The sequence below is a fragment of the Bidens hawaiensis genome, unplaced genomic scaffold, assembly GCF_021521415.1.
Source record: "Bidens hawaiensis isolate Kalapana, Puna unplaced genomic scaffold, B.hawaiensis_p1.1 tig00031688_1, whole genome shotgun sequence".
NCBI classification, from domain to species: Eukaryota; Viridiplantae; Streptophyta; class Magnoliopsida; order Asterales; family Asteraceae; genus Bidens; species Bidens hawaiensis.
In genome coordinates this window covers 219-72,307 of record NW_027505217.1, presented here as the reverse complement: position 1 = coordinate 72,307, position 72,089 = coordinate 219, and the positions used below count along the sequence as shown (strand labels likewise).

General features: G+C 36.1%; 1 protein-coding gene, 1 non-coding gene and 3 pseudogenes across 3 annotated transcripts; 2 read left to right on the top strand and 3 right to left on the bottom strand.

Moving 5' to 3' along the window:
• Positions 1-18,272: 18,272 nt before the first annotated feature.
• TRNAL-UAG (transfer RNA leucine (anticodon UAG)) lies at positions 18,273-18,352 on the top strand. Its single transcript has one exon. It is a non-coding gene; the product is annotated as a tRNA-Leu (tRNA).
• A 6,506-nt stretch (positions 18,353-24,858) lies between these two features.
• Positions 24,859-28,429, top strand: LOC143611571 (rab GTPase-activating protein 22-like; annotated as a pseudogene). The gene is made up of 5 exons (XR_013149793.1): positions 24,859-24,934; positions 26,167-26,299; positions 26,385-26,434; positions 26,930-26,983; positions 27,065-28,429. The product of XR_013149793.1 is annotated as a rab GTPase-activating protein 22-like (transcript).
• Positions 28,430-28,692: 263 nt separating this feature from the next.
• LOC143611563 (cytochrome b5 pseudogene) lies at positions 28,693-30,013 on the bottom strand (annotated as a pseudogene).
• Positions 30,014-32,139: 2,126 nt separating this feature from the next.
• On the bottom strand, positions 32,140-34,934 carry LOC143611577 (uncharacterized; annotated as a pseudogene).
• A 4,702-nt stretch (positions 34,935-39,636) lies between these two features.
• LOC143611562 (uncharacterized) lies at positions 39,637-40,746 on the bottom strand. Its single transcript, XM_077085760.1, has one exon. It carries the CDS (start codon positions 40,744-40,746, stop codon positions 39,637-39,639), a length of 1,110 nt encoding a protein of 369 aa, XP_076941875.1.
• Positions 40,747-72,089: the final 31,343 nt, after the last annotated feature.

Here is a 72,089-nt window from a genome sequence, read left to right as displayed (position 1 = left end):
AACCACATAGACTCAAATTGTTCATTTCTAAAACCACAGGGACTCAAAATGTTCGTTTCTGAAACCATAAGGACTCAAATTGTTCATTTCTGAAACCACGAGACTCAACCAGTTCAAAAAAATTTTCGGGGACTCATTGTGCCTCCGCCCTAATAAGGCATCAATACGGATTCAACTCTGTTAATTGTAAAGTCAAGTTATGTTCCATACGTCATCTCAGAAAAAGTATGCGTAATAAGGCATCAATATGGATTCATCATTAAATGGATATGTTCATCGAACAAAATGAGAGTTTGGTTCACGAAAATCGTAAAAATTTGAAGGAATTGAAATTTTGAAATTTATACGTTTTGAATTTGACACTTTTGGTTTCCTTACGCCTAAAGCTGTGGAGTTACTTAACCGAGTTCAATGAGTCATGCATAGTAATGTTACGTCACAGCCCAACTTATGGCCTAGGAGTGTGACCAATAGTTATACATGTTTTGTAAGAGCATGTTTGGGATTGAGTTTGAAAAATGCTTATTGGCTTGTTTGTGATTTCAAAAGCCAATAAATTAAAATGTGTTTGGTAATCATAAAAATCTTTCTTATTTTAGCCTTTTGAAAGCATTAAAAATCAGTTTTCCAAAAGCCCCAAATCCTGGCTTTTCAAAATGACTTTTTGAAAAAGCCAATAAGCATTTTTCAAACTCAATCCCAAACATGCTCTAAATATATCAGAGTTTAAGGTTGTAAAGTGAAAGTATTTAATTAAAATATTAATATATTTCAAAAGTCTGGAATTGTCAAACCCCGGTCCAAGGCCTAGAGGTGTGACCAACAGTTGGTACCTGTTTTGTAAATATATTAGAGTAGCAGGTTCATTTTAGCGGAAGTCTTTAAATATTAAAATATTAATTTACATTATCAAAATTACTCGGGAATAAAACACCCGAGTTTCAGTTTTACAAAACAGTGGTATTAATAACACTTTATAATATTCAAAAACGAGCCATCTCGAGCGATCTTCTATGACTCAAATCCTTGTATACCATCCATCGTCATCTAATTACCTGCAAGGGTGGGAAAAACATGTCAGCTATATGCTGGTGAAACGTTGACTCGATAAAACATTTATAACAGTCGTTAAATACAAACATAGTTTTTTGTTTCACAAACTCAGCAGGAATGCCTGTCCATTCCCTGGATTTGTACCACTGCCCTACACACACAATTCAAAGGTTCCCCGAGTACATAGCCCCTGTTCGGAGACAACATTCCCCTAGGCTATGTAACCTTTATGGAGAACTGGTTATGACTGGCTTGGTTTTGTATGCCAATTATCAGTTATGTTTGGATCCAGACACATGTGTATTCGGTCTAAGTTGCTTTTAATTATCTATTTTGTATTATAACGATTTAGAGATTATATCTCATGCAAACATTTATCAGACTCTTTGTAATAAACAACCAGTCTATTACAAGAGTAAAATCAGTTCAGACATTAAAAGGTTAACGTGTTCACCTTATATTATCAGTCGGAATATCAATATCCTTAGCTTCAGTATGCTATTAACCTATATATCATAATAGGTTTGCATAAGTACCTAGTTGGTTTTATTCAGCAGACTTTAAGTCTGTTTCAGTTTCAGCAGACTCGAGGTCTGATCAGCAGACTTGAAGTCTAATTCAGTTTCAGCAGACTCGAGGTCTGATCAGCAGACTCTTAGGTCTGACCTAACCTTAGTATAGTTATAGTCGTTTTATGAAAATACTTTGGATTTACATATGACGTTTGGAATAGCACGCTTTGGCCTAATAAAGGATATCACGTTGGCAAACTTCTCCAGGTAAGCAAACGGGTCCCGCGGTTGATTGGGATGTATACGAATTGCTTTCCTTAGGCAAAAAGAGTCTAGTAATGATACCCTTCCAGTTACTACGTGCCCGTCAAAATAATAATTTTGGTAACATTACTTCACGTGGAAGCAATCGTTTTTGCTTTATAAAACATTACTTGGAAAATATTAACAGTTTAACGACTATACTCTTAACTAAGTTATATCTATGTATTTAAAATAACTAGTAAAGTACCTTAACCTTAATCCTACCTTAATCGGCTAGGCGGAACTTAAGAACTTAAGAAATCAGCAGCAATTCAGCTTGTTCTTCGTTTACGAGATCAGCAGCTCGTTAAACAGCATAACGACACCTCGTTTCTTTGCGAAAACAGCCCTCGGCACCTCGGAACGTCCTTGGCACAATTCCCTAGGTTATGTGTGTGAAATGAAGGTGAAAATGTGATAGAATGGGATGAACCCGTAGCTGCCCCTTTTATACTTGAGTTTCCAGGCCGTCGCGTAGCGCGATGACCCTTTCCCAAAGACTGTCGCGTAGCGCGACGCCGCAATTTACCAGAGACTGCCACGTGTTGACACGTGGTTGGCCACGTGTCCCGGGTTACTTAACCTGGTCATCACGTAGCGCGATGGACCAGTTAGGTTGGCCGTCGCGTAGCGCGATGCCCCCTTTTTCTTGAAATGCTAAATGCTCTGTCGCGTAGCGCGACGAGGTTTAACAGGAGACCATCGCGTAGCGCGATGGGTCTCAAAACTCAAATTTTCAATCTTAGTCCCTCAATTTTCAAGTTTGGCATTTTTAGTCCCTTAACTTCTAAAATTTGTATTATTAGCCCAAAATTAAATGGGGTATTTTCACGGTGTTACAGGAATTAAACACCCGATGAGTAATACAAAGTGTTTGACTTATAAAATCCTAACTTATGTTATTTTTAATAATAAAAATTTCTCTGAGACAACAGATCATCTAATGACTAAACATCGTTTTCCATCATCTATTCTTGACTACCTGTAAAACAGTTTATAAAATATGTCAGCAACACATGCTGGTGAACACGTTGGCACTAAAACATTTTTATACTTAATTATTTCCTACGGGTATCTTAAATTCTGAATTCTGAATAAATATTATAAACTCAAGCTCAACTAGAAACCACTCAGCAAACATCGCCATGTTCGAGTACTTAGAAATTACCAATATACACAGGATCATTTTTCACTCAAATATTACTTAGATCCGGCCCAACGTGGCGAAGAAATGACCATGCGTGGTGCGGTGTGCCCACCGACTACCCACATATGTAAGAATTCAGACAATCGTATACGAAGCCAGAGAGCTAGCGATTACCTTTGTTTATAAAGTTTTAGGGATACATAATCCTATGTAAACTATTGATGACTCGATTAAGGAATTATTAAAGTTTGAGCATATTCACCTTTGTTGTGATCAGTGTGTCACACTAATTTATGCTTAAACGTTACCTCGGATCTATAGTACGAGAATAACCTTTTGTAAATAACTAGATCAATAATCTAACTTCAGACCTTTAGTCTATTTTGCATTACCTTTGCCTTGATGTATCATTTATTTATATAAAACATTTGGACCTTTAGTCCCCTTTTTGTTTATCATTCATATATGAAGAAACGTATATACCATGTTTCTTTATGTTTCTTTTCAAGAAGAAATATTATAAAGACTTTATGTTTATAAAGAATATAATTTTTAACTATACCCTTGGCTTAGAAAACTATATTTAACTTATATCTAATCAATGCATGGGCTATACCCTACCTTATGTGAATACTTTATATGAAATACTTAGGCTTTAAGCGGGAAACCCTCCTTGTATTTGGAGGGAATAAATCGTCAGAACTTCCACCACTTGCACATACTTCGAGAAAACGAACACGTCAGAACGTCGAGATCGTGGCATGGAAACCGAGGTTAACTATGTGATAGTGAGGGAGTAATTTTGTATGAATGGAGCATCACCTCGTGGCCTATTTTTACAGGCAAAATTTTTTGTTCCGTCGCGAGCTTAAACTAAGTCGTCGCTTAGCACGACGGGCCTTTTAGCCTCCTCGTATTATTTTATTCTGCCGCCTATCACGATAGATGCTAGGGGTGGCCGTCGCGTAGCGCGACGCTGCCCACTATGCCCAGTTCTTCAAAATATAGTCCTGCCACGTGTTGACACGTGGTTGGACACATGCCACTCCGCCATGGTGACTACATCGCGTAGCGCGATGAGAGGATGGGTGGGTTCGTCGCGTAGCGCGACACCGCCCTTCCTTGGGTTTTGAATTACTCTCGTCGTGTATCGCGACGGGTTTGTTCTTGATTCGTCGCGTAGCGCGACGAGTTCAAAACTTCATAATTTTCTTTTTCATTATTTTATCTTTTGAAATTGACATGTTTTGTCTGAAAGTTTAGGAATGCTACATGTTATGACATCAAAATCAGTCAATGTAGATTTTAAAAGATTGAGTTTTGCAATTCAAATAGAGGGTAACAACACAGCTTGTTATGCTTGCATTCTGTTTTGTATAACCACTACTTTTCAAATAGAAACGTATATAAAAAAAATCTCATAACATGATGTGTTAGCTTAGATTGAGAATGAACTGAAATTTGAATGTAATTCCAATCTTATATTGAAATTCAAGAACCTTTTCACTTTAAAGAGAAAGTTAAAAAAAAATGTTGGAACGTTCAATCTGGTTCGAGTCGAAAGTGGTAGAGTTGGAACCGGTTCAAGTCGAAACGGTTTAGGGTTGGAACAATTTTGGGCCGAACAGGTTTCGGGGCGGGATGGGGTTTGTGTCGGGAAGGGTTACAGGTTGGGACGAGTTTCAGGTGGGAACAGTTCGGGTCAAAAGGGGTTTCGGATTGGACCCGAACTCGAACCATTTCTAACCCAAAGCTAGCCCCGACTCGAAAAAAAAGTAACCCTTTTTGAATCAACTAGTTCCGACCCTAACCAAAGTAACCCTTTTTTGAATCAACAAGTTCTAGCCATAAATCGAACCCGCCCGACTCAGCTTGTTTGCTAGTCCTAAGGGGAGGGGGGGGGGGGGGTAGAAGGAGGAGAATTCTAATTCTATAAACAAATTTACCAACCAAACATATTATGGGTTTTTACCAAGAATCCATTCCATTTCCAATTCAAATTCCTTTTAAAGAATTATACGAATTGAACGCACCGTAAGAGCCATCTGTGTAATTTAGATTCGGTGATTTTAGAGATTAATCATCTATAAAATTTATTTTATTTTTATAAAAACTCATGTTTGTTCATCTTTATTTCTATTCGGTTAAAACTTTTACATCTCATTCTATCATATATAAACTTTCATAGATATATAAGAAATTAATATGGAAAATGAATTACGTCATAAAGAAACACTTGAAGGGCTACTAGAAATCTTTGACATGACACATGCAATTGGTTAGTGATCACGTCAAAGAGGGACACTGGGTGTGGTTGCGCGATTAGTGTATGACGATGAACATGATGATTCGTCGAGTTTAGCACAACCTCGCCCTGTAGGGCAACCCATCATAGTTATGATTTCTAAGGAGAAGCTACATCTCTAATAGCTTATGATATCCACTCAGGTCCAAGATACCTCGATTTATTAGATATTCTACACTAAACTATCATCTCTGATATTTTGCAAATGTCTCAAATCCATGCAAAATCTCCCCAATACTGTGCCAAAAAGAAACTAGTAAACATCAACAAGAAGAAGGTATTCTTGTACATCTTCTTCTCCTCAATCCTCCTACTCATACTCATCATATTCTGGCTCATTCTCCATCCCACCAAGCCACAATTCTCCCTTAAGCAGGCTGACTTACCAACTTTTCGTATCCGGAACACACCTCCTCAACTCCTATGCTCACACTTGTCTCCACAAATCCCAACCAACGAGTCAGGATATATCTACTATGATGAGATTCAAAAGTACTAATCTTTAAATATCACATAAGTAATAGTTTTATTGAAATAATATATATGAAACCCGGTTTAACACAAAATTATATGAGATACAATATTGCTTGTGTTTTAGATAACAAGACATGAACAATGAATAATAAATCTTGACATAACCCAAAATTGTATAATTACAACGTTGATTTTGTCTGATAGAATCACGACAAGAACAAATTTTTTTAACAGGAAAAAAAGTTAGTATAACATGATCCAATTCCCAGAGCAATTCATGTGATATGAAATCCGGTTTGATAGCGGGTCATAGAGGTGTGCTTTTTAACCATACCTCAATACCGAACCCGAATTAGAGAATACCCAAAAAACCCGAACCTTAAATGGGTCAGTGTTCGGGTCATCTTTTCTCAAGAAACAACCCAAACAACCTGATTTCTTTATAGATGTGCTTTGATTTGGAATCTTTGATACTTCAAATGTTATGTTTTATAGTTAGTTTTGGATTTTTTTAACATTATCAGATCATATTATTTATGATGTTTGATTTTATTTTATATTTATTTAGTAGCATGATATTTTGTAAATAAAAAATATTGTTTTCATTTTGCATTTGAACCCGAAAACCAAACAACCCGAACCGAACTAACCCAAGCCTGAATTACCCGAACACGACCAACCAAAAGTTATATAGGTCGGTTATCGGGTTACTTTTTCTTGACAAAAAAAACCCAACGGGTCTAGTTTAAAAAACATTAGGTGCAAGACTATAAGTGAACGTGATTTATTATTTAATAATTATATGGTGCGAGGCTCATAATTGGATTAACATTAAAAATTAAATATTTATACAACGGGATTATATTGAGCCATGCAACTTTTGTAGTTGATTACTATCACAGCTATCGTCGATCTTTCAAGAAAACTTTTTATTTATAAGGCTTGTTTTGATAGTTCTTGCTAGGGAAGTATGAAATCTCGGAGTTATGCTACTTTAATTTGTATATTTAAATTAATATGTTATCCAAACTAAATGGAAAGCGAGTTGAGTTTGAAATTGAACTAAGGATTTTGTAATCATGGAAAATTGATGAAAAAGAGAAATTTAAAATAAAAGTGTGTGGTGTAGTTACTAGTGACGGTTGAATCAAAGGATATTTGAAGGTACCACAATCACAACCACAATTGATGGGATGCCAGCTTTTCTTTTCTTTTTCCGGGTGAATTTGATGTTATGCCAACTTGCTTTGCTTTTTCCCACCATTTCGATTAATATTATTAATTAATAACACGCTTTTCCTTTGCCTTTGCCTTTGCCTTTTATCATCATATATAGATATATACTTGTTCAGCGATATAATGAGATTGATTCTACACATAACATCATTATTACTCTATTTTAATTTAATTTTATTTAACTAATAGCTTTTTATGTGATGCATATCAAAGACAAATACCATTGCCAATTTTTATTTGAAAATAAATGGAATAAAGGCTACATCTTCCATTGACTAATGACTTACACCTAGCTCCTCTCTTTCAATTTCTAATACAATTTAGTACCTTTCAATTTACACATACTTTAATGTAAATACAAATTTATTAATAATAACAAAATGTATAGTTTTGTGACAACTATATACGATGACATAACAAGAATTGAAACTTGGATTGTGGCTTTCATGTTATCTTGCTTAATATAATATATAGATTTGATTATTATCATTATTCTTATTAAAACACGGATGCATATCTTAGTCCGTACGTGAAAACAAAACAAAACAAAATTAAATTAATTATAGATACTTGAATTTTCAAAATGTCAAGGCTTTGGTTCCTATTCCTTATCATGTTATGACGTATTATTCCCATATCCACCTATATTTTTGGACCCTCACATTTACCCTTCACCTTAAGCAAAAGCAATTGAATCCACCCAACAATATTTTCAATTCTTGTGTTCTCATTAATATCAATACATATCCTTCCTCATTTTAATTACATATGCATGTATATTATTTAATTAAAACATCAAACATACAATTTACACTCCTTTCTTTTCTTTAAAACACCAAAACACAAATCATATATAACAATTAATTAGTAAAGTCAAATATATAATATAGCTTGATAGATCATAAGATCAAGCCTTGAAGCACCACATATGGTGGTGATGATGATGGTGATGATGGTGGTGATGATGGTGATGGTGATGATGATGATGATTCGAGAAGAAATCGTCTTTCTTGATCAAGCCTTCAACGTTGGAAAACTGTTGAACGTTACAAGGGATGTTGATGGGACCGCGGTGATGAAAACCGTATTCTTCCTCAGCTTCCTTCAATAACTCCATGAAAAGTGGATGGTATAGGTAAACCACAGGAATAATGAACCTTTTTTGCTCTTGGCCTTCATGGCCAACCATAACAGCCATGCATCCTTTGGGTATGTTCTTCATGTTGTTGTCCATCAAAAACACAAGACAATTAAACTTAAGGGAATATTGAAACTATTATTATTAATATTATAAGAGAATAGAGAAAGGCCAAGGATCAGAAGAGGAGATGGCTAGTAAAAAAGTGGTTAAACAAGAGTTTGTTAAAGATGTTGGAATGTTGCTCATGGCACTTGCTGCATATATATATGTATGTGTGTGTATATATTTATATATGAAATGAAGTTAAGATTTGATTTTTGTTGAGATTGAAGGAGGGGTGGGTGAGGGTATATATACAACTTGGAAGGCGAGGGGGTAAAAGGGGCAATAGAGTAATGTAGAAGGGTGTGGAAGGTAGGTGTTGGCTTGTCTTTAATCATACGCAAAGAGACACCCATTTGATTTTTTTTATTAATATTATTTTTTCTAAGTCAAGTTATGATTTCGGTTGCCAGTTGGAAATTCGTAATCAAAATTTGGTTTTACAAAGTATCCATTCGTAACTGTTTTTTTTTATTTTTTTTATCTATCTATTCTAATAAAAAATATCTATTCTAATAAAAAAATACCTATTCTTGTCACTTGTCAATCTCTTAGCCCATCTCATCTTTTTTTAACCATTTTCAATATACGGTTCTTATCTTTTAAGTTATTTCGATTTCAATGAATGAATTCAATAGTGAAATAAGAAAATTAGGAAATATAAAAATTGATTTATTCATTAACATTAATAGTGAAATAAGAAAATTAGGAAATATAAAAATTGAAGTTGTAAGCTTGTTAGAATAAAATTTTAAAGTCACAGGTAATTGAAAACTAAAAAAAAAAAATAAAGGTACATCATTGTCGAAGAATTTGGATCTACAAATTGTTTTAAACTGGGATTCGAGCAATAGTGCATAATTTTTTATATAAGATTAATTTCAAATTTGGATTTAAAGTTTTCTCATATGCATCAGGAAAATGTGTATTTTCTTAATTTTCTTCAAATATTTTGTATAAAATATGGCAAACATGGATAATACCTATTATATATATCTTGAACATTATCATTATAATCCATATGTATAATTGTTACTCTATGAACTATTTTTTATTTCTTTATATGACTTTTTTGTATAGTATAAATGGGTTAAGCAATAAGAAAATCAATATTTAATTTTCAATATTTTCTACCATAACTCACACTAAATTGCTTCAAAAAATATATATATTTTATGGATTGATATATACTTTTTTTATACATTCAAATCATATTCAATTTAATATGTCTTATAAGACAAATTACTTAATTAAAAGCATTCAAAATGTTAAACAAAGAAAAACTGTTTCAATCCCGTTCCGCTATTTTCGCTTTCCAAAAATCATTTAGGATATTGAGACCTAAAATATAATTTTTCATAAATTATTTACATAATTTCAATATTGTGTTAACTTATTAATTTTATTTTGTAATCAAATTCAACGAACTAGGGTTATGTTAGTTTACATGTTGGTTATACATTATTAAAGTGTTTATTATGGTTTATATTCAAAATAATAAAGCTATACACAAAACTTTAAAAAAAGTTACATTTATAACATTTATTATTAAAATATGTTATAAAAATTCATTAAGATTCATATCTTAATTATAATGTAACTTAATATAATATTTATTATTTTTATTTTATTTTTAATTTTTATTATTTGTAACTTAATCATGCTCCTCATTACATTTCAAGGATATTTCATTTTCACATTATCTTTTTTTATATAAAAAATAGTTAATCCGGTTAAAAGTCATTTACCATGCTCCTATAAAATCTGAAATCTTTGCTTCTTTTTTTCTATAAGTTGTTAATATATATATAAGATTAGGTTCATTTCAGAAATATTTTTAGTGTGAGAAGTAATTACAACGAATCATAATTTTTCTTTTATTTATGATTTATTTTAATAGAAGGGGCATCTTTTTTTTCATATATGGCAAGTAACTTATGTGTATGATAAATTACATATTTTTTGTTTTTAATTTAAATACTTTTATAATATAACTAGTTTCATTTACCATAAAATAATCGATCTTCATAATTCTATTTTATCAACAAATATAACTAAGTTACAAACTATTTTGTTCTTTAAAATTGTTTGTTTTTTTTGTATTTTTAATTTATGATTAATTCGTTCCTTTTAATTTTTCGAACTTAACCAAGTTTAGGAAAATTTTCAACTTTATACTGAATTCGTAAAATCACATACACAATACATAAATGATCAAACACACAATAAAATTTACACATATAATTCGAAATGCCACCTCTACAGTGAATATATATGAACCTACACACGATAAAATTACACATATACAATTAGAAATACGACATACACGGTACATACATGAACTTACATAACTAAATACGATAAAATTTACATATACGCAATTCGAATTACCATGTACATGGTACATATATGGACCTACACACGATAAAATCTACACATACACAATTCGAAATACCACATACACAGTACATATATGAACCTACATAAGATATAATTTATACATACACAATTCAAAATACCACCTACACAGTACATATATTAACCTACACACTACAAAATAATTTTTTTTTATTTTTTACATTAAACTACATATAATAAATAACATATCATGCTAATAACCTACACTTGTAAATTTTTCAAATATACATTCGTGATATCACATACACAGTACATGTATGAACTTATACAATATTATTTGTATAAAATAGTTTGTAAAATAATTTCATGAATCACATTATTTATTATTTGAAACAAATGAAAAAAAAAAAAAACAAGTTGAAGTTATATCGTGATTTATTTCAATATTTGTCTATTTGAAACAAAAGAAAAAAAAATGTAGTCAAACCTTGGTATTAAATTCGGATAGGAATATTATGTTAATATTAATCATTAAATGAATTATTAACAAATGTTTAGGGAATTTATTGATTATAAACATTTGTTATGGTAGAATAAAATCAAAGTACCCATTTTCTAATAAAAACCTCATAAATAAATCCATATTTATTACAAGAATGCCATTATGATTATGAACCATAGATCAAAATATCAATGACCTAGATTTATTTCTCGTACTTCTCGCTATAATATCACTTATCGCAAGATCCATCCCTTATATATATATGTGTGTGTGTGTGTGTGTGTGTGTGTCGAATAATTAAATATTCCAACAACTTCCCATAATATTAACTAATAACACGGTATTAGTATTCAATATTTAAACATTCTTAATACAATACTTTCAGCTATTATAAATAAGAATTACTACATTCACTTTATGCAACTTTAAATCTTATAATATCCTGTTAACTCAGATTAATCACTGTTATTTGAACATGGCTTTAAGGTTAGTATGTCTTTGTCGTTTCTTGACTATAACATTCATACGAAATGAAATAAATTATTCTGTTGTAACATCCTAAAATTTATAATGTTGAATAAAGAAAGTTACGTTTAGTGATTTCGCGTTATTAATTAATTAATATCGAGTAAAGAACGGATCATGGATTTAGATTAATTGAGATGGGTTAAATGAGAATGGGCCTTAGGTCCATGGGCTTTAAGGGATATAAATATCCCCTAAACCAACCTAAAACCCTAAACCCTCATTTCATTTCCATCATAATCTCTACACACTCCAAACACACACACACACCATATTTCGGCCGAGAGAGAGAGAGAGACGTCCAAGACCAAAATCGAGCTAACCATTATTAGATCTTCTATATACGAGATAACCAAGCAAACCGCGACCACACCGAACGTATAAAAGGTATGTTCTTGACCTTTAAAGTTTACGTTTTATTGAACGTTTAGCCTTTTGAATGTCCTTAAGCTTAAAGATCAAAGCTTTATAGTATATACGGGATATATATACGACCGGAAATGGTTAGGGAACGTTAGTGGGTGATGTCGAACCATAACAAGGGTATTAAAATCGCCAAAATGCTTGATAAAAACCAAACCCGTAGCTGAACTGGGCAACTTCGCCTGCGAACTGGGCAACTTCGCCTGCAAACTGATAACTTCGCCTGCAAAAGCTTAACTTCGCCTTCAAAGCTTAACTTCGCCTACGGCCAAGTTCGCCTAACGGGTAACTTCGCCTAAGGCCAAGTTCGCCTAATTGATAACTTCGCCTACGGCCAAGTTCGCCTAACTGGTAACTTCGCCTAAGGCCAAGTTCGCCTAACTGGTAACTTCGCCTAAGGCCAAGTTCGCCTAACTGGTAACTTCGCCTAAGGCCAAGTTCGCCTAACTGGTAACTTCGCCTAAGGCCAAGTTCGCCTAACTGGTAACTTCGCCTAAGGCCAAGTTCGCCTAACTGGTAACTTCGCCTACGGCCAAGTTCGCCTAACTGGTAACTTCGCCTAAAGCTAAGTTCGCTTAAGGTTTAACTTCGCCTAAAGTTAAGTTCGCTTAGAAAATAAATTAAAAACCTAATGAAAAATGTGTTAAGACAGTTAATGGAAATAAAATTTTTCCAAGCTGACCTGGCAGCTCGACCCCAGCCAGGGGCTCTACCCCTTGGACCCTGCTAGGGGCTGCCGCCCCTAGACCCCGCTGCCAGGGGCGCTGCCCCCGGACCCCCGTTCGTTGTGGGTCATATAAAGATAGAAATACAATATGAGTAGTGATAGTTAATTGATACGTATACTTGTTATACAGTCAGCCGTGCACAACTGAAGTAAGGGATTACGATTAACGGTGAACGTAACCGTGTTCATGTGAGTTTCTAGCCCCATTTATGTGTTATGTTTTCGGGGCTGTGTGCATACTCGATATGTTTGTTAATACGCTTATCCTAAGAGATAAGTGTATGCCTTATGTGAATAATGTGATATGTATGAATGATGGCTTGACGGTACGTGAACGATCTTCGGATATTGCACGTACTGTCAGGTTGTAACGCTAAGTATAAGGTAAGAATGATATGTATGCTTATGTGTATGAATGTGATAAAGTTAATAAAAGAAGGAAAGGATGGTTGTATGGTTACGAAGAGGGTACCGGGCCCTAATAATACTCGAGGTATGATGTATGGTTGTATGGTAACGAAGAGGGAATCGAACCCTACTAATATTCGAGAACTAGGGAACCGAACCCTACTAATATTCGAGGAAAGAGGGTACCGAGCCCTAATAATACTCGAGGAAAGAGGGTGCCGAGCCCTAATAATACTCGAGGAAGGAGGGTACCGAGCCCTAATAATACTCGAGGAAGGAGGGTACCGAGCTCTAATAATACTCGAGGAATGTAGGGCGTAATGCTCTTTATAACGTAAGATATGAAAGTAAGTTAATACAAAAGAAAGTATGAATTAAAGAAAATAAGTTTATGTGTATTGTATAATGTATGATTAACTAGAACTCACTCAGCGTAGCTGACTTTTAGTATGCACGCAGGTGAGTAGGATGAGGCAGCTCGCTTGAGGAGACACGTGGCACTGAATAAGAGGCTGGCATTCGAAGACTCAAGACGTTTAAGTCTAATGTTTGTTTATTTTGAAAGACAAAATGATGTTTTAAGACAAGATGTGTCTTGTTATGAAATGTTTTATGAAAGCTTTTATATTCCGCGAATGTTTTAATTAACTCTGATATTTAGAACTGCGTTTATGAGTAAATCCAACACGAAAGTAGGGCTACCGGTAACGGGGCCTTACATCTGTTATATTTAATTTTTGGATTTAGAGCATTCTCATCCTACCCCCTATCTCCAAACCAAAAATTACACTAAAATTCACTTTATTTTCTCTCTCCATTTCAATTAAATAATACTTTTTATACCTTTTATCATTACATTTTCTCTTTCATTAACTCACAACCACTTTCAAAATATATTAAAAAATTATATGGGATGAACAGTAACTTTTCAAATATACAGAAAAATCACTATTTTTCTAAAATATAAAAACTTTCCACTCACAACACCCTGAATCGCTCTCTAAATTATAAAAACACCCCTCACATAATATAAGTGGTTGGATGAGAATGCTCTTATATGTGTTGCTTGATTAGGCAATTGCTAATTGTAAAATATAAAATCAATTATAAATTTATCACACACAAAATATTGATGACCACAAATTTATCATTATCAATCGATTTCAAATTCTAAAGAGTGATTATATTATCAAAGTTTAGGTAATCTGGTTTTTCGGATAATCATGTTTTTTGGATAAACATGAGCAAATGATCTCGAATTACATCATATTAATTGATTAAAATGTATGATATTTTATGTGTATGAATATTTTTTTTGTTAGTTTCATAAATACATTATCATTTATCTAAGGTTGGTATGTACGTACTTGAAGAACCTTACTTCTCACACGAAAGAGTTATAACCAGAACTTATATGTTATCTTATCAAGAGTTATAAGCAGACAAGGACTAAAGATTTTCATTTTTGATAAACAATGTATGCCGATCAATACAATAACAAATGTAGTGTATCAATACAAGCAGACAGTAATTTTATTATAACATATTTGAGTAATCTTAGCCATGTAATTTCTGTAATTTTAATATGAATTGTAATTGTATTAACAATATATGATCATTTTGTTTTTGTTGACTGTATTTCACCTAATGATTAAAGTTTAAAATTTCATCAATTACCCGTATAATACACGGACCTCAAACTAGTAATATATATATTGAATGGGTACGCGGTCCCAAGGAAAAAACATAAAAACATGACACTTGAATTGCTAAAATAATATAAAAGTAGAAATGCCAAATTTAGTAAACAAGACAAGAATGTGATAATGCAGTTACGAATTTGCTATTACAGTTTCCTATAATGGGTTATCTTGGAACATATTATAATGGTTATATCTTGGAACATATAATTACGTTAAAATACAATTTCTTTTTTCCTTTTTTTTCCTCTTAGTTTATTTATAATATTTGTGTGAGGCCGGAAAAAACCAACATAAAAGTTCATGACCTCTATTGCATTGCTAATGCTCTTAAGCCATGGCGTATACAGCCCGGAGCATCAGTCCAAATTACCTACCTCACACGGGTCATCCTCCCTCCCTCCCTCCCAATCAGTTTTTTTTCCATTACTTTTGTTTTTAAATAATATAAATAAATAAAATTATGGAGAACAAAGTATAACAAGGGTTGAGTGGTTGGTTGAATGATAGAGGAAAAGTTGAGGTGACGCTAACGTGACAAATGGTGAAAAATGATGTATAACAAATAGCTTTACTTAGTAATCATATTAGTCTTACCTTTTAAGAATAATATAATAATTGACCGGTTAATGAAAACTAAAATCTTAAGAGGTAGCAAGCATCCATCTCTATGTTATCAAAACTCACATCATGAATCATTGCTAGACAAGCATTTGAAGTATGTAACAAAAATATTGTTATTGCTAACAAGAAAGTACAATACACGGCAGACAAAAGTCACAAACACACTAACAAATGCAAATCATACTCAACCCCACAAACATAAGCTGCTATGGGCAATAGTGTGGTTTTTTCTCCAAGACCCTACCACTTGTACTACCTAACTTTACTCAATTAAGAATTTAAGATGACAACCCAAAAGGGTGGGTTTTTTACCCCTAAAACGAGTAAACGACGGCATGGCTATTTTAGCCATTCTTTCAGTGTTGAATCTGTGTCCTTTTTAAGCAGGAGTTCATACGGAAGGTCGTACGTGGTCCAGCTTGCCTTACTAATTGGATTAAATGTACAAAGAGAGAAGTGGTGATGTGCGCCGATGATTCTTATATAACTGGTGACTAGACACATTTTTTGTTGTTTTAAATTTGTTTATTTGTTATGGGTGGTCGTAACTAACAAATTGATTGAATTCGTCTCATATATGCTTGAAGTCTACCCAAGAGAGTTTTTAGGCTTCGTAGTAAAGACTCCGGTGTATAAAGAAGACTTCACCATTTAAAAAGTAACCATAGAAGCAATGGAATCCACTGTTTCTTTTTTATTACTTTGATTTTTTAAACCTAGTATGGCACAATTTTGTATTTCGAGCTGAAATGCCTATAAAAAATAAAAAATAAAGTTGTGGTTTGGAAGGTTATAGTAGCCAAAACCTTTGTGGTTGTGATGGCGACTAATTAATCCTCTCATGCCTACTAATTAATGTACCTGATATAAATATCCTTGTTTCCCTGACTCTCGAAAAAGACATTATATGGACTGAATTAATATGATTGGTCATCCGAAGATTAGGCTTCATTTCGTGTCACAAATATTCACTTGTGGCATACCATATCTTGATTGATTAATGTAATTATTCTACCATGTGTGCATTCTTATAATGATGGTGTTTTTTTCCAAAATAAAACTTTATTGTTTAGTGGCTTAAACTAGCCATCTTTTATAAGGTATTGCTAAAAGTTATCAATAGCTTGTCAGAAACTCAATGTCTTTACTTGATCCAGGATATGTGATGCATATAATATTCCATACTAATCAATAATTAGACTAAGAATTCATTTGATGGCAGTTCCATATATCACTTTACCGTGAAAGACCTAAGCAGGTCGTTCTACCATCAGTTGCTCCATATTGCATTACGCTGATAAATATGATTATTGGTTTGGATTCTACGCCCAAAAGTGATGATTCATTTGTCCCCTTGTCAAGGGGGGACCACGTGGCATACAATCGAAAGATAGCCTTCCCTTTCTCTTTTTACAGCCTCATGGACAGATGAGAGAAGGTAAGTTACTCGCGAAGTAAACAAGCAAAAAAGAGCTTCTCAGTCCATATTCTATTTCTCTCTCAAGGTTTGTAAGCACTTTACTCGCATTCCTGGTAGCACTGCAAAAAGCTCCAGTCTTAATGCCCCTACTGCTATTGTGCAACATGCCATTGGGTTCGTACCCGTTCAATTTGAGAATGATTCTGTCCAGCATCGACGTTGTTTTGACATACTATAGTTTTGGTGAGAAGTCACAATATTATGGATATTCCCTTCTCGAGTGTCAGTATCTTTTTATCTTTTGAGATTGGATGGCTTATTTAGATTTAGATAGAAATTAAGCAACTTATAGGATATGATATCAACAACATATTCCTTATTAGCTTTTAAATACTCAAGATATTCCATCATATTAGTATATATGTAACTGTTGATGATTGAAAGAGGATCTTTTGACTCGACAAGCTTACTTTCTTTGTATTTCTTGCTTAAACCAACCTAAGAGAAAAAGACCCAACTTATATGGATTTGCTTGGACGGAGTTGTTATCGGTTGAGGATTGGTCGAGAGGAGTGCCATCATGTAGCTTGGTACAAATAAGTAATGAAAGTGGGGTGGTCAGGGTACGACGAAGCACGACTGGTACGTAAGCAACACCACCACAACGTATCACTGGATAAAGGTAGTGGTCACATTCTTCAACACACTATGTTAAGACAGTACGTCTTTATAATTCTTGAAATGTTCACTATGTCAAGATTACAAACTCTTACAACAATAACACTATATTATGGTAGTGTTAAATTCCCAACCCTTTACAATATGCCCACACTACATCAATATAGTGTTTTCCTTCTCAAATCATCAATAAACGATGACCGCTTTAAAACAAATCACTAGTCCCATACCAGTGATATTCCTTCAACAATACAAGAATAGAAGGATAATTGTCTTGAAGACGCTCCTCCTCCTTGATATTGACGTCACGAGTTTTCCAACAGAGAAAGTATTGGTAAAAAATTGAGAATGGGGCCTAGATGAAGGAGGAGGATTAATGAAGATTGTTGTTGGGGTTCAAAGAAGGCAGTTGTTTTGTAGTACTCGGTACACATGCTCACGCCATCTATTATGTATACACTTGATCCTTGAACATGGTAATGATCTGTTTTAGTTATTAAAATGAAACAAAAAGAAACTTCTATGTTATTGACATTAGTGGTTAGACATCTAATGAAACCGGAATCCTAACTTGCGAGTTTAAAATAAAGATTTAAAAATACTAAGGTGATGTAAGTTCTCTAATGATACATAAGACAGTTTGGCCGAGTGGTCTAAGGCGCCAGATTTAGGCTCTGGTCCGAAAGGGCGTGGGTTCAAATCCCACAGCTGTCATTCTTTTGCAAAAAAACCAAGTTTATTGGCAGAAATTTCCATTCATAAACTTTAAATATCCTGGGTGGTAAATGAAGGTTTATAGAAGTGAAATTATTTTATTATTATTTTTTTTTTAACTTTGCATATCCAGGTGGTAAATTTTCTTTTAGAAGGTCAATTAGAGATTTCTCCTTAAACGAAGGATTATAAAAGTGAAATTTTTTTAAACTATTTTATTATTATTATTTTTTTAACACAAATGGAATAGCAAAGTAGTATCAAGGGAGCCTGAAAATCCAAAAAGCAATTTTGCTTCTTACAAATGGTGGCAACTTAATAGTGTAAATGCAAAAACCTTTTATTGTTTCAACGCACATGACAATCTACACTAAACTTTATAATTTGCTTCTTACAAATGGTGGCAACTTAGTAAGTGTAAATGCAAAAACCTGTTATTGTTTCAACGCACATGACAATCTACACTAAACTTTATAATTCAAAATTGTGCCTGAACATCTTGACCAAGCTAAGTAAAACAACCAAATGGCATGTGGCCAAGCGGTATCAGCGTATGTGTTAAAAATGCCCCAATGCGAGGTTAAATTTCCTGACAAACGAGTGTTTCGATTTATGAGTAGATTAGAGGGTATGTGTTAGAAAAAAAGCCAAGTAAATCAGGAAAATCTTGGTAATGTGCATGCCATGAACCACTGTGTGAAACATTTGGTTCATAATCAGCCTATCAGAGCCAGAGGCAATGAAGCCGGTGCAGGTGGTGGGTATGGGCCCATGGTCAGGTCTAAGCCCAAGAAACTAATGCATTTCACTTAGAAATATTGTGATCACCCAGACATTTTTTCTTCTATTTTTATCTCCTTGAAATCACATATATATGTTTTAATTAATGTGTTTCAAAATGCCCATGAATAAGCTGATTAATATATTAGATAGATATTACTAATAATTTGTCCTTTTTTTAATGATTAGTGGGTTTGTGTATTTTTGTTTGACTTGGTTTTCTTAACAATCCCTTCATCTTGAAACAGACTTGTAAATATCTATTTGGTTGATGTTGAATTAGAAGACTTTTGGTTTTTGTTAGGGATAAGAACATTTCATAATTCTTTTTTTACTTTGAAAAATGGAAGGCTGTGTGACATAATTCTTTTACTTGAAACCAAACCATGAACTTTGGTGGGATGATTGGGAGTTTTACCTTAAGTTCACCAAAGGTGTTCTTTTGTTTGATATTGCGGTTCGAATCCCACTCATGTGCCATATTCCTAGTTTAAGTCTGTGTTAAGCACCACTAGGTAGACTACGACATCAAACCCTCCCGAGAGCTTTCCAAGAGTTTATTTGTTCAAAAATAAACAATAAAAGCTCTCAAACCATTGGAATCCTCAACTAATGTTATGCAATATCTACTTTAACAAAAGTGGATTGTGGCATGATTGTGTCTGGTTTATAATGATTTATTTTAAAGTAGCAATCCATTTGTATTACAAAGGAGGTCTTCCTTGCCCGTATTATACGGCAAATTCAGAGACTATTTTATAAGGGTCAAGTTATTCTATAAATGGAGACGAAAATGAGAATGATGAGAAAGATTTATAGTCACACAAAAAATCATTAAAAAATTAAAAATAAATAAATAAAAAATCATAACTCAAAATTTAATATCCCACTGTCTACCTCGTTCTTAAGAAATAAATAAAAAAAAATGTTGAGGGAAAAAGATCATTATGTCTTTTTGTTTATCATTGTGTTTTGTGTTCATTTTTGTCATTGATTGTGTCTTTTTTTTACATTGTGTCTTTTTTTTTAATATTGTGTTATATTACTCAAAATTCTGTTATATTTTGCGACCTATTATGTTTTTTTTAGTTATAATTGTGTCTTTTGTTTATTTTCATCATTGTGTTTTTACCTCTGCATTGTGTCTTTTCGACGGTTTATTTTTTGAACGGGAATGACGAAGGAAACATTTTGTTTTTTTTTCTGTTTTTTATTTATATTTTGAGTTATATTTTTTTAATTAATTTTATTGAATTTGTTTAGGGGTTTTTTGTGTGACCACAAATCTTTCTCACACTTTTTATTTTTGTCTCCCTTTGTATTTTAACCTTTCCCTATTTTATAAATTCCATCTTTATGAAATATAAGCCTTATTTATTCTCTCTCTAAAAACAAACAAACAAACTATCTTTTTAGATATTTTCATGTTTATATTAAAAGATAAAAATAAATGATAGTCTATCACACTTGAGTCTTTCTCCTATATACATATAAAATACTCACTCACTATGCAACAAGTTCTTGATTCTAATAAATATCGTTATAACTTATATGACTATATCCCTATAAATTCTTCATTTTTCTGTAAAATTATTTTGTCTATCGGCTTAATGTGTGAGTTTTAGCAAAAGAATATTTTGATTTTATTAAACTAGCAAATACTTATCGTTACTACTAGAAACGTAAAAATAATTTCCACATAAAAAATCATGTGTGAATCATGAAGACACCGGAATTTAGTAGACGATTTAAAACAATCATTTTTTTCCCTTAATTTATGGATTAATATTGTTCTCTGGTCCTTTCACTTAATTTGTCAATTAAATTTTAAGATCTTTAAAATTAACCATTAGAATTGTGAAAGAGTAAAGAATTTAAAAATTACCTGGCATGACTAGAGTAAATTTTGATACAATAATAACATGATTTTGTATAAAGGTGATATGTTTATGGTACACATTCTAGTTTAAATTATTGAAATTCTACCTGGTTTAATTTATTATGTTGTCGGTTTATTCAAATCTAAAATATTTCAATTGAGCCGCACAATTTCCGTGTCACTAAAATAACCGTACGTTTAAAACATGATATATACTAGGATATAGCCCGTGTGATACATGGGTGATTAAAAAGTAAATAAAAAATTAAATTTTATAATATATATAATAACATACCTATAGATTTATAAGATATAAATAATTTTTTTCTAAAATACATACATTAGTAAGAATATTTTGTATTTGTATTTTAAAAGAAATCAAAATGGAAGTTTGTGAATCTATAATAATAAGAAAAAAAGAAAGTTAACATCAATTCATTCTAGTTGAGTTGGTAAGGCACGAATATTTTAAAATTAAGGTGGTGAGTTCAATTTGTAGATGTAGATGTAGATGTTCATAAAATTTATAGTTTTACCAACCAAGAAGGTACGTGTCTCATTATCAAATATCAGATAAACAAGTTGCAATAGACCGGCAGCCACCCTCACTTTGCTCTCTTCTTTGATAAACAACTGAAACAGATCTTAGTTTGCTACTTCAAACATAAAAATATATTGGTTTAATAAGTTGAATAAAAAATTATGGTGGTTTGCACGATTTTTTGTGGTTTTTTTTGATGATGACACGCTCGTTTAGGCTCATGAGCCATCTCGAGTTTGATACGTGAAGCTGGGGCTCATTTAAGCTTGGCCCCATTTAGGCTCGGCTCATTTGCACCCAACATGAGTAGGTGTTTGGGGGAGCTTCCAAAATCTGCTTATTTGTTTAAGCAAAAGCAATTTTGAAAAGCTTCATTTTGAAGCATTTCAAGCTTTAAAATAAGCTTTACCAAACAGTTTTTACTTTTCAAAAATCAAATAAACAGTTTTTAAAAACTCAAACAAAACATTCCCTGAGTGTTAAGTGCAGTTGTCCCCCCCCCCTAATACGGCCTTTCTTTAAACAGAAATATTTAGGGCGCGTAAGTTTCACAGAATTCATGGGAATTCAAAGTAATTGGAATTAAAATCCCATGACATGGCGTGCTCGTCTCGTTGGAATTGAAATCTTAATTTCATTATGGTGTGTCCGATTGTCAAGGAATTAGAGTTGGAAATCAATTCCTTCACATTCCTTTAAATAAAGAGATTTCAAATCCTTCCAAAATGTGTAAGCTTTCAAGTGAATTCGTTGAAATCTTTTCTCAAGATTTTTTTTTAACGAGGACAGCGAATAAAACATTTTAGTTTTTTACTTTTTTGTTTTTGATTTATATTTTGAGTTATGAACTTTTTATTATTATTTTGAATATTTTTTGAGAGATTTTTTATCTTAACAGAAAACCCCTAAAAAATACAAAAAATAAAAAATTAAAACAAATCATAACGCAAAATATAAATAAAAAAAAATATGTTTCCGCCGTTATCCTCGTAAAAAAAATTCTCAATTCCAATTCATTTGTCAAACGAGCACATCAAAAATGGAATTGGATTTCAATTCCTATTGCAATATTCAGATAACAAATTCAATTACTTCCAATTCCAAATCCTACGCAAATTCCAATTCCAATACCATTTTATTCTGTGAAACGAACGCGCCCTAATTGGTTTAGTGTTTTCTATTTAAAGACTAATTAAGGTAAATTGAAATCAATTAAACAATAACGCTTTTATTTGGTTTGTTTTTCATTTTGGGACTGTTAATGTTTCATGTTTAGCTCTTTAGCCCTACCCTATAATCCTCTTTAAACAGAAATATGATCTTTTGGTTTAGCGTTTTCTACTTATAGACTAATAATTAAGGTAAATTGAAATCAAATAAATAGTAACGTTTTTACTTATTTTGGTTTTCAACTTAGGAATCATTTAATGTTTGTTATCATAGTTAAAGAATCATTACTAATGACTTGACTTTCTATTTGATTTGTAAATGAACTTTATATTATGCTGTTCTAAAAACAATGAACTTTATATACTAACAAAAGAAAAAGGATGTTGTGGTTGAAAGATAAAGTGATGAGAATAAGAATACTAAAGTAAAAGCATATGCAACCGCATGCAAAACGTAATCGATACTTATATCAATAGTAACACTTGCAAATTATTATTAAACCAAACACATGAGTCTTTAACCTATAATATTTTCTTTAAAATGTTAAATCGAATCTCCTAGCTTATGGGTCGTTGATGATACATAGGTTAAATGTTAACTTTTAGAACATAAGATGGTTGTTTTGGGTTGGTAAAAACAACTCAAAGAAACTAAGATGTGCAACCAAATGCTATGAGCAAATCAAAAGATAACAGAAATACATAAAAAATATCTTGAAAATATATCTTTTTCATGTAAATGCGAATATGAGATCAATGATGAATCTGAAAGTTTCTTTGCATGGGTGTCGCTAGTTCTATTGGTCGGATATCCATCAACTTGATAGACACCAATTCGTTTGGTATCAAGACCTTGACCCTAAATACCTTAGAATATTCAACATATCTAATAAAAATACATGAAATAATGATTTAAATGCATAGTGTACTTTTTCTCATTTATTTTCTTCCTTGATTTATCCCGGTGGAAATTGCCTTGAAATCAAGAGAATCAAAACGTTGAGTAATTTGCAACAAACTCACCCTTTTTAGTACACATTATATGGCTTTCAAGTTCTTACATGCACAAACCTTCATCTGATATTTGTAAGTTTCACACCGTTGCTTATAGTTGTGTAGGCTAAATCATTCAATCCGGTGACTTTTAACTTAAAAGTTATTGACCTTTAGACGACCGACAAATGGCTAGTAGATCATTCACCAAGAGTCTTTCTATTGACAAACACACAATCGGTGGTGGATGCATTTTACACTAACCTTTTCCTGTACGTTGACTACAAGTTAGCGTAGTAAGTTACCTTGTGTTGACTTACAATACAAAACTAAGATCATGTGTAGTGGTTTTGCCCCCAAAACGTCCCCACCTTCCTCTTCATTAGCCTGGAAGAAAGTCAACCCCCACCAAGCGTTTCCTACAAAACGGTCAAGCCCAAATTCGTCCCTTAAAACGCGCTAGGGGGCGATGTACCCGAGCGTTTTGGGGCTCTTCCCCCTCCAAATCCCCCAAAACAGCCAACTACGTTTTGTCTAACTGACTAATTGTATGTTTCGTGTAAATGACCTAAAATTTTCCTTAGAAAAACATGCTAGATTAATCATGCTACGATAATCTTTTACATACACTTAGAGTTCTCTAAACTTAGACTTTGACTGACATATGACTACTATTTGCAAGTTTCCTTTTACAATCTTCAGCATCAAATATATACAAACGTTTGACAAACACGAGGTGTGTACGTTTTCTTTGTTATATTCAAGAAATCATCATATCATCTAGCAATTGCATCATATTAGGATTGGACGACCTTGTTTGTAATGGTAAATGAAACAATCCATTCATGTCATCAAGAGAAACTATCGTTACGTGGAAAAACAAAACCGTGAACAACTAGTTACGAAACTTAGTAAGATAAAACCGACATTATTGATCACTGAGAGTGTAATAATAAATGTTATAGTGACTTGGATATATTGAGTTTATAAAACATGGCATTAAATGTGACATGAATATGGTTTTAAGAGTGATTAGCAACTAGAATTGAATTAGAATAAGGTTAATTAAAGGTAGATGAGTTTGATTAGGTTAATACAATACAATGTTCGCATGCCTAGTGCCACTACCAGAACCACAATGCCGGAGTAAATCTCACCATCACCACTGTCGTCATCGGCCTTGTTATCGCTGCTGCTATCATCATGTACTCCACCTCTAGGTAATGCCCACTTCACTCAACTCAAATTCAAACCCAGTATACAAGTATTGTTTTGTTTTGTTCCGTAATTAGTGGGATTGATGAAAGCCCTTAGACGCAGTCAAACTCTTTGAGATCCGTCTTATTCGTAGTAGTTGCATCTTCTTCTTCCGATCGGTGAGTGAGTAATCCGACTCAGTTGATCTCGAATATTCATTCTATTATCTTGGGTCTTTTGTCCGATAAATCCGGGATTGTTTTTCATTTTCATTTAGTAACTTTGTAATTTCCAATTCGGTTTCAAACATCGTTAGATGTTTAATTGGTTGTGTCCGATCCATGACCCGAAACTAATTCATGTGTAAGAAGATAAAATAATGTTTTTTTTGGGCTTAATTTCACTTGTTTTCAAGACAAACATGAATGGTTTAAAGTAATTGAGATTCAAATAAGAATCTTTAGCAGAAAAACTGTAACTGATAGCAAGGCCGACAGAAGTAAGTTTAGAGCCCAAAATCATAATGTTGTTAATAGAGTTTGGTAGTGGCAGTTAAGTTTCAGGGTTACTTTTCAAACCCGCTATGTTTTAAGTTAATGGTAGCACATGATAGTAGAATGGAAGCCTTAAACAATTAGTTGTTGAGTGGATTGGGTATTAATGAACATCTATACTTGAAGCTTGATGTCATCCATGAGCGTACCAATCCAAGATTTACCTTTTTTAGAATAAACGTGCGGATTGAAACTTTATTACTAGGCTCAAGTATTTCGTCTGTGTTCTGCTCAGGTACTAGTTAGTAGAGTGCCAATTAGTTGTGGAAACCATTCCTGAGTCCTGACTAGAGAAGTATATTTTTTGTCGTCAATGTCTGAAATCATGAGTGAAAGTGGAGGCATTTGATTGTGTCAATAATTTTGCTTGATATTCTAGAACATCAATATTTCATGAACTTGTATTCTATATGTAGTAGACAACAAAAGGCTACAGGAAAAATGTATCATGTACCGTCGTAAACATCGAATAGAAAGCAAACGTGATATGGAAATTACACTTCCATCATTAGCCATTTAATCAAGCTAGCTCATTTATGTAATGAACCCAGAGGCCCATATTATATTTTGCTTGATATTATTTTTGGAAGACGAAACCATTGATTAGTGAGTTGTGAGATGTGTTGATTGTTATTAATTGCTAACTGTATGTTTAAGTGGCATTATTATATTGAGCTAACAATGGGTGTTATTGATTGAAGGGGACGTCTAAAATCACCATGGTCACGTAGGAAAAGAAAACACGCGCTCACTCCTCAGCAGTGGAAAAGTTTCTTTACACCAGACGGAAAGCTTCGAGATGGTGTTAAATTTCTTAAAAAAGTTCGCAGTGGGGTGCGTCTTCCACTTTCATCTAGTAGTTTAGATTTTGAACTTATCCTTTTCCAAGTAATGTATTTATTTATATATTTATTTGCAGGGAGTTGATGCAAGTATCAGGTCAGAGGTTTGGCCTTTCTTACTTGGAGTGTAAGTAATTTTGATATCTAAGTATTAATGTATCTTTTAAATTACACCAAAATGACCTAGTGTTTGCTCACCTCTCCGAGGACATGGTTGAGGATAGGAATTCGTGGAGAAGTAGAATTAAAGTTAAGGATTTTTAGAGAGAATTGAATACCTTAGGGCTTAGACTTAACTTATTTAGGTCACATACCATAATGGTATTTCCCTTACATATTTTATTATTATTATTATTAGCTTTTATATTGCGGTTAAACTGTGACCTTATTATTAATATTATTATAATTAGTAGTAGTTTTTTATATAACTGTTAAACTTTGATTTCCTTTTTTTTGCTTCATACACATGTTCTTAGAGCCGAGGGTCTCTCTGGAAGCCACCTCTTTATTCCTTTGGATAGAGGTACGGTGTGCCTACATCCCACCCTCCCCAGACCCTACCTATAGCTCTGCTGTCGGTGGGATTTTACTGGGTATGATTGATTGATTGATTGATTGACAGTTATGAATTAAATAGTTGCAAAGAAGAAAGAGATAAATTAAGAACCCATGGAAGGTATGTCTGCCTGTTTCATATTTGTCTACTGTCATTTGCACTCCATGTTATTTATTTTATGTATATATGTGTGTGTTACAGAAAGAATTATGAAAAGTTGCTGAGGCAATGCAGGAAGCTTTTGAGATGCAACACAGGGGAGAGTGATTCGTTCATGGACTCTGCAGAATCAGAGGATGTTGTGAGTGCTAGAGAGTCTCTATCTAGTGAAGAAATAACTTCATCTCCTGTGTGTTCAGATAATACTCCCATAGTATTGGAAGATCCCATGGTTGGTGGTTCGACAAGATATATAAATCCAAGCATTTCCGACTCTGACTCGACCGCCTCGGACTCTTCTCAGGATGCTGAAGCAAGTCAGACCTTCCCCTCCTCAGATACCAAGGAGGAAAACGACGAGTCAACTGAAGTCCAGTCAAAGCTTACATTAACAGAGGATTTCTCCACTTGGCAGCGCATCATCCGTCTTGATGCAATTCGTGCCAATGGAGATTGGATCTCGTACTCCAAAACTCAGGCGGAGATCTCTGAGGAACGCGCCCTGCGTTCAGCCAAGGTCGTCTGATTAAAAGACTACGAGCATCTTGACCCGTGCCGGATCTTCCATGCTTCACGGCTGGTTGCCATTCTTGAAGCTTACGCACTCCACGACCCTGAAATTGGCTACTGCCAAGGGATGAGTGATTTGCTGTCTCCAATAATCGCGGTGATGACAGAGGACCATGAAGCCTTTTGGTGTTTCGTGGGGTTCATGAGAAAAGCACGCCACAACTTCAGGCTTGACGAGACAGGGATCCGAAGGCAGCTGAGTAGAGTGTCCAAGATCATAAAATCCAAGGACTCCCACCTGTACAAGCACTTGGAGAAGCTGCAGGCAGAGGATTGCTTCTTCGTGTACAGGATGGTGGTGGTGCTGTTTCGGAGAGAGTTGAGTTTCGAACAGACGATATGCCTGTGGGAGGTGATGTGGGCGGATCAGGCAGCCATCAGAGCGGGGGTGGGAAAGTCGGGGTGGAACAGGATAAGGCAGAGGGCCCCGCCAACAGAGGATCTGTTGCTGTACGCGATAGCAGCGTCCGTGCTGCAGAGGAGGAAGCAGATAATAGAGAAGTACAGCAGCATGGATGAGATAATAAGGGAATGCAATAACATGGCAGGACAACTGGGATGTGTGGAAGCTCTTAGATGACGCCCATGACTTGGTGGTTTCCATTCATGACAAGATCGAGACCGCATCATAAACTGCTGCTGCTGCAACTCTTCCACTCACTCACTATTTTATTATAACTGCCCCCCTCCCCTCATCAGAACTTTATAGCAAGCAGCCTGCAACCCTTATTTACTTTGTTTTTTTTTCTTTTACGTGGGAGGGAGGACAATTGTTGTAGTTTCTTTCAAACACATAACAAAATTGAGAATCAATCAATCAGCAAACTTATAATCAAATATCAAATGTCTGTTTTGGTATCACAAATCAGACGATGGAATCTGACTCTTGTTTGTTGTATCCAGTGAAATAATAAACAAAAGAAGCAAACGTCCATCAACGGCTTGACTTAATGGAAATTGCGAATGTTTTAGTTTAGTTTCATGTGGCCAAAGGGATGCAAGTGTCTTGCTTGTGGTCTTAAATTTCATTCTTACATGTAATCTCTCCTTGTACTTGTCCAGTGTTTCTAATACAAGAAAACACTCAAATAGTCAATAAATTAAAAGCATTTCATTCCTTTTATCAGAATTAAGAAATACACAATTATTGACGATTCGACATTACAAATGAAAATAAAGATTAATGCTTGGCATATGATCTGACTGCAAAAGCCAAACTGAAGACGAAGAGTGGCACGAGGAACTGTAGAATCTTAACAGCAAGTTGTGAAGTCTTGTAGGGCTTATTATCAGTAGACTTGGCCACTGCATAAGTGCGTTTAAGTGGAACCGCGGTTGCATGCTCTAGCTTGCCAATGCAGTATTTGTCCATCATCCCTATAGCTTCATCACTATGCCCAATGTCCTCAAAATCAGCCGTTGCATTTTTGCCTGCAATCAATATTTACCATACGATGAAAGAAAAAAAATAAAAAACAATGTATGCAATTGTAGATACATTACATACCTGTTGCGGCTAGCAGGACTTCGGCACCTCCAGGGTGGTCCTCCATAAAGGGTGTTACATCGTAAACCTTTCCTTGGATGATAAGCCAGCAGTCTTCGGTTTCGTCGTGCTTCAAAACTTGATCAAAGTTAAATGTTTTCATCGTACCTGCATGTTCCGGCCACACGCACATGTTACTAATTTAGAAATAATAATAACAAAATATGATAATAGAAGATACCATTACATATTTACATTACCTATGTACTATGTAGTAGAGTATATTACCTATTTAATATGTAGTAGAGTATTATGAATGATGTAGATGGATCTGAGCTTTGGTATTTATAAACGAAATTGGAGAAGGAAAAATAAAATTTGTTTTAAATTACCAAGGTCCATGGTACATAGGGGTATTTTGGTAACCTAGAGTTTAGCATTAAACAGTGGAAAACGAAATATAGCTTAGGAAGTTACGAAGAGAAGACGAATGAAAAGAAGGAAGGGTCTGTTGGGCTTTCTTTGTAAATGAAAAAGTGGGCACAATATAATTGGTTGGCAAAAGCGGCAGAATGCAATTTGTTGACCTCAACCAATATAGACAACTGTTCTTCTCAAAATAAAAATTAAAATAATAAAAGTTGCATTTTCATATAGTAACTCTCACACAATCTGTCAATCTCTAGACATGCTTTAAACATACACCAATGAGAGGGGGGCTGCTCAATGAAATAAGATTGAGATGTTTGTGATTTACAATTCGATCATGAGGGTATTCGGGTTTTACCATCAGTGGGCCTTCGAGTGGGTGGATTTTTTCTAGAACTGAAGATAATTTGGAGGCGCTTAAGGGCCCCATACGGCTGGGTTGGGACTTGTGCCAGCTGACAGTAGCCTTTTGCCATTGGGTCATCCGGTAAGAAATACCTTGGCATTTTGGTTGTTCTAAAAAACATACACCAATATTCATCAAGGAAATACAACTGATGACTATCTTGAAAGACAGTTCAAGAAAAAAAAAGCCCATCTAAAAAAACCCTTTTACTATACTACTTAACTAGCATAAAGCCCGTGTGATACACGGGTGGTTAAAAAACAAAAAAAAGTTAAATTTAGTAATATACATTATAACATACGTTATAGATTCATAGCATATTAATAATGATAAACAAAATTTTAATTCATAAATCTCTAAAAGCCTCTTTGAATACAACATTGGATGTTAACTTAATTGTTTAATGATTTTCTAGTATTAATTATAAGTGAATTAACAATATATCATTTATAAGTCAAGAAATTCAACATAATAACTACTTAAGTGAAGTTGTAAGCATCTTTAGTTTGAAACATGAGGTTTTGGGCTCGAGATTTGTATCACACAATAATTTATTTTTCAAAATTTTACAAATGTTATATTCATATGAAAATGGTTGTATTTGAAGAGAAACTGGGTCATGAGTTATAGCATAACTAAACGGGTTCATACTCCATATTGTATTTGGAAAAAAAGATGATAAAATAGGAAACTGCTCACATGGCATCTATGTGGCATCCTATGTGGGAGCCCTAGAATGATGTCATGTGAAAAAATCAAATTGCTTTAATATATAGTTAGATAGATTAGATTAGATGCATTAATACAGCTAGCCTATAAGAGTATTCTTATTTGATTATCCATCTCCATCTCTATAATTACACTAAAAACACTATTTTTTCTCTCTTAATTTTAATCAAATAATACTTTTTTATACTTTTATTATTATCTTTTTTTCTCTCATTCACTCACAACCACTTTCAAAAACATTAAAAAATTATAGAGATGAACAGTACGCTTCTCCAAATTTAACCATGAACAGTAACATTTTCTCTCTCTTCCTCTCACAATCATTTTTAACCATTTATAAAAAATGGAAAACCCCTCATATAATTTGAAGAATTCACTGGGAATGCTATAAGCTCTTGTATTTCTTTTAATAACAAACTAGGATAGAGAGACATTTCCATCGTACCATACACAAATTTCCTCTTTGTATTTTATGTTTATGTTTTTTTTTTGGCTATAGTAATTGATGGGTATTTTATTTTTATTATGTAAATATTTTAAAATTAATAAAAGTTTGTGTATTAAAATATTAAAAGAAAATAACATGCTTACAAACATGCGATGACGTAAAGTGATGTTTTAATGACACTTAGCACACTTGTGTAAAACAAGCACACTTGTGTAAAACAAGTTGTTTAAGAGGTGCATTTACATTTTTGAAGGGCAAGTTTGGATCAGGTTGCCTTAGCAGGTTAATTGCTACTAAGTTGCTCGACTCGGTTGCCACTCCCGTGGTTGTGGCTCAGCTTGGTGACAGTCAACACGAACTCCCTGCTAAGGGTTTGTGTTGCTACTGCCTGTGTCACGACAACATCAACCACTTACAGTTCTCATTGCCTGAGTAGCAATTGCCATTACTCTCGGTTGCCACCGCCCATTCTCACTACTTAATCATGCCATATAAGCCCTAACAAGTAGAGAAAAGCGCATATTACTATGAAATATTTATAATGATTTAACGAGTAACTCGTCCATCTTATGACTTATCATAATTCTTAGCATTACCATTTGATATAATTGCCGTCATGTTTATTGATAGATAGCTAGGTATGCCAAAAGTTGACATTTACACATCGACACCCGCTTGAAATACACAAATATAACGTTTTTTTAGACCATGCCTGACCTAATTAGCTAGCACATAAATTTCCACTTATCTTTCAATTTTTCTCTTAAATCCTACAAACATCTTCACATTTAACACTTTTTTGCATTCGTATTTTCATAAAATTTTTTATAATCCACTTCACATAAAATTTAAACAAAATAAATATGGGGTACAAGTCATTAAAACACATTTTACAACTCATGAATCATAAAAATCCACTTCACATAAAATTTAAACATAACGATAAAAACCAACCCGGACCCATCCAAGAAGCATAAGGCAACCTCCTCTAGCCCTTTGCCCACTCCACGGATCCTCTATTCATGGGCGACTGGTTGGAGATGAATATACAAGTGACGTTAAATAAATAAAGAGAAAATAAAGTAGATAGATCAATAAAGATCTAGGGACTCGAGCACCCTACGAGCTTGAATGTGAAGAGCCATGAGTCGTTGCTCAGGATCAAGAGTTGAACCAAATTGACTTGCAGCCCATATCAAAGACGCAGATTTCTCACCGAGGAGACGTCTTATGTCATCATGAATGCCAGCCATTGGTGCTCCTTCTCGACCATTTACATGCACAATTAAAAGTAACAAGAACTCTCCACATTTCATCCTGAATCCCAGTTTTAGTTAATAATAATAAAGTAGCCGTGCGTAATTAATAATGAACATAAATGTCTAGTCCTAGAAACATAAAGATAATGTTTCCTATTAGTATTTAACTGGTTTATTGCCGATCTCATTATCTGTATCACTTCCACTACATACTTTCATGTTGATGATGCGCAGTCAGTTAATTGCATATAAGATGTTTATGATGAAAACTTAGAAGAATACCTCAAATTTTCGTCTACTTGTTTGTCTCTTATAAGCAATGCAACTTCTTCAATGCCATTACATTCCTCAAAGGCCTGGCAAACCACAAAGAGCAGTTAAGAGCTGAATCACCTTTTGACATGATAAAGCATGCGAATGAGGGATCAAGGGACTATCTTTATTACATCAGTATAACTGTTTTGAAACCCCCTTGAGTGTATTACTATCAGTTTGGCTACCATATAAGAAAAAGCATACCATTTGATTAATGGAGGAGTCCAACATTATTGATATAAGAGCATCCAGGCATGCCCCTTGCTCAAGTACCCCTCGTGTTGCTTATATATTCATCAAAACCTGCATGGATTGAAATATATAACCAGACTCAGAAGTCAGAACTGGTCGACCAGTTTACAATTGTCGTTTCTTCAGAAAAAACTCTTAATTAAAAGTGGCCTTATGTGAAACCTTAACAGTCCACATTGAATGAAGCATATAATCATTTCTACAGTAAAATCTATGAAGGTCGTCAAAGATGTGATTTTCAAATAAACAACTCATTACTTCTTCCAAACCTGAGTGATAACGTTTATATTCTACAAGGCAGAAGTCTTTGAAAATGCTTCTTCCGGTTTGAGTTAATATAAAAAACGGATGGCATTAACAGCAAAGACAAATTGGATAACTAATCTTCCCTTTGAAATTCAACACAAATAAAAAAACAAAGCCGTTAAGTTGAAGTGAATGCTTGCACTCAATAAACAGAAAAGCTAGACATTATTGAACTCCAATGAAAAAATGAACTATTGAAAAGGGTTTACAATAATTATTTTTTCACCCTTTGGCCATTGAAAAGATCTCTTTGCAAAATCCACCTCGACACGAAATATGTCACAATAACAGAAAGCCTTAATGATTTAAAATTTTTTTTTGCCACAAATTAGTGGCTAAAATTATAACCTATTAGTATTAATATACTACCAGTCAAAACACAAAGTAATTAATGGCCAGGATTTTAATGCTACTACAGAAATAGCATTGTCTACTTAGGAAAAGAAATCCACGTCAAAAACCCAAATTCATTTGTCATTATACTAAACGATATGGTAGCCACATGAGTAGAGAAAAAAAGACTGCACAAGAAGTAAACATTTTGTGCTTTGGACTAGCATAGACAGCTATCACAAGACTTGGGTTATACTTTTAGTTGTTAAATATTAGAATGTAACTTAGACTTGTGCTATTATTGATTATTCTTATTATTATATTTATCATATAATTGTATTATATTAAGAACTTAAGATTAATTTGCATAACCGCCGCAACCTTACCAAGGGATACAACGCTTAGAATTAGAGTTATACATACCCATATATGTAAACATATGTACTCACTTTTTCCGTTGTATCCCTATTTGATTCGATACAATTCTCTCCTTCTTTAATTATCCCAGCAATACGATCTTGTGATTGTGTTCTTGATATCCAACATTAGTGCATATTTATCTTGCATACGCCACGCAGATCATTACATATTAAACGTAGCACGTGTGAGTGTCCGTATCCACATAACACATATTAAAAATTTTTCCCCTTCAATTACTCAGATTTCATTAGTATGGATTACTCATTGCAACCTAATCCAGTTTTATCCTAGCGATTTCCGCGATCTCACAAAGAACAAATAACAGTCAACATTCATTTCATTGGATGCTTATAATAAAACGCCTAACCTGAACCGCCTTGTACTGATGTGCCAAAACCATGCTCTCCCTATGAAGCAAGCAGCACCCTTCCAAAACCCGAAGCGCAAGCGAAACTTCAGCATCGGTCGAAGGGCTCTTAATCTTCAAGGGTTCAACACTGAAAATGTGATCCAAATTGGTGACTATCTGATCCTCAAAGTCTTGTAGAGAGTGCTGAAACAGAACCGGAACCACTAACAAAAAAAAAAAAAAAAACCCCTCTTTTTATCACAAAATTCATCAAATTAAATAAATTTACAAACTTTGCTACTAATAATGTACCTTGAAGAGGTGGAATGGATTGGGTTTGAGCGAAGAGGGTGATGGTGGAATCAGAATTAGCGACGGATCGGAGAAATTTGAGGATGTTGCGAAGGCCGCGGAGTCGAAGGAATGAGAAATCGGACCGGGCGTCACGGAGGCCGGTTCGGAGGGCCAGGGTTACCTCTCGGTAGAGTCTCTGATCGTCTAGTGACTTCACCAGTTCACTCACCGCCGGCGAAGACGTGGATCCCTCTTTATCGTTGTTGTTATTATTATTATTATTATTCTCCGTCCAAAACGCCTTCTTCAGATACATGCTTGTCTGTCTATCCTCACTCCAGAGTCTCCCCATCAATATTAATAATCATGTTTGAGAGTATAGAGGGCGTAAACGAGGCTCGATAACTAAACGTGTTTTGTTTAGGATCAGATGTGGCTCAAGTTCAAAAAAGCTCAGGCTTGTTTCAAGCTTTTTATGGATTTGAGCCCGAATAGCTCGCAAACAGCTTGGCTTGTTTGCATCAATATTTGAGAATAATAGGGTTGTGCACTTTTCAACTTAGGTCAGTTTGAGCTAAACTCAAACAAAAACCCAAACTTCAGGTTTTAAAAATTTTAAAACCCATTCGGTTTCAGTTTTATGGTTTGGGTTCAATTAGGTTTCAGTTTTAGCATTTGAGCTTAAAATTTTGGATTGGAAAAAAATTGGCTTAAAATAATTGACTTGAACCTAAAACATTTTGTTTGTTAATAACAAACTAGGTGTTATATATTTGGGCTAAAATATTTGAGTTTATAAATTACTTAAACTACAAAATAAATATTTATGAATTCGCTTCGGTTTGTTTTTCGGTTTTTATTTGAAATAAAATCAAAACGAACATAAATGTGGTTTTTTACAAAAACATGAAACCAAATCGGCGGTTTTGTTTCGGATTGGTTATTTTGGTTTTTTTAGGTTTCATGCACACCTAGGTAACACTTTTTGAGAGAAAGTTAATATTTAAATTCTTTTGTGCTTTACCATTTGTATCATACGCTTTGATGTTTGTTCAATTCTTTGTGTGTGTTTTTTATTTCTTTGGTATATACTCAAAACTTAATGTACAACGTTCTATTTCGTGTCATATATTTTAGTTGTATTCTCTTTTTATGGTAAAAGTATAGGTTTACTTTTAATTTTAACAAACGCATACATCATCATCATCATGTACAAAATAAACCTTGTTCGTTGTTCGGTTTAAAGCAGCAAAACGTGAGTTCAATTAAACTTCACTATTTTACTAATTTTTACTAAATAGGCTGAGTCCAAGAAACATGTGATCACTTTTGTTGGGCTTCTTGTTCGTTTAGCTGATCGAGTTCCATAGGAGAAGATATTTATTTTAACTGAAGTAAATGAGTTTACTACACGTAGTTTGAAGGACAAAATTGATTATGCATAAAGAAAGAAAATGAGTGGGGCATGAAGAAAGAAAGAAATAAATGAAAAGGGAACATGATTATTCAGAATTTGGAAAAACAATAGTGTGGTCCAACAAAAACATATTTTTAGGACTTATGTTTATAAAGGTTAGGTTTGATGAAATCGATACCAAGAGTGATAATGTGTTTATAGATATTGATTGACAGGTTACAATGACATGCAATCCCCATATATACAAGGGAAAGCAAAAAGGAAATACAATCAAACACAATCAATTAATAACTAAAATATCGGAAACAGAGAAGGAAAATATTGAGACAATATTGACTTCTAATACTCCCTCTTAAGTTGGAGTGTGTAAGTTGACAACACCCAACTTGCCAAGTAGAAAATTAAATTGGGTGTGCCCAATCCTTTTGTTAAAACATCAGCAATTTGCATCTTGGTTGTGACTGGATATGGACTAATTTCTTTGCTTTCAACCCGTTCACGAACAAAATAACAATCCATTTCCACATGCTTAGTTCTCTCGTGAAATACCGGATTATTGGCTATGTGTCGAGCTACCTGATTATCACAAAATAAAGGGGTAGGTCCTGCAACAGGAACATCTAATTGTTGTAGAAGCCAACGCATCCATAAAACGTCACTAACAGTAGAAGCCATGGAGCGATATTCCGCTTCAGCGGAAGAACGTGATACGACAATTTGTTTCTTTGTTTTCCAAGAAATCGGAGCTCCTCCTAAGAGGAGAACGTACCCGGTACGAGAGCGTCTCGTGAATGGACAACTAAGCCAATCTGCATCAGAGTATGCTTCGAGTTGATAACCTCCCTCAATCGGAAGAAGGATTCCTTGTCCCGGTGTAGTTTTAAGATAACGAAGGACACGATAGGCAGCATCCAAGTGGTTTTGTCTGGGGTCAGACACGAACTGACTCAAGACATTGACCGCATAGGTAACGTCCGGACGAGTGACTTGTAACTAAAGTAAACGACCCACCAGTCGACGATATTGGCTGTTATCGACCGCTGGTTCTGATTCTCCCTTATTGAGTTTCAAATGTGTTTCACTAGGAAAAGAACTAGGTCGACATCCTTCTAACCTACAATCTTTGAGAATATCAAGCGTGTATTTATGTTGGCTCAAAACCAGCCCCGTGGAAGTTCGTGTTGCCTCGATGCCAAGAAAATATTTAAGGGGTCACAAATCTTTAATACTAAATCTTTTATTCATCTCGTCCTTTAGAGCCTGTATTCTGTCACGATTATTTCCAACAATAACAACGTCGTCCACGTATATCAAGGTTGCCACGATCACATCCTTCTGTTTGTATATAAACGGAGAGTAATCGGCCTTCGACTGTTTATAACCAAGACTAAGTTGGGAAGCAGTGAACTTTTGATACCAGTTCCGAGAAGCCTGCTTTAAACCATAAAGGGATTTCTTCAAACGGCAAACTCTGGTTTATCCTTCTTTAGAAAAACCTTGGGGAATTTTCATGTAAAGTTCTTCACTCAGATCCCCGTGAAGAAAGGCATTGTTTACATCAAGTTGGTGAATGATCCAATTCCTTTTTGTGGCTACAGCTAGAAGCGTTCGAACCATGACAAGTTTAGCCACTGGGGCAAAGGTATCATGATAATCGACTCCCTCTTGTTGCGTGAATCCTTTCGCTACCAACCGCGCCTTCAGCATTCCACCTCAGTATTTGGTTTATACTTTATTTTGTAGACCCACTTGGAATCTATAGCTTGTTTTCCTTTCGGTAAACTTTCAAGAGTCCATGTGCCGTCCTTTTCAAGAGCTCGTATTTCCCTCTCCATGGCATCTTTCCATTTTTCATTTTTTATTGCCTGATTAAAAGTCTTAAGCTCATCATTGGTGGTGATGGCCACTAGGAAAATTTTATGAGTGTTGGAAAAATTATCATAAGAAACATAATTAGAGAGAGGGTGTACCGTTGAAGAGCCTTGACGTGGTGCGAGCCGGGTCGGATCTATGGATGGGGGAAGATCAACGTGAAAGTCCTTTAATCGTGCGGGTTGGCTTCTGCTTCGTTGGGCCCGCTCGAACCCAATAGCGGAATCGTGGACCTGAGATTCAATGCCATTTTCACTTTCATTTGGGTCATGATGGTCCACCCCAGAATCTTCATTGGGTGTCGGCCCAGTTTCATTTGTTGGCCCATTCATTTGTGATTGTGGAGAATCAGGTTGGTGATGAGGCTCACTTGTGTCTGAATCATCATTTCTCATTTCTAGCGTTTGGGCAGTGGACCTGGAGCTTGGCTGGGCCACGACATCTTCAATAAATGAATTATCTTGCTCGAACATATCATCATTATAACAATTAGGAATGATTTGACCAAACGGAAAATTCTCCTCGTGAAAGACAACGTCTCTCGAGATAGTTACCCTTTTGCTTTCTAAATCATAAATCTTATAACCTTTTGTTCCTAGTGGGTAGCCCAAGAAAACACCGGGTCTCCCTCTCATTTCAAACTTGTCCCCTTTGGTGTTGGTGTTTCTATAGTATGCTAAACAACCGAAAACCCTCATAAAGTTGTAGTCGGGTTTTTGGTTGTGAAGCAATTCAAATGGCGTTTTATTTCCAAGGACCTTAGAGGGTAAGTGATTGATTATATATGTAGCCGTTAGAACACATTCCCCCCAAAAATATTTTGGTAACTTTGCCTCAAACCTTAAGGCACGGGCTGTTTCGAGAAGATGTCGATATTTTCTTTCGACGACACCATTTTGTTGTGATGTGTGGGGTAAGTAGTTTCAAGAATTATCCCATTCTCCTTGTAAAAAAATATCATTTCATTTGATGTGAACTCCCCACCGTTATCAGACCTAATTCTTTTAACAACTTTTCCAAATTGTGTTTTAACCATTTTGTGAAAATCCTTTATGTACGTACTAGCTTCATTTTTGTGCTTTAGCAAGAAAACCCAAATAGCTCTACTATAATCATCAACAATAGTCAAAAAATACCTTGCACCGGTAAAAGAGGGTGTTCGATATCTGCCCCAAATATCACAATGTTTTAAATCAAAACACCCAATTGTCTTAATAGTACTATTTGGAAAAGAAAGTCTCTTTTGTTTAGACTTGGAATAGGAATCACACAACTTATTGAACGAAACACTTTTAAGGAAACTAATGTTGTTGAGTTTTTCACCAGAAGCATGTCCCAACCTGTTGTGCCATATGCTATTTTTCACCGCCATTGCCACCCTGTTGTTCCTCATCATCCCCATCCGATATAGACCTTCCCGGTATTGCCCCGCACCAATCAAGCTCTTCGTACGAAGCTTCTGCATCACGCAAAAATCAGGGAAAAATGAGACAACACATTGTAAATTGTTCGCTAACTTTCCCACAGAAAGAAGGTTGCAAGTAAATTCAGGAACATATAAGATTTTATTTATTTTAGTACCCCCCTTTAGGGCACCGTCGCCCTTTTCTTTAACTGGCACCTTAGTGCCATTAGCAATAGTGACCGGTACCTCAAAGTTGCTTTTAATGTTATTATAAAGAAAGTCTGGATCATACTTAATGTGCTCAGTGGCCCCCGAGTCCATTACCTACTCACCTTCCCTTTCTTCGTTACCTGCAAAGCTGGCCATACGTGACGGGTCATCCTTTTGATTATTGTCTCCCGCAAAAGTCTTCAAGAGTGTCTCGTATTGTTCTTTTGTGAGACCAGGAATAGGGCTTGAGTTAGCTTCAACATAGGCAGCCTTGCCACCTTCTTGCTTTGCCTTATTACCCGGCCACCACTCCTTGTACCCAATCTTCTTAAAACATCCGTCTTTGTTATGGCCATCTCTACCGCAATGAGTGCAATATTCAACGACATCACTTCGTTTTGGATCCTTCACTACAGCCTTGTCACGTTTTGTCGCATCCCGATTGCCACTACCATCTCGACGATATTGAAAGGAGGCCTTGAAAGCGGCGGCTTCATTCGGCTTTCTGTCTAAAGAGATAGACCTTTGGTTTTCATCGTCTTTAACTAGATGAAATGCGTTGTTCAAGCTTGGTGTAGGTTTAGTTGCCAAGATCTGAGTTTTAATCACACCAAACTCATTATCTAGTCTCATAAGGAACTCATAAAGCCTATCTTTGTCTTTTGCATCAGTTAACCTTTTTCCAATATCACAGGTGCACCCATTACAAATGCATCTGGGTACGGATACGGCTGAATCGATCTCGTCCCAAATGCCACGGAGCTTTGTGAAGTATGCTGAAACGGTTGATCCCGCTTGCTGCATGTTGGTTAAGGCGAGCTTCAATTCGTAAGCTCTCGGAGCATTATCTTTACCGAAACGTTCAAGGAGATCTGACCAGATCTCATAAGCAGTTCCAGCATATTTCACACTGTTTCGTATCTCTTTTTCCATGGCGGTGGTGAGCCACCCCTTTACCATAGCATCAGCACGCCTCCGGTGCATGTGATCTGCGGAGTCGTTTTCTGGTTTCTTGAGAGTGCCATCAACAAACGAGACTTTGTTTTTGGCGAACAGGAAGTTCAACATCTCCTGTGACCAGTCGTTGTAGTTGTGGTCATTAAGGGTTTCGTTTACGTGAAGCTGTTTCGAATAATCGGAGGGATGAACATAGAGGGGTGAGTTTACATCAGGTCCCACAGATCCGGGTGCAGGATCCATGTTGGCGTTTGCATCGCCAGCCATGGGTGGCGTCGGCTGCTTTGATATTTAGGGTTAGGGTTGATTTGTTTAAAGAGTGGTAAAAAACCGCTTTGATACCATGATGAAATCGGTACCAAGAGTGATAATGCGTTTATTGATATTGATCGACATATTACATTGAGATGCAATCCCCATATATACAAGCGGAAGCAAAAAGGAAATCCAATCAAACACAATCAATTAATAACTAAAATATCGGAAACAGAGAAGGAAAAGATTGAGACAATATTGACTTCCAATAAGGTTGGAATTTACATATTACCAGTTCGAAAGTTGCGTATCATTCACTAGATAATGAAGCTCTGTTTATTTTGAAATTAATTTATTGGAATGGATTTGATGGATTTGGATGATTCTTAACTCTCTCTTTTTTTTTTTCAAACGATCATTTTAATCACTGACGGTCCACTAGACTATCTGATCATTCACCCTAAGGGTGTGCAAAGCTTGAAACCCGACCCGACCCGGGTGAAGACCGACCCGACCCGAAGACCAATCTTTAAAAATAACTGAAACCGAAGACCGGACCTTATCTTGCGGGTCAGGTTTCGGTTTTTCATGCATCGGTTTTTCGGTGTGAGGCAAATGACCGAACTCGGTTAATATTTCAGTTCAATGTCGTTCTGTTTGATCTTGGAAGGCAATAATTCATCAATTGAACATGATATGCCTCTTCAAATTCTTCAATTCAACATCAAACAGTAGCTCTATTGTTTTTCTTCATTACCAGGTATAATTAATTTATAAAATTATTATTTCATTCACCTAAATTGATTAAATTCATCATCACATATGCATGAATGCGTTATTAAGGTGTAAACTTTTTAGTTAGGGAATCAATTCAATAAATTATGTAATTATGCAATACTTTTTGAAAGTGTACACCAACTGTTTGATAAAAAGTCTGACTCAAGTTACGTTTTGCTTGATTGTATAACACTTGTTTTCATGATAATTTTTGTTGTTGTACTTGACAATTTATATTTGAACAGGCAACTAAAGAGTTCAAAACACAAATACGAAAAGAAACAAACTTCAACTAAAAATCGGTTATTCGGTTTTAGTTGGTTTTCAATTGACCCGACCCGAAACCGATTGCCCCTGATATTAAAGACCGAATATTAATGTTTGTAAATAGGGCCGGTCCGGGTTCGGGTTTTTACGGGCCGGTTCTTCGGGTTTTTTCAGACCGGACCTAAATGTGCACACCCCTATTTCACCCTATGACAAAACTCATCATAGATGAGAATACTCACTCACTCAATATGAAGCCATCTATATTTTTTTATATATACTTTGTCATAGGTAAAATTAGAACTCAATACATCCCCTTTTTAAATTAATGTCTTTTAGTACCTCATCATAACCACTTGAGCTGAAGATCATTGACGGATAATTCTTAACTAAATCAATACTCTTTTAGCATTTTATGAGTTTATTTAATATCGAGTTTTCTATTACTCTTCCTTTTCAATTCCCAAATCATTTTTTCTAAGTGCCACAAATCAAAATTTAGGCCCGATGCTAATCAATTCAGTTATGACGTGTGTGATTGGTGGACAATAATGAATTAATGATCAATAATTTCAGGGCCCAGTCCAACTTTACTTAAACTTATAAGAGGATTTTAACTTTTTTTTATTAAACGACAAACAAAATTTGTTATTAAACACAACGCAACAAACTAGCAAGATGCTAGAAACATCAAACTCAAAAATACATTAAGACAACGTAGTCACACCACCTAATACCTTCACCCACCAGAAACACCAGTACAATTTATACAAAATTAAACTAACTCCATTTTTCCCACGTTAAACCCGGCCACTTGGACCTATTCTTCACCCACAAAAAACTTAGTGCTTTTATCTCACCAATCACGCAGCTTAGACTTGTTGTTTTCCTTTCGAACACCGCGAGGTTTCTCACTTTCTAAATACACCAAATCACCGTCAAGCACACCGCATAAAACGCTTTCGCCCTTTTTTTCGGTAGTAAAGAATATTTATACAATTTCAATAAATCACGAATGGAAAAGGCATAGATAGATGGAACCTTACACCAAGAGGCAATAATGCTCCAAACCGATTGCGCAAACTAGCAAGACACAAGCAAGTGCTCTGCCGATTCAACGTCCTCCCTCCGAAAGATAACTTCTTAGATTTCCATATGGCCAATCTCTTTCTAAATAACTCCACCACCGGATCCCATGAGGCCACCACATTCATGTTTGCACCGACTTGTAGTCCAAGATATTTAAATGGAATTACACCCAATCATACTTGCCATAGCCAACCTTTCCGAAGCTTCTACACGTATCCCATAAATCCAACTTTTTATGGGATTAATTTTTAACCCGGACACCAAGAAAAAAACACCTCAGAATTCTGCGCAGATTCATTGCACTTTCAGCATCCCATTCGCCAACAAATACAACATCATCCGCGTATAAAAAATGATTTACTACCGGTCCGGCCATCCCACACTTTAAACCTTTAAAAATTCCGACATTGCAAGCTCGTTTCATAATACATGTTAACGCTTCAATTGCTAAAACAAAAAGAAAAGGTGACAAAGGATCACCTTGCCGAAGTCCCCGATAGCACGGAAATTCCGGCGTAGGTGAACCGTTCACAAGCACCGACGACGTGCTACCCATCAAGATTGCAAATACCCATTTCCTCCATTTACACGGAAACTTCATTTGCTCAAGAACCGAATCCAAGTACTTCCAATTCAACGAGTCATATGCCTTTTCAATGTCAACTTTGAAAAACATGCCCCGTTTTTTCGCCCTTTTCAACCATGCCACTATTTCATTCAAAATTAATGGCCCGTCAAGAATACTACTATTAGCTAAAAATGCCGATTGCTCGACCGACACCAACTTTCCAATCACCTTCTTTAACCGACTTACCAGAACCTTTGAGATGACTTTGTTTATGCAACCAATGAGACTAATTGGTCTAAAGTTTCCTAAGCTCACCGGATCCTTTACCTTCGATATTAAAGCGATAAAAGAAGCAAGATCACCGTTGCTTATCCTCCCCGTTGAATAGAACTCGTTAAAAATATTTATAAAATCTCCTTGAAAACAATTCCAGCACCGTTTAAGGAATCTAAAATTATATCCATCCGGCCCGGGCGATCGATCACCTTCACAATCCCATACCGCGTTTTATTTCCAAGAGTGAGAAAGGACTTACCAATCATCCGCCTCTGCATCATTCAACGAACCGATCCCGACACAAACAATCTTAGGTCGATCCAATAATGGTTCAACAAATCTATTGGCAAAGTGCTCGAAGACTTCCCCTTTTACCAACACCGGATTCGACACCCACACCCCGTGGACCACCAACCCATGTATCCTATTAAAAGACAAATTCATATTGAGAATACCATGAAAATAAGATGTATTATCATCTCCATCCATGGCCCATCTAACCCTTGCCTTTTGGTGTAGATCTTTCTGCTTCACTAGATCAAATGTCTCTACTACAGCCACACATTCTACCCGCATCTCCAGCTCCCGTTGTGAAAGCGGCCTTTGCTTGGCAACCGTATCCAATTCCAAAATCAATCGCTTCCTTTCTTCATAATCACCGTATACCTCCCTCTTTCTCCTCTCCAACCAACTCTTAATTCTGATTTTTAGCCACCGAAGTTTAGTGAGTAATGCCAAATCAGCCGGGCCATTAAATCTGAACCGAGCACATTGTGTTTCCACAAATTCGATAAAACCTGGTATCTCCAACCAGCTGTTAAAGAACCTAAAAGGAATATGGCCATAATTAACCGACACCATACCAAGAATTAGCGGCCGATGATCTGAACATCCTTTAACAAGAACATTCAATGAAGCGAGCTGCCACATATTCATGAAATCTTTACAAACCAGAAACCGATCAATTTTACTAAATTTGTCACCTCTATCAGACACGTATGTAAACACCCCACCTCCCATACTATATTCACACAGCCCCGCTTCGTTTATAAACCTGTTGAAAGCATCAGCATTTGAGGCGACAAACTTGGAATTCAATCGCTCCGAAGCCTCTTGCACCTCATTAAGTCACCCGCGAATACACATAATCCAGTAGCCGACCTTCTCATCTGTAATAATTCCCCCCATAACCTCCTTCTTTCTATATGATCATTTGATGCATAAATGTTAAATACATTTATTTTTACCCCTGTAGCTTTAATCATGCTGGTAACCAGCATATACCTCATGTGCTTGTATACCCCAGTTTTGGCAAAAGTCGTTGGGTCCCAGACACACATTAATCCTCCCGATGTACCCACCGCATCTACTTTATCAGATTCAAAAATCGTTCTTCCCCATACCTGAATGACGCGAATAAAAGAAGAAGCCCGCAACATAGTTTCTTGTATTGCTAAAAAATGTGCACCATGACATGTCTTAAACCCCAAATCCACTCCGTTTTCCTGGGATTCGTTTATCCCCCGAATATTTATTGATAAGATATTCATTGACAACCGACCGATCCTCCTTCCTCCTGAATTGTAACCCGAACCAACTCCACATGTTGTTCTAACTCAACCCCAATAAAATGTCCCACTTGGATTGTCTTCTCAACCTCATCCTCCATCCCCTCCCTAGCAACCGAGTCCGTCGCCACCATCCCCACTCCTTTAAGAGTCAATTCTTCATTTTCATTGTTTTCATCTATCTCGACTCCTAATGGTGAAGGATTTACGACTACCACTAGCCATACAGAACTCGGCATTCAGCCTATCAGATTGTGTTTTGGAAGGGGTGTGCACACCAGCCGACTCTACTCCAATTTTTCCCATGCCCGACACCAACCCCATGCAAACTCTCATTCCGAGACATCAATAGCTACTTTTTCACTTTCCAAGTTTTCAGGAGACTTTTCGTTTTCTCGAATCACCGGAGCTCCGCCTGAACCAAGTTCGCCACCACTGACTAACTGGTTAACAACATCTATCACGATATGGTCATCTTCCGCCTCCTGATCCACCCGCTTCATACCATTGGTTTCTAAGTCCCGCTCCTGGAATGAACCCTTGGACCCTTGGACGTCACCTCACTCTTACCATTTCCCCTTCTTCCAGCTCCTGGAATGAACCCTTGGACGTCACCTCACTCTCCATCCTTAACGGATATTTAGTAACCTTCAATCACCGGGAGCCATGGGTTTACCTCTTCAGAAATCCATACCGAGTAAAACTTATCTTTCCACTTTACTTGGATTTCCTCCTCAATACGACACCCAATCTTCTTTACCACATAAACTCTCCCGACGGAATTGTCCACTTTTTCCCATGAGAAATCACACGGCTAAGAAACTCTTCCAAACTCCTCCGCGATCTTCTCGTAAAACTTGCTATCCCGAATATGGAATGGGATACCGGTTATCCATAGACATGCGATTCGTTCAAAGGTTAACTCCTCGCCTTTCCATTAGACAACCGACATCAAGTACTTCTCCCAAATCGGTTTCTTGTTCACGAAGGCTTCTACGTTTGATTTCTCATTGAACAGTAGTATCACAGAAACTCCCCCAACGTATGATATCGCCGCTTCAGGGAACCCAGCCTCTTCGAGCATCTTCCGGAATTTAGTAAATGACTCGAGACACTTTGCAACTCCCAATACTGACCTTCCAACCCATTCCAGAGGTGATGACCTCTGACCTTCATTCACCGTAATAACTTTTTTGCCTTTCACCTTACTTTCCAAGTTTGCCGTTATGACATCTTTATACGATATGCCACCTGGAATCGGGTGGCCTGGTTGTATACCGGTTTTTATACTTGCTCGACCTTCTCCCCCGCTGTTTCGTGCATCTTTTTATTGTTCTTCCCAAACCTAGCAACAGTCACCCCTACTTTTGCATTACGGATTTTAATCGTGTTTAACTCTTTTAGCATTGTTTGGACATCTGTCACCCTCTTAAATCGAATGAAACCGAAGTAGTTCCCATACAAATCCATTTTCTTGGCAACGTACGCATCTGACATCACCCCCACGGTCCTGAATTCTTCCCATAGATCGTTCTTCGTCACCCCTTCTGGCAGGTTAGAGACATAGAAAGACGTTTCACCACCTACCCCCATGTAGAGAGAATCCCACGCACCAAGTGTGTTCTAAATAAACCATACAAGAGGATTTTAACTTAATCCATGTTCTGGTGGTAAAAGTTTTGGGTTTTTCAATAGACTCAAGTTTAATTCTTACATGTATTACTTTGGATGAATGCTGTCAATGAAGGATTTGAGCTAGGCCTTGTATAAAGATTGTCAGTTTGAACCCGAGCCTGGGTTTTCATCCCAACGTGTGTTACGCCAGAGAGTTCTTCTCTTATGGTGACACAAAGACTGTCAAGTGGTAGCCGGCGGTATGGTTTCCCGGGAGAACGCCCAAACCAAACTCTGAAAGCCAGCTTGGGCCCAGTTAAGACAAAATAGTCTGGCCATAGTGAGGCAATGGAGCTCTCCAAATTTGGGGTGCGGTAGCCTAAATACAAGAAAGTCGTCGTTCTGAAGAACAAAAAAAAACAAAACAAAACTTGTTCCAATCTTGGTTGGGTGCTAAAAACATGGAAAAACAAGGGTTAAAAACCTAGTATATAAGTAGATTTACTCATAGAATAGTTTAAGAGCAGGAGTAGTGATAGAGTTGTGTGTAGTCGTTCAAAAATAATAATAAGAGAATTTTAAATTAATCATATATTGTTGCAGTAGTCAATGATATAAACGTTTTTTTATCTTTAATATGTATCATTTGTGTTGGTTAGCTTCCACCACGTTTCATGTAATACTCATAACATCGGTGCTCAGCTCGAGTTCACATAATATATGCAAATAATATATCACGAATATTTTGTTCATGAGAAATTCACTAAAACTAGGTTTGAAATCAGACGCGTTGCGGCGGCGGCTTGATGCAAATCCGTTCGGTATCGGTTAAGTTCGTAACGACACCTACACTAAATCAAAAAATTATATGTGAACGTCCAAAATAGTGTCAACACATGTACAACTTATGATGAAAGTGACACATATACGGTCAGCATCTGATAAAAAAATAAAGTAGTAAATGTCTAGCTTATGATACAAAAAATAATATAAGTAAAACGACGTTTATTCGGTTGGCAAATTACAGACGTTGTGACGAAAATTCGGTTGGTATCTAGAGGTTGAAAATTCGGTTGGTATCTAGAGGTTTGCCACAACACTGGAACTAAACCCAAGAAATAATTTTGAAAAACTGGCATATTTGAAAAAAAAAACTCGGGGTTGCAGAGGCGAGTCGACATACATTCGGTCGGTAATGATTAGGTTCGTTATGATACCATAAGTAAACATAAAAAATAATTTCGTTGTTGGCTATGTTTGTTACGATACCGAAACTAAATAGACAATAACACGGGTGTTGGGGCAACAAGATGCTGTGTTTTTAGTTGGTGTCGCTTAAATTCGTTACGATACCGAAACTAAATCTAAAATTCAATTTCCTCAAATTATTATATTTAAAAAAAAAAAAAGCTTTAAACAAATCTAAATTGAAAGATCTTTTAGAAAAATGATGTCACAACCCACAAAAATTAAAATAATAAGCAGATAAAAAAAATGATGCTTATGAACAGCCAATGATTCAAACCCTGGCAACTCAACCATAACACAAGACTTCAACGAACACAATCACTAAGAAACTTGTTTTAATGGTGAAACTAAAATTGTAAATACTACAACAGTTGATTTTTAAACAGAAGTGTAACACCAGCATTTGATGTTTTATCTATATAAATAATTTGTTGTAGTGGTCGCTATAAAGAATTTAGTCAAATATGAATAAACAAATGAACGGATTGGTTGACAAATTAAATTGACAAAACAAGAAAGAAAAGGTATAGTTGGTTAAGAATCCATAATATGTCGGCCACCAATCACGACACGTATAATTAATCTCCATTCATTATTTGAAAGATACGTTAGTTGTAGTGGCTGACAGAAAGCAGTTTGTAAATTAATAGACTATAATTAAAGAGGTTTGTCTTTAAGATTCAATGGCCGACGATCTTTTTAAGACTGTTAAGAAATGTGTGATGGGTATTATTGGACGGAGACTAGATGGGAATTATTGGACGAAGTGGTCTCAGGGAGGGGTGAGGTACTGTCGTCCAGCCCCGGAGGGATCACCGTCCCACCATCCCGGCCCCAAAAAAATAAACATCACTAGGGGTGCAAACGCCGTTCATCCCGATGGTCTTCAATAGTAATAAAAATAAAAATTTTAATTTTCGCAATAAATTTAACCCATTTTCAATAGTTTTAACACAAGATTTCTCTTTCGTCTCATTTTCTCTCTCAAAACTCAAATTTATCAAATCAAACAAATGGCATCGAGAGCACGCCCGAACTTGTGGACCGACGATGACGAGATTGCTTTGGCAATGACGTGGATACACGTGACGAACCACAACAACGCTCAACAGAGAAAAACCACTTTTGGTCAGCAATTAATGCCGTTTTCAAATCATTTTTGTCGTCCCAATCGTACCAAACATCAAGCTTGTGCAAAGTGGAGGGATTTGAAAGCCATTGTTATAAAATTCAACCAATTGTACAAAGTTGCACGTGCTGAGGGACCCGATGCCGAAGCATATTTGGTAACGTCGTCACGTGGGATGTTCTTAAACATCATCCTGCGTTTTATGCTCAAGTTGCTGATGTAGAGGAGACAGAGCATTAGGGACGGTTATGGGTGGGATCACCATTCCCAAGTCCCACCACCCTAAGGGCATGAGCGTTTTTATAATAATTCTCGTATGTGTTTTGAAATGTAATAATTAGAGGAGCATTATCTATTATGTGTGTTCTTAACTAAAAAAAATGTGAAGATGATGTAGCGGAAAACACCCCTTGAGGGGCATTAACCATTAGTCCATTACACATGGCCTTCATTGTAACACTCCGGCTTAAGCGGAAACGCCCGAGTGTGACGTACAGATTGCTCAAACACACGTGGCACTATTAAGTGACCATAATAATATTAATTCATTAAATAGCCAAGTACACAAGTTCAATCAAGTAAACAATACGAGTTTAAATCAAAGATAAACAATAATCAAAACAAATGTCTCGTTTATTAAATAACCTAGGTATTCTAAGTGTCTTCTAGTCCTTCATCTTCTAATCACGGTACCTGTAACATATTGTATAAAATATGGTCAGCTATAAATATAGCTGGTGAGTTTTCACAGTTTAAATACGTACATAAAAACCATACAATTCATAGACATGTGGTAAACGAGCAAGTAAGTCCTTTCCAGTTGGTAAACCAACGTACTTGGATAATCGCGCAGGTAATGTTCTTTCCAATTGGTAACAACCAACGTACTTGGATCATGAGGCCCTTTTCCACTTGATACAAATGGATCGGAGTGCAAAGAGGGGCGTATGATCATACTTAATGAGGCTTCCCAATCGTGCAAGTAATATTCGTGCAAGTAATACAATTAACACACAAGTCCATATACGAATTGTAGTTTTGTAATAGAAGAAGTAATACTTGAATTTTTATAAGGATACATATGCTACCCCAAAACATTAAAACATTAAAAAGGGGTGGTAAAAAACTCACCTTAGTAATTGAAGTGAAAAAGTAATAAGAATAACTTGAAGGCGTCAAAGGAACCGAAGCAGTCAATCCGTACGAACTATAAATAAGAATAAACATGACTTTTAACGACTATTCTAACGGGATTTTAAGGTTTGTTTAATTGTATAATAGTTTTAGAAGATAGTTATTATTTTATTATAATTTATTACCAATTCTATGGCCCTTTGATTATTATATTATTATTTATGTTTAACGGTAATTGTTTATTGATAAAATATAAATAGCTTAACGGCGAGAATATGGAGTTCATACTTCCGAAATGCTTGAACTATCGATTACAAGTCGAAAATATGATTATTGTCTTGACAAAACGACTTTTAGGAATTTAAAGTTTACTTTACGTTTATTAAACGATTTTTAATAGCGGCTTATGAAAACGAGAAACTTGGTTTTTAAGTGTGAAATGGTGAGTTATATTTTATATTAAATTTACATAATTTTTATTTTATTTAAAAAGACTTTTATGATTTATTTATGATTTTTAAATGATAAAAATTATTAAATTAATAAAACTGGTTTATATAAAAAATAAAGTGTCTGACCCGGGTGGGTTTCGAACCCGGGTCTCTATGCCATGGATTCTGAGTGTTAACCAACTGGTCTGGGTCTCATATTCCTTATGAACATGGTTTTAATTATTTATATATATTAGCAGATTTTGATAGTTTTATTTAATACTAATAACAACATAAACAGTTAAATAAAAAGAAGGGTAAGAGGACGCGTGACCCGGGTTTCGAACCCGGGTCTGGAGTTTGTAACGTGAAGGCCTTAACCAGTTGATCTGTGTGAAATATTCGATATAGCTTTAATAAAAAATATATACATATAATATTTCAGGTTCTTCTTCTTCAAGAAGAACCCTAGATTTGCAATTGAGTTATTCGTTCTATGTTTGATCAAATTAGTTTAGGGTTATTGATTATAGGTTAAACGACATTAACAAGCATATATTAATTACCTTATAATATTTTGTTTTGATCGAAACCCGGGTGCCGGAAAGTAAATTAAAGAAGCTCCCAATTACAGAAAATTCGGTGTATTAGAGGGGGATTGAGAAGTGTGAGCAAGTTGGTTAGAGGTCTAGGCACCTATTTATACTAAGAGGAGGAGCGTCTACGCGTTAATGTAATTAATTTGATTATCCGAAAAATCCGGCGAGGTTACGGGGTTGATTTGCGATTTTTAGGATGTTATAACGTAATTAATTAGTTGGATATTGTTTAGTGTTGACGGAAAATCGTTTTTATATATTTAATTTGGATAAAAAAATGTGTTTTAAGGGGGTGGCGGCCACCTCTAACGCCGGATTCCGGTGGCCGGAGGCACCGCCGGTAAAACGAACAAGGAAGGGGGGGCTAGGGTTGGGTATTTTAATAATATAATTTGAATTATTTTCATTTCTGGTCCCTCAAGTTTCAATAACCATTTAAAAGATGATTTAAATTCTTTTAAGCTTAAATAAGTATTTGAAGTTTACATTTTTAACCCAAACTTTATAATTAAATTATAAAGTCTTCGGTTTTGGATTATTTACGCGTTTTACTCGCGCGGCTCGATTAACGTTAAGGTTCGGGAATTTATAAACATTTAAATAACAACGAATAATGAACATTAAATGTCGGGAATCACTTTATTAAAATATATTTAATACATCGAAACGACCCAACGGGTCGGGTTTACAATATGAACACGAATCGAAAATTGACGAATGTCACATTCATATTTTTGCAAACTGCGAATAAGCTTTAGTTCAACTAACATTGAAAGGGAAGTGAAGATTTGGGGCGGAGACTACAAGGGCATCACGTTCTACTGAGTAGTTTATAAACCGACCCGGTTGCGAAGTAATATGACGTTTGTGAGATTAGGATGATCAAGATTATTCCAACTCATCACTAGGCCCCGCCTGGAAGGTGTGCGAGCCACATCTTCAGCGGGGCGCTTTTTTTTTGGGCTAAAAATTTTATCTATTTTTTTATATGTATGTAAAGAAATAATTCTTGTGTATCATAATTGAATTTTGATCCCTCTTAAAACTGTCAGACCTAAACAAATCTTTATTCTAAATCCATTGGTTAAAATTTAGGTTATTGGGCCCAAACCAAAATAGCAAAATCAATAATAAAAAAAAATTAATAACCATTTAAAAAAACTAAAAGAAAACGTCCATCAAAATAAGGCCTCTGACAACGCTTCATCGTTCTTGTTCCCCTTCCTAGTTCCAACCCTCCTTTAGTTCCCTACCACTAGTCACCACCATCTCCAGCAGTCCACCATGGCTGGAGCCACCGAACAGAACCCCGACCACCGCCATACCAACTCATTGACTCACAAGCGTATGATTTTAAGTTTTAACTATTTGATTATTTCATTTATGGTTGTTCCGCTATTCGGTCGAATGATTAGATACTTGGATAATATAAACTGCGAATAAGTGATCAAACATTTTTTTGTTAAGAATGCTAAGAGAGTTTTTTGAATCACCAGTTAGCGATTCACTATTATTGTATTTAATTTTATTATTATATTTTTGCTATTTTTATTCATATAACGTTCATGTCATTTAAAAAAATTAACTTATATATTTCGTTACTCGTTAGGGCTTACGGGTCTTTTTATTTCAGCTCGGCCGATGTACTAAAATTCTCAGAGACAACCCTGCTCATAACTCTGTATTTACTCTATTACGATGCATACCTGTGATACTAATTTGTTTTCATTTTCTTAGATGATGTAAATTCAGCATAAGATCTTACACACCCACACTAGGATATAGCTCGTGTAATACACGGACGGTTAAATAAATACAACAAAAAAGTTAAAATCTAATAATATACGTAATAGCATGCCTTATAGATTCATAAGATATAAATAATGATAAATAAAATTTTATAAATTCATAAATATCTGAAAACCTCATTTAATACAACACTTAAAGCTACGTTTGTAATTTTTTTTAGTAAGTTTATAAATTGTAATAGTATTAGTTGGCATCTTAGTAGGCTACTCTAGTTGAATGACATACGAAAAAAATGGTTTTGCTTTAATAGTATAGGTAGATCTGTAGATGTTAAAATAGAACGAAAATATGAATCTGCAAATTTAATACTATATAGCATTAGTTATTTAGTTAGAGGTGATAGTTAGCTACTTTAGTTGAATGGCATGTGAAAGAATGACTTTGCTTTAATAATGTAGGTAGATAGGCATATCCGTAAATGTTAAATAGAACAAAAATATGAAAACTGTAAATTTAATACTATATAGCAGTAGTTATTTAGTTAGAGGTGATAATTTCGCCTCGTCGTCTAATGTGTAAGCCGGTAGCCACCCAAAGTCTATTCAAAATGCATGTATTTTAAGTTGTGTTGTTATAATAATAATAAGATGTCATTGTGATAATATAGATATTTTTTCCAGTATGTATAATACACGAGCTTCTGACACGGTATAAGAAAAGCCAACGTGTTCCGTATATAAAAACAAAATTAATTCGCGCTCTCCACCTAAAATGCGGTTCCCCCACTATATATAAAGCACCTAAAAGTTATAAAAAAAGTGCAAATATAAACAAAATAATAAAATTATCGTCGATTTATTGAAAACAAAAGTATATAAGCGTTGTTGCAAAAATTCTGACCAGGCCGGCATTTCCGGTTAATCGCTAGTCACCATATTACTGATTAATTTGAGCTAGTCGGTCAATTAATCGGTCAATGGTCAAATCCGGCCAAATTCAGGATTAATCAGTTTTTTCTGATGAGCATCTGGTCAACATCGACGGTTTCCGACGAGATTCCAGCAAAAAACAGCGATTTCTGATGAGATTCCAGCAAAAATCAGCAGTTTCCAACCAAAATGTGCTTGTGCATGTATAAAACCGAATATTACATATAAAAATGTGTACGCGTATATATAAAACAAGAAATTATACATTAAAGTCTGATTCGATTGATCCCGATTAATCATTGATCCCCACCTTACTGTCTGACTACCGACTAGCAATTTTACAACACTGGATATAAGGAACAACTCTCATATTGTAGACCTATTAAAAAAATTATACAAAGCATATTTTTTACATGCTAATATATAATATATAAAGCACCCGTGTTCCATCATCCATGAGTGGATAATATAGATAAAGATTGTTTGGGAGAGGCGAAGGTGGTTGGGAAAGCCTAAACGGTGTGTTGCATGACAACCCTTAATTTGACCTTGGGACTAATGTACGTAAATATAACATCCAGTTGGATTTGTTAAATTAAATGACCTTTTAGAATAATGTCAAGGAGTGTTACGATGCTTTTATAGAATTAAGGAAATATATATTTATGTATATAGGGGTGGGTTAATGTACAATAATATCTTATCGTATATTACGTACGCGACCTTCCAGAGCGTTGGATTAAAAAACACGCGGTGGCAGTTTCGTAAATAATCCAAACTAGTTCATGATAAATCCATTCTGATCTAAATTCTGAACTCATCGCTCTATCTCATCCAATTTCTAAACCCTAATCAAAGCTTAAAGTATGAAATCTCTAAAGTCAAAAACCAAAATCAAAATAAAACGTTGTTGAACATCAAGAATCTTCGAAATTGATCAAAAAACAATGATTTAATCAATCAAATTGACGTGTAGAAGGATTTAGATTCATCAATCGATTATGAAATTGCATAATACAATACTCAATTGAGCTCTGATTACGATTCAAAATATCACGTTTAAACTTTCTAAACAAAACTGAAGACACTAAAACATTCTGACAAAAAACGAACACATTCAAACGTTCAAGTTAAATGTTCTGACAAAAAACGAACACCTTTAAACGTTCAAGTTAAACATTCTGACCAAAAACGAACACCTTTAAACGTTCAAGTTAAACGTTCTGACAAAAAACGAACACTTTTAAACGTTCTGACAAAAAACGAACACCTTTAAACGTTCAAGTTAAACGTTCTGACAAAAAACGAACACCTTTAAACATTCAAGTTAAACGTTCATAACACAAAATTTTAGAAGTTCTATTTAGAAGTTGAGAACCCTAATATGAAATTAAACGTTCTAGACAAACCTTAAACGTTCAGAAGCTCAGATATGAAATTAAACTATCTGTAACATGAAATTGAACGCTAAAATCACTTCATATAATCTCGTAATCATCAAGAAATCATCAATCGACCATCGATTTCATCATATGAACAAATCTGGAACGTATTTAAAGTTCTGCAAATGGGTGTCTTCAAATGATGTATTTCAGTTCAATTCAACTGAAGTGGTGATAGTGAAGGAGGTGTGCTAATGTCGGTGAGTGGTGATGGAGATGGATTGAGGGAGAGGGACGGACAGATGAGTGTAATTGTGATTTTGGGTTTTTGAAAATCAATCGTTTGAAGTGTCGCGTACGTAATGTACGATAAAGGATTATTGTATTTTATCTTATATATATATATATTGGGTTTTACCCACGTGTTGAGCTAGGCAACTTGGTAAAACCCAAGTGTTGTCGGTTCCGGACGTTGAGGCGATAAGTCGACGTGAATTTGATTGGTTTCGATGTCGTGCGTTATGATATCGTAACTACAACCAAAAATAAAACAAAAATATATAAAAATTGAGGTGGAAAAATGGGTGACGTCGGTTGCTAAAACCCGGACATTGAGAAGACCCGAGCGTTGTTGATCATGGTCGCTGTGATGGTGCGTGTACGCAAATTTAACCGGTTTCCATCACGTTCGTTACGGACTGGAGCTAAAACAAAAAAAAACACTGGCATTCGGTTGGTTTCATTACTTGTGTTACGGTACCGGATTTAAAACAAAATGCGGTGAGTCTACGTGAATTCGGTCGGTTTTCATCACGTCCGTTAGGATGCCGGAACTAAAAATAACAAAATTGGCATTCTGTCAGTTTTCGTTATTGTAGCATAGTGAAAAAACGGATAATATAAAAATTGAGATGCACGAATGAGATGGTGTCCGTTAGTAAAGTCGGGCGTTGGTAAAACTCGAGCGTTGTCAGTCCTGGACATTAAGGCGATAAGTCTAGGCAAAATCAGTCGGTTTCCAACACGTTTGTTATGGCACCAGAATTCAATCAAACAAAAAACCACAATTTGACGTTTGGTTAGCTTTCATTATTTCGTTACGGTATTATAACTAAAGCAATAATAAAAAAAAAGAAACTGAAACAAAAAAAAAACAAAAAACAAAAACAAAATGCAATTGACAAGTGTGGTGCCGTCAAATGACTTAATCCGGGCTTAGCAACACCAAACGCTTCAATTGTTATATAACATGTACATTGGTTGAAATTTAAACACTTAGACCAGAGAATGGAAATATTAAAACAAGAACATTATGGTTTGTGTTCGTGTTGGATTAGCAAGCGCACTCTATAGGCATCATTCTCAATTTGCATGTTCTGTACCACTGTTAGTTAACCCCAGCTGACGGTAAAGGAATTTTGGTCATTCTCTCTTAATATTAACAACAACAACAATAAAAAGGTGCCTCACCACCATCCCCGCTCGTAACATCCAAACCTTCGTCTCTGCTTCCACCACCATCTCCTTCACGGAGCACCACCCCCGGCACCATCTCCGTCACCGATTTGTTGATTTTTGTGCTTTTGAGTTTGATAATGCATGTATATGTATAAACTAACAAATTGTGTAATTAAGGAGGAAAATAATGATGTACATAATATGCATTATATAATTAATTGTAGATTAAATGATAATGTACAATGCTAAAGTTCATTATCTATAGTGGAATTCATTCAACTTTAATGTTGTTTAACCTCTATGGTTTTGAGGTTTAATTGTGGTTGTGACGTGGATTCTACCTAGTTCGTGGATATAATCTTCAAGCACCAATCCTCAACGCCTCTAAAAATTGTTATATGTTTACATTCATTGTGATAATACAAAAACTAAGAAATGTAAAAGGTGTGTTATTGGACTTGCTGCACATTACACATGCATTGATCGATCTAGCAATTTAAAAAAAATATGTGTGTTATTAAACGACAATATCATTCGAGCTAACAATGTGAAGGAGAAAAGGTTAACATGAAAAGCAACTTTGGTGCTAATCCGGCAACATCCTATCCAAAATTAGGCAACTGTTGGCTACCTAAGTCTAAGACTTGTCTCTTAATTTGTTTTTGGCTAGTAATAAAAGGTGGTAGGATGGTTCAAATTAAGCGGCCAGCTCCATGAACGATAGATAGCCCCTACACATTCTAATTAAAAGGTTGAAAAAACATATTCGTTCGTAGACTATTAGTATTTATGCTATAACAATCTTGCCAAATACAAACTAGATGGCATTCATTCCGAGTATTAAAGATGTCAAACTCAATCAATCAATTTTACCTAGCGAAATCTCACTTATAACAAAAGTATTAGTAGGATATGTGGAGAGTGGGATGTAGGGAAACCCAAAGGATAGAGATTAGCGAAAGTATTTATGTTTGTTTATAGCAAAAGTATTTAATTTACGCTTGTTTATATAATTAAAGAACGAGTATGAACAACCCATTTCCTTAATAAACGAACATACTAGAACTTTTGTTTGGTTGTTTGTTCATGAACCGTCTGTTTATCTGATAAATTAAAACTAAACGAACGCGCGTTAACAAACCCCTTATTTGGTATGGTTTCGTCTACAATTCTACCTTTCTACACACGTTGATACCACTATCACACATGCATTTAGGTATTAAAAATTTGCTAAGCACCCATCACATCACATCACATCACATCACATCACACATACATACATATATAAGGTTAGGTTATAATAAAAACCACTTGAATTATGAAAACTCTAGAAACTCATTTTCAACCACATGTTTTTAATTAAAGATTAAATCTTGTGGTTCATAATTAAAGTTAATAAAAAATGTTAAAGTTTTTTTACACTTTCTCTCTCATGAAAACATATATATAAATTACTAAAAAAATGTAAAATAAATAGCAAAACATTTTTTTACGTGTTACAAAAAAAAAGAAAAAAACGATGTTACATAGGGTTTTCACGGGTTTTCTCAACTCAAGAGGGTTTTCAAACTATACTTCTTATATATATATATATATATATATATATATATATAGGGTAAGGTTAAAATAAAAACCCACTTGAGTTGTGAAAACTCTAGAAACTCATTCTCAACCACATGTTTTTAATTAAAGTTTGAATCTTGTGGTCCACAATTAAAGTTAATACAAAATGTAAAAGTAAATATAACTTTTTATCTCTCCTGAAAACATATATAATAATTAGTAAAAAATTGTAAAAAAATAGCAAAACATTTTTTTTTAATTTTTCGATGTTTTGTATTAAATGTTACAACATATATTACGCGTGTAAAAAAACGATATTACATAGGATTTTCACGGGTTTTCACAACTCAAATAGGTTTTTACTCTATACTTCCCATATATATATATATATATATGCAAGTAGAATGTTTTCTATGAAATGGCTTGTAGCCTAAAGTATCAATATGCATAGTAAAATATGCTCATGCTCTAAGTTTTCTTTGTTTTTTTTTTGGAATGGTCAACAAATATATTCGTTTGAACCCGGTCTATTTTCGGTTTTATATAGAACGTATAGTACCGTATTAACGAACGAACTCATTCTTTTTTGGTGATTGAACCCATTATCATTTTAAAATGAAAGGAAGAAAACATTGAAGATATAATCATAGTTGAGCTTTTAGTTTTCACGTCGACGGACTAACTCTGGTTCTAAATAAATAAAGATAAAAGAAGAAGGTTTAGAAGAAGACCTTAGAGTATAAATAAAGGCCTTTTGTCAAAAAGCCAAAACCAAGCTTAAATAACAACAAACTGAATCGAGAAGTGGCCGCCTTACGCACACATCATTTAATTCAATAGTTTAAAGCAATTTATAATATTGTTCGGGGCACTCAAAGTCTTGAATACAACCCTATATACATCAAAGACCGAAAAACACCGAACCCATAGAAAATAATTCCTGGCTCCGTCACTAGGTAGAAGGCCACCGCCAGCTAACTCAACCCAGCCGCACGAAGCCCTTAAGCATCTCCTAGTATTAAAGGGTTTTAATTGGAATTTGTTGCGAACTAAACAGTAAGCTTACAAGGTTTTGTGAATTAGCGGGTATAAAAAAAATGTAATATGATTTCTATGATGAATCAGCCTAAAAACTAATAAAGAAATAACGACAAAATGGGTTAACTTTAAACAAACATGTTTTTAGCAGTCGACGATGACTGTCTGTTAAAGTACTTCAATCTTCAAAAGTAAAATCATGCGGTCGGAGAGGGGTTAAGTAAGAATTAGTCTTAAATTATACAATTGCCGCAACCTTTTTTTATTTCTCTTAATATAATTATAGGCTTGATCTTTCATATAAAAGCATAGATAGATATATCTGTACGTTTGTAATGTAATAGGACACAAAACTTTTTAAAATAAATGAACAGTTAATTTGTAATATATTATAGAAAGCATTGGTTTTGTTTAATAAAATATACTAATTATTATTAGTAGGTAAATAAGCATGTGACTAATGTCTCTCTCTCTCTCCCTCCCTCTCTTAAAAACGAATTTTTTTTGAAAGAGAGGCTAAATTACATGGATTAATCACTTGGGGGGCTGGAAAAATATTTTTTTTAAAATGGGGGTTGCCTTCATTGTAATGGCAGAGAGTTTTAAAAATACAGGGGTGTCGGAGTTATGTCAGAGAATGTAAGAACTCCCCTCCATTCTTAATGGCGGGGAATGCAAAAGTGTCTCCCCTCCTTTTCTAACGGAGGGGAGTCTGGAAAAGTTATCTCCCTTTCATTTCTAACGACGGGGAGTTTGAAAAAGGAGGAGACTCTTTTTAATGTCAATTTAAAATTAATCTTCCAAAAGTTCGTGGTTCAAGGTTTTAAAAGCTGAAAATTAAAAACAATATTACAAAACAGTTTTGTGTAAACTTCATGGGTATTTCTTTAATCGCCATACGTGATTTTTTTAACTAACTTTTTCTTGACTAATTTCTTTTACGTGGCTACTTTGCAACGCATGAGACGAGGTTTAAAATGAGGTTCATACATGAGATATATATGTCTTCAAAGCAGGTGGTTCAATATTTTGATGGCTGAAATTTAAAAACAATATTACAAAATAGTTTTGCAGAACTTCAAAGTAGCATCAGTACCCAAAACTTTTGTATAAAAAAAACATTTTGTAGACTCCCCGCCATTAGAAATTGAGGGGAGATAACTTTTCCAGATTCCCCTCCGTTAGAAAGGGAGGGGAGATACTTTTGCAGTCCCCGCCATTAAGAATAGAGGGGATTTCTTACATTCTCCGACACCCCTATATTTTTAAAAGGGAAAAACCCCAAAATAGCTCATCTACAAAATGAGATTCCAACTTTGTCCCCTAAATTAATATTTCTAAAAATGGCCATCTCTAACTCATTTTTGACCATGTATTAGGAAATCCAACACGTCTTTGACGACATGTTAGCATAACACGTCGTCAAAGACGCGTTGGATTTCCTAACACATGGTTAAAGACGCTAACACGTCGTCAAAGACGCGTTAGATTTCCTAACACATGGTTAAAGATGAGTTAGGCCTCCAAACACGTAGTCAAAGATATGTTAACAACAAACGCGTAGTCGAAGATATGTTAGCTTTTTTGTTTGTTTTTTTAATATTATATTTTTATAACTGGTTTAACTTATATTTGTTTTTCTTTTATAACTTTTAATATATAAAAGTTTTATATTATTTCGAATATACCGACGAGACATGCTTACTTTTACCTACTGACCGACATAAACTAACTTAAACTCGAGCCGTGCCAAATCAATGTCAAAATATTCAATAAAATTTGACCCCGCTCGGTTTTAAATAAAATTTATGTCGGTCCGTAGATAAAAGTAAACATTTCTCGTCGATATATTCGAAATAATATAAAATTTTATATATTAAAAGTTATAAAAGAAAAACAAATATAAGTTAAACCAGTTATAAAAATATAATATTAAAAAAACCTAACATATCTTCGACTACGCGTTTGATGCTAACATATCTTTGACTACGTGTTTGGAGGCCTAACTCATCTTTAACCATGTGTTAGAAAATCTAACGCGTCTTCGACGACGTGTTAGCGTCTTTAACCATGTGTTAGGAAATCCAACGCTTCTTTGACGACGTGTTATGCTAATATGCCGTCAAAGACGCGTTAGATTTCCTAATACATGGTCAAAAATGAGTTAGAGATGACCATTTTTAGAAATATTAATTTAGGGGACAAAGTTGGAATCTCATTTTGTAGATGGACTATTTTGGGGTTTTTCCCTTTTTAAAACTCCCCGCCATTACAAATGGAGGCAACCCCTCTTTTGAATAAAAATATTTTTCCAGCACCCCAAGTGATTAATCCATGTAATTTAGCCCCCCTTTTAAAAAAATTCTTTAAAAACAACATTTTAATAAATGGTTAAATAAAACTTTTTTTTTTATTGGATGGACGCACCGTCCATTTTCTATTTGTTATCCATTTTCCATTTGTTATCATGCTTGTTATCACGTTAATCGGCGACCCCATTACGCCAGGCTCCTTAACATCGCGGCATGGTGTAGCCGGTGTTAAAAGTGTCAGCCACCTTAGCTTAACGTTGGGCTCTTAACCTCCCACAAGGACCAGCCTAATGGTTAATGCCCTATTGTGACTAATTAAGGTGCTACCTTTTAGTGACCAAAATGGCACTTCTTTCAATGGGTAATAATGTAATGTAACCAGGACGTGTTCATTCTATACAACTGTATACCTATATATTTACTTGGAGACCACTCTATAAACACATATAGGAAGCCATATTCATTTCTTTTCATACAACACTCAAAAAGAAACTTGGTGAATCAAGCATGCATGATGCATTAGGGAATAGGGTTAAAGGAACTACAATGTACAGGCATCTTTAGCACGGATCAATCTATACAATCATGATCAAGTGAGTTTTTATATCATATTAGTTTAAGAAATTTGATATATATGTGAAGATGGATTCTAAAGAAGTTATATACGTTCATATGCTATTCCTTCTCTATTCTATGTATGCATGCTATTCTTCCAGCAGTCTTCTTTAGACGGGATGGGCAAACATGTGCACGATGTGTTTTTAGGGAATATATAGAGTATGTTTCCTTCCTTTTTTGTCCTAGCATATTTTCTTTTTAGACAAAGACGTAATTCTTAGCAAACACATCTAGCGACGATGCATATAAACTAAAACCCCCTTTTGATGTCATTGTTCCCCTTTAGCGCCTTTCGTCATGGGGGTTTAACAACATATTAGGCCTAAGCATATCCAAATGACGTCTTAATCCGTCATTAGCAAAGCTAAACAAACGACTAACAAGAGATCACCAAATCAAGAAAACTTTTGATCCGCTAACACCCATTTACTAAGAAGCTAAATGGGCTATATATATCCGAGTTTGTGGGCTATATCATGAAGAATTAAGAATTAAGTATTGTAATTTTCGAGTTAATGAAAATTAAAGAGATCGAGCTTATGATCTAAACTCGTATTTGTGTTTTCTGATTCTAATGACCAAACTTCTAACAATGTGATTAGAACACCATTCAGATACAATTGTTATCGTAATCAGGGTAATTAAAGAGGGATTAACAAAACGCTAAGACGCTAAAAGAAATCAAAAGTCAATAGCGACGAACGTTATTAATAGACAAAAAAGGATTAAGAGATGGTTAAAAAGCGATTAAGAAAATGCTAAGACGCTAAAAGAGACTAAAAGTCAACAACGACAGGCGTTATTAACGAACAAAAAAAGATTAAGAGGAGATTAAACAGCGACTAAGATGGCATTAAAATTCAATAAGCAATGGCTAGCTATTAAGTGGATGCATGTTTCGCCAAGACTAGGATGCAACCAAGACTACTAGACTAGTAAAAACGTATCCATATAATATCATAGGACGAAAATAAACATAAAATATGTAGACAAACATATACAAAGTCCATCTAAAATGTTGGAGAATCTAAGCTACTGAGATAAAGCTAACACACAAAAATGTCATCCTCTAAAAATCCTTAACCTTAATCCTATGTCTCCACAAACTCCTATCATGGACCATGCCCTCAGAGAAGCACAACCACAGTAAATCTTGTTTAATCTTCTCATTCCAAGTTAATTTAGGTCTATCTCGACTCCTCCCTCTACATTGAGGGTCTCCACTGCTCTAACCAACATCGTTTAATACAAATAACATAAATTAGTTAGTTTAGAAAATAATGAATTGATTCATTTATAATTATTAAAATTATAACTAACCATTTTATCAATAGTAAGGAATTAAAAAGATACAAGATTTGAAGATCGAAAAATAAATAGTATTAATATATTACCTTATTTAAATAATTGAATTAATAATTAAATAATTTATGAGGATTAACGAGGAAGCGACAGATCAACAAAAACGATAGTCTTTTATTAAGAGTATAGATTTTTTTTGAACGACTACATTTTTCGCACTCTATAGAGTTTGAACCCATAACCTCTTATTTCACATCTTAATCACGTTATCGCCCCATCAAAATGATAAAAATTATATTATTTATTTAAGTATCATTTTATTTGATATATATTACTAAATAATAATACAATTAAAAGGGGGTGAGTCAGGGCCGGCCATAATGTGTGGCCAGGTGGTCGACGGCCACAGGCCCGACACCCCGCAAGGCCCAATTTTTTTTAATTATATGTATTTTTATTAAAACAATATGTATATTTAATGTTTAAACTCAATTACATAACCGCTGGTTTGGTCTAGTGGCAAAGGGGTATTACTCCCAACCAAAAGGTTATGGGTTATAGTCTCATTTGAGACATGTTTATCATATTTTTATACAAAAGTTTTTCACACAACCTAATTATGACCAAGTAAGCCTATATCAAAATTAAATTGCTTAAACCCAACAAAATACTTCTTTTACTTAATGCCCAAAAAAATTTTCACCTTTTCGACCAAAATTTTTTTTTGCTTTTCTCGGAGCCGGACCTGGGGTGAGTGTATTACTCAATGGGTGTGTTGGTTTAGGAGATACTGAAGGTCCATGCTTGAGATAGTGAAATCTTGTTGGTTTTTATTTCATCGGCCCGGGTGTCAGTTTTATAATTCTCACAGGCAACGACCTCTTGCTTTCAATCCCGCGTCCTCTTATACACACTTCGCCCATCCTAAGGAATGCCTCACTTCAAATACTATCAACACGTTTTGGATGCATTAATGACTGGGGAGGAAATGTGAACTTCAAAGTTAAGTGTGCTCGTTAGGGGTGTACTTCGGGTTTGTTTTTCGGGTTTTGGGTTTTTCGGGTCGGGTTCTTCGGGCTTCAAAGTTTTAAATCTTGACCCGAAACCCAGCCCAAATCTCTCATGGTTTTCCGGGTCTGGGTAGTTCGGGTTCGGATTTTTCGGGTTGTCGAGTATCCTACAAAAAAAAAAAACAAAAGCAAAAAAATTTAAAAAACTACAATGCTAAAATTAAAACAACATATTCTTCTTTGGTTATAACGCAAATAATCAAATAATAAACCAACATAACTGGATAAAACAATTCAAAAGAAAAGTGAAACTAACTTAAACCATAATCGTATTCAATCAGACATGATTTGGTTGTTCGATTATTTGCTGTTAGTAATAAACGGAAAACATAAATTAATAATAAGCAATCGATCCATAATAGTTATAATGACAACAATCAGTTAGAGCCAGATTCTGATAACTCTAGTGGCTAAGAGTCTAAGAGATAGCCTATTATATCTTAAAATATATTTAATTTCAAAACTAAAAGTTTATTCTGGTTTTTTAGGTTGACTCGAAACTTATAACTCAAACCCGATAACCAACCCGAATTGGTTCGGGTTTGGGTTAGTGTTTTCTTGGGTTCGGGTTCTTCGGGTCGGATTAGTTCAGGTTTGAGTTTTTTCAGATTGGGTTTCGGGTAAAAGTGACAACCTTAGTGCTCATGTGTCAACAATCTAATGATAGTAAGTAATCATAGAAAATTTAGTTAATATCCTCATCTGGTCCTTTTGTGACCCGTTTCATTGTAACAACAAATATCATTATCGTCAACAAGTGATCTTTGAGATTAAAATAAAAGAAAAATAAAAAGATAACAAGAGATCTTCAACAAGAAAAGAAAAGTATAAATGTTAGAAAGTTGAACTTTGATTTTAATGGAAACCCAATATTTGAATTCCTTATTGCCATATTGGTCTTTCTTAACATCGTTTTATTTTTGGGTTAAATTTCGTAAACTAATCTTTGACCTAAATAACCGACAAGAATGTTATTGTTGGAAAAAAGAAAAGAAAAAGGTGATCTTTAAATCTAAATATAAAAAATAAATAAAAACCCAAAGAAATCTTGAAAAAAATGGTTAATTAGAATGTGAATAAAAATTATCAGATATATAGAATATTCAATTAAAATGGTTCCATATATCTTACAAAATTTAATACCTTTATTTAAATAAAAATAGCGACGAAAAACTTTATAAATAATATTTTATTTATATAATAAAGTTATTAAGTTGAAGAAACGTGGATCTACTCACTGGTAGCAGATCTACTTTCCTCGGGTGTGATTATACTATTTCACCGATGGTTCTTCTGGATCAGTGTTCTTCCACCTACAAAATGAACAGCGCCGTTACTTACCCCTCAGAAAGGGACAGAGGGGTCCTCTTTGGGGTAACCCTCCGGCGTGAGAATCAGTATATTGTGGAGAAGATGATAATGTGTGTAAGAGAATCTCAAGAGTATTGCTTAATTGCTCAATACCCTCTGGTTGTGAGACTGTGTGATTGTATGTAACTGACTGTGAGTGAATGCATTTCAATATGATTGAATGTGATATCACTGCCTGTAACTGTCAATGATTGAGTATGAATGTCTTCATCAAAGTGGAGTTGATGCTGTATTTATAGTGCTAGGGTTTCCCCTGATTAGGCTCAACCTCGTTGGCCTCCTCCAATCGCACTGCGCCACGTGTCCTCTGGGACACCTGGCGCTTTCTCGTTGGTTGTAATCACGTGGTAGCACATGTGTCATGCTGAGTTGTCGACCTTTCATTTGGCAGCTGTCAATATCAGCATATTCTTATTCCTTAAAAAGATGCCTTCTGGAAGGTTGTCTGACGTGCACAATCAAGGTTGCCCTAATCCTGATTTGGATAAGGACGAGGTCGATTATGTGCATGTGTGATATGCGCCCATCCTGAGGATGCGCGAGGTCTTCTCTTTATTCTCACGCGCAGATATTCCATGCGCAGATGTGATATGCACGAGCATGTGATATGCGCCGCGCACTGATGCGCCGCGCGCATATGTGATGCGCGAGCATATGTGTGCCTGGGCAGATGTGATATGCATGAGCATGTGATATGCGCCGCGCGCTGATGCGCCGCGCGCATATGTGATGCGCGAGCATATGTGTGCCTGGGCATATGATGCCTGAGCATGTTTTGTATGCGCCATGCGCATAGGTTTTGGCTTTGTGCCTTCATAATGTCTTTATCTTGTGGGTTGACCCGCCTTGCTCGGTGTTGAGGCGGGTACATACCTCTTCAAGCCCCCCAGTCTAATGTGTGTCTTATCTCGCGCGAGCGCGGTAAGATAGATATTAGACTTACTGATTTGGTCTTTTAAAAGGGGTTTTGTCTTTTTCTTGGTTGTTTCCCTCGCTGCGCGAAGTTCTATCCATTTGGTTGAAACGAAGGGTCCAAGCACGTGGTTGGTTGGTGGTGACGTGCGCCGTAAACGTGTCAGACGTTTCGTGTGCTCGAGGTGCTACAGTTGCCTTTCATGTCCCCTCACACAGCTGTCTGGAACACGTGTCGCGCTCGCATTGGTTTGCACCTGCGAGTGTGGGCGCGTCTCTGTTCCGTGGCAGGTCGGTTACATTTTTATGTCCCCTCAACAGTGTTAGGGACACGTGCCGCGCTCTCGTTGGCTTGCACCTGCGAGTGGGGGCGCGTGAAATCCGATCAGTTACCACTTTTCTCTCTCCTGGGCCTATAAAAGCAGGCCCTTAGGAAAAATTTTTTATCTTCATCTTCATTGTTGCTAATTTTCGAATTCTGTCTTTCATATTCTGAATTGAGTGTTTTCATCGTTTCGAAACTTCGATTATCTGCTGCTGCAGTTGTATGTCTGATAGTTCAGACTCGTCTAGCCCCTCAATCACCTCTATTGCCTCTCGAAGACGCCGTGTGAAATCTGTGGTAATGTCGACATTGAAGCAAAAGGGGAAGGGGAAGAGGGTTGTTGAGACCACATCGGAGGAAGTAGGGAGGACCAAGGCCACCAAAAGGTGGAATGAAATCCCCTGCAAATTGAGGCAGGTCGATTTCGACAGCCTCATCGCCTCTCAGGGTTTTCCCACCCTGTTTGGCTGCATGTTGCCTGTGGCCCGGGCAGACGGCGGCGGACCCGCCCCCCGGCTATATTTCACTGTACACCCATTTTTTCACCCACTGCAACCTTCGTCTTCCGATGACAAGGTTTGTAGGCGCGGGGGTGTTACGTTTTTTCGGGATTCATATATCCCAAGTCCATCCGTTTGGACTTGTGCGCATGACTCATTTCGAGTTCATGTGCAAATCACAGCGCGAGGAGCCCACCCCTCGGCGCTTTCAATTTTTTTACAAGCCCAAGATCCAAGATTCTTGGATTTCCTTTATTCCTCGCAGTCAGAAGGTTTAAGTGCTCCACTGTTTCATTCAAGAGCCTTCATGACTGGTCTGAGAGGTTCTTCTATATCAGGGCTGGTGTAATCCCCATCCGCATGACGATGCGCTCCATCTCTTCTGCGCCTGCGGATGTGGGTGTCCTCAAGAACCCAACTGGCGCCTGGGTTAAGAAACTGACCGATGAGCCATCCCCCGCGAAGAAAATTTGCGAGGAGGCGCTGGTGGGGGTCGGCATGAGTTAGCTATGGGCCGACAGCGCGCTTGAGCCCGTTATCCAAGTCGACGGGTTGTGTAAGTTTATTTCATTGCTTTATTTCTTTTTCTGCGCGAACATAATTCTTTTTCTGATATCAGTTGACTTGTTTTTGCGCAGTCACCAAGGACTATATCCACGCCGCTTATGATGATCAAGTGGAGGGTGGCTCCGTCGCGCTTGGCGCTGGGAGGTTGGTTTCCCCGATCGCTTCGGATGACATGTTCATCCCAGTGGATCTGGAATTTGACTTTGATGGCGACGCGCCTGGTAAGCCTTCACACTTATGTTTATTCCTTGAGAATACCAAATTTTGCTAACACTTGTGTTACATGTATTGTAGATGCGCTGGAGAACTACGAGCTGGAGCTCGCCGGAGGAGGAGGAAGAGGAGGCGCCCCTACTAAAGCGCAAAGCTAAGGGGAAATCAGGCGCAGGGGGCAGAGTAAGAGACAAAAGAAAGATGACACCCCTGTCGTTCATCCCCATGCTCAAACGAAGGGACCTAAGGAAACCCAGGTGTTTACCACCATGGGTTCTTTAGCTTCCCTGCCTGTGAAAGTGGGCAGACCTCCTGTCCACTTGAGGTATGGTGGCGTCACCTCCTCCGTTCGCGCGGCTGAAGAGAGAAGCAGTGCTGCGCCTTGCGACAGGTATACTTTGCTTATTTTCATCTGATTGAATTATTATTAAACCTTTGCTCCTTTGACTGTTTGCAGGACCGGCGACGGTTGCAGATCAGCCGCAAGCGCCACTAGGTGCTGAGGCTGCGCCGGGGTCTGCTTCGAAGTCCCCCGTTCTACCTCTGAGAAGGGTTAGAATGAATTTATGGCTATGTTCGCCGCGCGAACAGAATTGCGCCAAGGTATGTTTTGCACATTTGTCTTCTGAATTTTTTGCTTTGGATCCAGTCGTAAACCAATTTTCGTTGTTGATTTGTTCATAGGATTTGTAGCTGGCGTACAAGTTGCTGGCGACACTCCTGGGCCGTTCCCGGCGCCGCTGGTTCTGGTCCTGCTCCTGCTAGTGCTGAGTCTCCCCTTATTGGGATTACAAAGGAGCAGGAAGCCGTATTGCGCGCCGAACTGGCGCGGTCTAGACCTCCCTCGCCTCCTCCTATGCGCAGCCCTCTCCGCGAGGCTGGTTTGGAGCCCCCCAGGTCGCAGGAGAAGAGGCCTATTCAAGAAGATGAGGAGGATGAGGGGCTCAAGCTGAGGACTCCTTGGGAGACCCGCGCCAGCCCTGCGATGCCACAAGTCTTCGCAGCGCATACTTCTGGTGGGGCTGGCGCTTGACTTCTCTGCTTCGTCCCCGCAGGTATGTTTTTATTTGTTGCTCCGCTGCGCGTACCTCCATATAAGTATGTTTATGACTTAGAACATTTCTTGTGTTTTGTAGGAAGGTGACCACGTTTATCGCCCGAGATGGAATATTAATGAAGAAAGTTCCTTCCAATCCATGGGCGTATGCGAGGACTTCTGGCTCATGCCGTGCCTCCTACTGAAAGGAGGTATCAGGAGGAGCGCACTCGCGCTGACTTGCTCAACGATCACATTTTCGCTGGGTCAGCTTTCTTTGCTGCCTCCCAAGAGCTTCATCGCGATTATATTAAAGTACGCGATGCTCTTGTGGCAGCCCAGCAAGAGGCTAAGGTGGCTGCCTGGAACCTTTCTGATGCTCGCGCACGAGCTGAGAAACTCCAGGCGGAGCTCAGCGAAAATAGAGCAAGTGCCAACACCGCCTATATTAAGCGCGGGCATGAGCTCCAGGCTGCGCTGGAGAAGCAGCAGGTGGCGGAGGCCGAAGTTGCCAAGTACGCGCCGGAGAGTGCGTGTCTTGGAACAGCAGGCCGAGGCGCGTGACCAAGCTATCGTCCAGAGTATCACTGAGAAATCATCACTGGAGAGCGAGGTTGCGCGCCTGAAGAGGGAGTTAGCGGCCGCGCAGGCCGATAGAGATGAGGCCTTGGCGACGGCAGCGTCCAGCAGGAGGCACTTGGTGCTGCGCAGGCGGAGAAAGAAAAAATTTTGGCGGGCGAGCAGCGTCTGATAAGGAGGAGCTAAAAAAGACCAAGGAAACTGTTGAGTTATTAAACTCACAGGTTCCTGCCCTCGAGACGTCTGTTGCTGGCCTCGCGCAGGATCGCCAATGGCTGGTGTCACAGGGCATGACTCGTTGCGCTTTGGCGATGAAATATTCCGCCGAGTTTCAGGCCCTTGTGATGGACTGCAATGCTGCCGCGCGCCTGGTGGGTCGCGCTGAAGGGTTTACGGATGGGTATGAATATGGCATGTTGAAGAAGAAGCCATCCGAGTACCCTTACAAGAGCGACGCGGCCTGCGCGGACATGGCCGCGGTGGGGGAGAAGTACATGAATACTCCCATCCCCATCCTTATGCAGGTACCTTGACCCTAATGAGTTTTACTTGATTAATTTTCCAAGTGTTTTGTACTCAATACTTTTCTATTGATTTTGCAGATAGCTGCGCTTGCTGACCAGCCCGACCTCGGCGCGCTAAAGAAGTTGCTCGATGAATGCGAGAGGGCTGGTGGCGATGATGGTGGCGCGGGGGATGGTTGCCCCTACCAGCGGTTCTGGCGCGGCGAAAGAATCTGCTCCTGACACCGTCGTGATAGAAGACTCCAATGAGGAGGATGAACTTGACTATGGTCAGTTTGGAGATGAAGAGGAGCAGGCTGCGCCAGATGCCGAGGGCGATGATGAGGATGATGAAGAGGCTAATGTCAACGTGGAGACTTGAGAAGCCCTTCATGTTTTTATTTTTATTTGTAATTGTAACTCATCATACTTGTAAATTTCAACGCAATGGAATGAAATTTGTTTTCCCTTTTTCACATCTTGCGCATTTCCATTCATCTCTTCATGTTTGCTTGTATAGATATAAGATATGCTTGCACGTTAAAATAAGAACAAGGTTGTAAGGAAATTATTCACTTAACCATAGTCCTATTTTGTAAGTGGTTTCGCAGTATCTTGTTTATGCTGACATGCGCGATATCTTTTCTCAATTCCTTTTTGCGCGTCGAGGTCGGCGGCTCTTAATATGGAAGTATGAGTTTTAGCCATTACATGTCAGCATGTGTTACTCAGATATCCACTATGATTCCGCGCGCGACTCGACCTGAGACCTTAACAACTATGATATGGCATGTACTTTGCCTTAGTTGTGTTTAAGGATTTTTATGATCAGGCTGCGCGAGATGTAAGATGGATGTTTGTGAGTGTTTTGAGCTAAGGCTCTTTGTTTTGGGCTAAGGCCCTGACGTTTTTAGAGTTAAGACTCATTAACGTGTTTGAGCTAAGGCTCGTAGGTTTGGGCTAAGGCCCTGACGTTTTAGAGTTAAGACTCGTTAACGCGTTTGAGCTAAGGCTCGCGCATGTATGTTTTACTTCGCTTTATTTCATTTTGAAGTCAATATAGTGTTGTCATATTGCTCCAAATTAATAAAGGAAGTGTGAAACATGTATGCAAAAGTAATAGAACAAATATTGAAAGATAGCGCGACAAATATTGAAAGATAGCGCGAATCATCATTCATGATGGCTTAAAAGCCTTGATTACATATTTGAACTTTTACATGAAGCA

Excerpts from the sequence above, each read along its gene's own strand:
- LOC143611562 (XM_077085760.1), bottom strand. The coding sequence starts at position 40,746 with ATGGCTGGCGATGCAAACGCCAACATGGATCCTGCACCCGGATCTGTG.